The sequence below is a fragment of the Jaculus jaculus genome, chromosome 5 (genome assembly GCF_020740685.1).
Source record: "Jaculus jaculus isolate mJacJac1 chromosome 5, mJacJac1.mat.Y.cur, whole genome shotgun sequence".
Lineage (NCBI taxonomy): Eukaryota > Metazoa > Chordata > Mammalia > Rodentia > Dipodidae > Jaculus > Jaculus jaculus.
The window spans coordinates 20,269,982-20,342,070 of NC_059106.1; the positions used below are offsets into that span (position 1 = coordinate 20,269,982).

General features: G+C 39.7%; 1 protein-coding gene across 1 annotated transcript; it reads left to right on the forward strand.

Moving 5' to 3' along the window:
- Positions 1 to 8,199: 8,199 nt before the first annotated feature.
- On the forward strand, positions 8,200 to 53,365 carry LOC101617317 (E3 ubiquitin-protein ligase RNF19B-like). Its single transcript, XM_045149058.1, has 3 exons — positions 8,200 to 8,417; positions 12,895 to 12,946; positions 52,715 to 53,365. The coding sequence occupies exons 1-3, from the start codon at positions 8,200 to 8,202 to the stop codon at positions 53,363 to 53,365; spliced, it is 921 nt and encodes a 306-aa protein (XP_045004993.1).
- Positions 53,366 to 72,089: the final 18,724 nt, after the last annotated feature.

Sequence of the window (72,089 nt, forward strand, 5' to 3'; positions counted from 1 at the left end):
AGAAAGAGATGAAAGCTGGCGCTCAGCTGCCTTTTTCCCTTTTATGCAGGCCAGTTTCTCAGGCCATAGAATGGTGCATCTACAGTTAGAGTGGGTCTTCTTCCCACTTCTATTAACCTATCCTAGGAATTGAGTCACAGATATGTCCAGAAGTTTGTTTACTTGGTGATTCTAAATCCTATCAAGAGGATGATCAATATTAACCACCCATGGTACATAGGTGAGAGTGTTTAGTGTGATGCTAAACAGCTCCTTCCTCTAATCATTCCTGTGGTTTTTCTGGGCTATATTAACATATTTTCACATGTTTTCTTACTGTTTGTGAACTTTGGGTAGACAATGAGTTTGATTATCCTAAGTTCTTAGAATTCTTCTTTAGAATTCCTTCTATGTTGTCTAGCTTTCTCTTAGGATAAAAAGCTATAACTATAGATCAATTCTCTACCTAAAATAGATTAATTTAAATGATTGTCATATATGACCTGAGAAGCTTCACTCTCCTGTTCAAAGTGTCTCTCCTGGGCTGGAGATATGGCTTCGTGGAATAAGGTGCTTGATATCAAAGCCATAGGACCCAGGCTCGATTCCCCAGGATCCACGTAAGCCAGATACACAAAGTGAAACATGTGAATAGAGTTTGTATGCAGTGGCTGGAAGCCCTGGCATGTCATTCTTATGTCCTCACATCCTCTCTTTTTGCAAATAAATGAATAAAACTATTTTTAAAAAGATAGTATCTCTTCTTCTCTGGAAGACCAGATGAAGGCTGAGAGATGGCTTAGTGGGTAAAGAAATTGATGCACAAGGTGATGGCCTGAACTCAGATCCACTCAAAGAATTCACATAAAGTTGGGTAAATTAGCACATGTCAGTAATCCCAGGATACCTACAATGAGATGGAAAGCAGAGATAGGAGAATTCCCTGAAGCTTGCAGGCCTGCTAGACTGGCATCATGCAAGCATAAGACTGTTGTAAACAAGGTGAACAGGGAGAACTGACATTTGAGGTTGTCTTCTGACCTCTACATATGTACCATGACAGACATGCACCCACACTCACACACACACATACGTTTTTATAGAGTCTGAGGAAATGCATACTCTGCTTACAATTTCTGAAAACATAGGCACAAATAAATCTTGACTAAGAAACATCCTTGGATGCTTAGATGGCTGCATTCTCAGATGACATCACATATCAGCAAGCATCAGAAACATTAAGGAGTCAATGGCCTCTTCTGGTGAGATTCCAGAAACCAATTAGACCATAATAACATAAGAGAATGCAGACAACTTAAAGCGGCTATTTTATGAAAACCTAGTGGGGTTTGAAAAGAAAGGAAATGTTTTATTACTCTACTGGAAACATAATGAAGTAATGGAAGCATTTTTTTTTTTTTTTTTAGAAAATCAAGCAGAAATTCTTGAGCTGAAAATGATACTCATAAAAATAATGCAATAGAAGGTATCAATAGCATTATAGATCACACAAAAGAAAGAAGATGCATTAAATAATGAATAGTTTATGAAATTTTTGGATTTGTGCAACAATACTAAAAAATTCAGACATTAAGATGTTAGAGGTTAGGAAGGACATGAGATATTGCTAAAGACTCCACATACTTTGGCTGCAAGGTCACTGAGACTTCAAGCTGGAGCTGCGCTGAAAACCTCCCTATAGATCAGCTGATAGAAATCTGGAAAAAGCTACACTGCATGCAGCCCTGTAGGAGAGAGAGAAATCATCAGTGGAGATAAACAACAATGGACACTTAAAGCCTTAAGTTTGGCCAGGTATGCTAAATGACCTAATGTGTGCAACAGTGGCATGTCCATTATGGTGTAAACCAGCCACTCTCTAATTGGAATGGAGGCCTGCTCCATGGGAGGGAATACAAACCTGGTACTGAAAACCTAATCAAATGTCTATGGTGGGGTAGGTGATGAGCCCTAGGAGGGCAACACCTGCTCTTGTCTGGCTAAATGCATATATTATGCTCATTGAACTGCCTTGTAAGTGCTGTTCTTACCATTCATATCTATATGTTAATGTCACTCTCACTTTTGGTTAGAGAAGCTTTTCTTTTCAGATGATGGTGACTATTGACTGAGATGACTCATAAGTCACCATGGTGCTGAGAAGAGAGAGAAGTGCTCAACAATAAAACATTTCCATCACACCATCCAAGGCTTGAACTTTTTGTTTCATTTTAACACCTTGTTCTCCTTCAAAAGTAAGAAAGGTTACTTGCCTTTTTTGTTTTCTTTGTACTCCCCTTGTTTATCATAGAAAACAAGCATTCTTTGTCAGGAGCTTACTTTTTGATGATATTTATTTATTTATGTGTGTGTTTGTGTGTGTGTGTGCACATGTGTGTACGTGTGTATGCACGCTCATATGGGTGTTGGCCCACATTGTCTACACGTATGTATGGAGGCCAGAGGTCAATGCCAGGATGTCAGAAGTCTTCCTCAGTCATTCTCTACCTTGTTCTGTGAGACATGTCTGGTTGAACATAGAGCTCGCCAGTTTTGCTACATTAGCTAGTCAATGAGCCTTAGGACTTGGCTGTTGCTGCCTGCTTCCCCAGAACTGGGAATATAGGCATTTGCACCATACTACCATTGTACTTGAGTGCAGAGGATCTGAGCTCAAGCCCTCACATTTGGGTGCCAAGTACTGTACCCACTGAATCATCTCCCTAGCCACCTCATGGCTTTTTAATTAATGTATATTTGATGTATAAAAGAATGAGTTTAATTTTGGAGTATATATATATATATACATATATATATATATGTGTGTGTGTGTGTGTGTGTGTGTGTGTGTGTGTGTGTGTGTATTCATATTTCTCCTCACCATCAGCATTTTCTTTCCTCTCCCAGCTCATTTTCAATTCTGGTTTCTAAGCTATTCCAGAGCCATATGACCAGCCGCCTACAGGAAAATGATTTGGGTGAGCATTTTTGGGAATTCCCAACTCATCCTTCTTTTTATTGTTGTCACTGCTGTTGTTTTTCCAGATATGGATACTGTAGCTGTTTTTACCATATTCTTTCAGGAGAAATAAAGAGCTAACTTCAGTGGCAGAAGGAATAATAAAAACTGTTGGTGTCTCATGTCTAATAATTTATTTTATTCAGATCCTTGGGATTCAGCTTTAATTCTGAAACTCTTCTTATTTGTTATCAAGTGAAAACATACTTCATGGGCTCAGGAGATTGCTCAATGTGTAGATTGCTTGACACACACACCAGTGAGAGGACCTGAATTGATATGCAAAAGCTGGGTCTGATGGTACATCACTGATTTCAGTGCTGGTGAGCTGGCCATAGCAGGATCCCTGAGGTTTGTTGGCTGGCTAATTTAGCCAAATTATTGATGTCATGACCAACAATAAACCCTATCTCAAAAAATTATATGTAAGAAATTTGTTAAGGACACCTAACATCATCAACTGGTCTCTACATACACACATATGCCCATGCACACTCATACAAATACATAGAAGCATATACTAGCTAACCCAGCATGCACACAACAGATAGAACATACTTTATACTCTCTGTCCATATAACTTGACATCTACTCAGTTTGTAATTCTTTGAAATCTTGTTTCCATTTTACCATTTTACTAGAGCTGAAGTCTAAAAATTTAGTGTTCCTCATATTTCCCATACTGGCACAAATCCAACAGTTTTGCAGCTTCCAGTACATATAATGATTCCAACTTCTTGGTGAATTTTGCTCCTATCATGAAACCACCATTTTTTTAAAATTTTTCATCAGAAATCCTGGTTAAGTAGAATGCATGATTCATGAATACATCTCTTCAGTTCAGTAGGCCTAGATGGATGAAAGATATACTTTAAAAAATGTATTTATTTAAGAGAAAGAGTGAGTATGGGCATATTATAGCCTCCTGCCATTGCAAACAAACTCAAGGCACATGTGCCACTTTGTACATCTGGCTTTATGTGAGTACTGGGGTATTGAACCCTGAGCCATCAACTTTTCAAGCAAGTGTCTTTAATTGCTAACCCATATCTCCAGCCCCCGGAAGGAATGTATCATAAAGAGACTCTTCTGTCCTTCTGTTTGACTATCAGGCCACTGAAATAATAAATTTTGAGAATGGAATTTGCCCCAGGAATCTCACACTTTAAGAAAAAAAAAAAAAAAGGACAATGCCTGACTCTAATAAGAGAACTTGTCTTCATAGAGTGAAATTTTACCTATTTCTGGCAAACTTTCAGAACACTTTATAAAAGAGAATGGTACCCAGAGAATGATAGGTAGATCCATACCTTGACCAAGACGTACCTGTCCAAAGTTCTGGCCCTTTTATTAAAACTTAGACCTCTCTAAATAAATGAGTGAATGAATACATACATACACACATGGGCTGGAGAGATGATTTAGCACTTAAGGCACTTGCTTGCAAATCCTGAGAGGACTCAAGTTTGATTCCTCAGAACCCATGTTAGCCAGATGTACATAGTAGCACATGTGTCTGGAGTTTGTTTGCTATGGTTAGAGGCCTTGGCACATCCATCCATTTTGTCCATCCCTATCTCATAAATAAATAAATAACTTAAACCTTTTGTCAGGACCTTGAGAAGATGGACTTGGGCAGGGAGTCATTAGATCTCTTGTCTATTCCCTATGTGGCCACAGTGAATCTCAACCCCCCTTACACACACACACACACACACACACACACACACACACACACACACACTTGTCCTGAGTAGTTAGGTTTTTATGATTGGTTTATTGAGGACAAGGATCTAAGACTGATATGTTGGGTCTTCCAGAGCACAGGCTCTGACTCCAATGGGCTTGTTAGAGCTCAGGAACTGGCCCTGAGAAATCAGCAACAACCAAAGGTGCTTCCTCCATTAACATGTGTCAGCAATAAGGCTGTCTTCCTGTGACATAGGTCAATATTCTGGCTAAGATCAGGAACGCTTTTTCTCTGAACTTTGATCTATCTTCAAAAGGATTCAAGACCTGAAGCAATATAAGCTTCAAGTTAAATTGAAGATTTCCTTCATAATGCAGCATTAGCTAACAGCCTGAAGAGTTCAAATTTGTCAATGAAAATCTTTAAAATATTTATTTCTAGAACTTTGTATCTTATTCTATGTTATTTCAAAAGTCTTACTTTGTCTTTTAGACACTTGATCATGTACCTATTTCCTTTAGTGGTTGAGAAATTATGTGAAGCAAATTTGGTATGTTACCTAAAGCTTGGTGTGCATTTTCCATTATTTATGATCACTATGCACTGTTCGCATTGTTCACTGGATTAAGTTGCTTCTACTTAGCACATTTCATATTATTAGTAATTGTTTTACAGTATGGTGAGATAGCTCAGTGTTTAAAGGTGATTGTTTGCAAAGCCTACCTGCCAGGGTTCAATTCTCCAGCCATTCACTTAAAGCCAGACAGACAGCTATTCAATTATAGTGGTAAGAAACCCTGGCACACCCATACACACCCTGGCATGTCCAAATAAACATTTTTTAGTTAAAATAAGAATTGTTTTAAAAAGAATATGTTCTTACTTTCCTTTCTCACTCATCTTTTCTCTTGTAAAATGACTTTATAGAAGGAAAGCAATAATGTTACTATATTATTTTGAAAAGTAAAGGAGAATGAACCCCTCTTCGTTAAAAGCCTAATAGAAACATTAACAAGAATATAAATTATACTATGCATGCTTACCTGTCATGGCATAAGCAAAACATTCTCATCACCATACCTGCAAATCAAAGTATAAAAAAATAATGAACAGTTAGTGTATTTGTCAATACAAGATTGACAACTATTTAAAATCATTCAAAATAAATCAAAGTAACATCACTAGAAAAAGAAACAAGGAGAAAAGAAGTGTTATCATTTTGCACCTTTGATCCTTTGCTGAAGCCCTGGTGGAGAGAGATTATAGAAACACACTTCTGCCCACTCAGACTCAGATGTCATTATGAAACACAGCCCTCACTTCAAAGGTTATAAATTATAATTCTCAACTAATTATGATTGACCAAGGCTCAGGAACACAGATGTCATGTTCCATCTTGAACATGGAAGTAATTACATGAACTTTCTGTAGACATGAAAGAAGAGCAAGTCATAAATCAAGGCATTTGTCAAATAAATTGAGGAAACTTCAGGGAGGTGGTTTACAATAATGGAGATGTGCACTTCAGGTTTTTGTATTTTTAGTGCTATAGCATTCTTAACTTTTGGGCTAGTGTAAATAAAGGAATAAGTGTTATTAGAATTAGAAAGACAAATAAATTTACTTATCATGGCACAGAACATAAATATTCTAGAAGTCTAGATAAATACTAAACCTATTCTTTGAATTAAGCAAGATCCCAAAATTGAAGCTGATATGGGAAACTAATATGGGAAAATCAATTATTTTTATATACTGACAATAAAAAATTCAAAAATAATATTTAATTATTTTCTTTATATTAGAGTCTGAAAATATTTTAGTAATAAATGCAACAAAGTAATAATCTATCTTAAACACTAAATCTTTCAAAAAATTATAAATACCCCAAGAATGGAAGAATGTAAAGATATTGGAAGATGCAATACGGCTAAAATGTCAATTCTTCAACAGTCAATGTATAAACTAAATGCAATCCACAAAAATATTTTAATGTAAATGACAAAATCTTGCATTTTGATAAAATATAAATGATTGAATATCAAAATTGGGTTTGAAAAAAAATAGCAACATTGGAAAAGTATACTCCCTCATTTCAAGAATCAGAGGGCTTAGATATGGACACCTTTTTATAGAGTCATTTGATTTTTTTGTTTTGTTTTGTTTTTTGTTTTTTCAAGGTAGGGTTCCACTCTAGCCCAAGCTGGCCTGGAATTCACTACGGAGTCTCAGGGTGGTCTCGAACTCACTGCAATCTTCCTACCTCTACCTCCCAAGTGCTGGGATTAAAGGCATGCACCACCACGCCTGGCTGAGTCGTTTGATTTTTGAAAATGTTTCAAATAATCCAACAAGGAAAGAGATGTCAACAAATGGTGCAAAGAAAACTATCCACTCATATATAGAATATGAACCTAAAGTGATAAACCTATAACTTACATCATACATACTCTTAATTCAAATTTTACAGTAATTATTAACCTGATTTCTTTCTTTCCTGGAAAGGTACACTCTCCAGGAATGATTTTCAGAGTATTAGGCATATACTTTTCCTAGACAACTAAGATTTCTGAGAGTATTGCCCTTTTTCTACCTAAAAACCTGCTAAAACTGGTCGGTCTCTCCTAAAAAAAAGTCCCCTTTCCTGCACCCCACCCTCTCAAAAAAAATGTCCAACCAGAGTCACTTGATAAGAATTCTCATCCCTGGAGATTCTCTCCTTTACCACAGGAGCCCTTACTTCTAGCAAGGTCTAATAAACTATTTCCAAATTCTGTACTTCACCCTCTTGTTGTCTGTGAAATACATTCATCATATTACTAAGACAAGAACCTGGCAAGGCCATTGACTCGAATGATGCCCTTTGAGATCCTCTTAAGCGTGTGGGACTTCAATTCCTTCCTGAATTCCTGTCCACTGAAGAGCTGAGATAAGAACACCCCGATATTCACATACCAATCCGGGCTGCTATACAATGACCAAAATTCCTGAGAAAAGCAACTGAAGATGTTCATTTTGCTTGACAGATTCTGCGATTTCAGCCTAGCGTGCTTTTCTCCACTAGTTCTGGGCCGGTGGTGAGGCAGAAGAGCTCGGCAGCAGACATGTATGGGAGATGTGCTCATCACATGGGAGACGGGAGAGAAGAGAAAGAGGACAGGATGGGGGGGGGGGGGGGGCGGGAGTTACATTAAAAAGCAGTTTCCAGTGACTTGCTTCTCCAGATAAGTCCCACCTCCTTACTTGCAGATGCTTTCGAATTAGTGCCACCAACTGGGTACCAAAGAATCCAACACATGAGCCCTTCCTGTCAAAACTGTAACAATCGAGGCAAATGTTAACACCAAAGAATAATGCGAAATGAATAATAGGACTCAAGGGTTCTTTTCAAAGAGGAGCATAATACAGAGTATTAGGCTTCCAGGAAGAACTGTCTCATTGAAGGAGAACAATCCAGGGACAAGGCTCAAGGGGAACACCAGAACACTTGCCTGATCCCTTCTCTCCCATGATGGCTGCAGGCAACACTCCCAGCAGTGATTCCGGCCTTCAGTCCACTGGGTGGTCTGTTCCCCACGCAGAAAGCCCCTTGGGTCTCCGTTATACACCTGAGACTCGTGGCAAGGTTCATCCCAATTGGATGTCTGACCCTATAAATTGGTTTGCCAGGTGTTTGATCCCTCTCTTGCTATATTCTCCTGGCACGGGGCTGTCCCGATGCCAGCTTTGGTAAGCGCTTTCCCTTTCCCAGGCTCGTTGGAAAAGGGGAAGGAGATTTCTTCTTACTTAGGCACTTTCCTGCCTTGGTTTGGGGTTATTTCTCATTCTCACTTGCTTACATGTGTGATGGTTCTTTAAGCCCCAAGTTCTTAAAATGGTTTCGTTTTTATTTATTTATTTGAGAGTGACAGAGAGAGAGAGAATGGGAGCGCCAGGGCCTCCAGCCACTGCAACTGAACTCCAGAGGCCTGCGCCCCCTTGTGCATCTGGCTAACTTGGGTCCTGGGGAACCGAGCCTAGAACCGGGGTCCTCAGACTTCACAGGCAAGCGCTTAACCGCTAAGCCGTCTCTCCAGCTCCAAGCCCCGAGTTCTTAAGCGGCCTGTTTCTTAGTCTTTCCTGAGCCCTACGTGAATGTAAAGGGAAAGGTCTTGGGCACCCACGCTCCACTTTTCACGCGGTGTAGGAGTTACTCCTGAAGTTTCTCGCTTGAGCTTTTATGGCTTGCCTCCCGTGTGCGTGTGTGTGTGTGTGGGGGGGGGGGGGTGAGCATCTGAGGTTTTTCTAGGGAGATTTGTCTGACAAGGAGATCTTTTCTATCTCCCCTCCCTCTTTCCAGACTGAAAAGGAACTCCTCTGGCCTGAGTCTTTCAACTTCACAATTAATAATTAACCTTTGTTTTCTCAATTCTTTCATACAATAGATTAAAAAAAAAAGTAAAAGTTGGTGTTCATGAGTTGGGGACCCTCAAGTTCTCAAATACTGCATAACCATGAAAACTGTCCAGCCTAGTAATTGATATACTCAAACTTATTCTGCGACCACATTCTAATGAAGAAGGTCTGGAGCTACCTAACGTGACATGGGGCCTTGCGCCCTGTATTTTACACCTCCTTAGAATTACATTATTCCCTTTGTTCCAAAGTTTCTGTCCTGCACTTGTTAGGACACATTGCCTGTCCTTTCCCTTTGTCTTGGGTGTACCCTGCGCATAACGTGTGCTGTTCCTTATTTAGGAAAACATCTTCTATTGGCTTATTCTCAATATTCTTAATTCACTTTGGAATCACATGCATAAAGGAAAAAAAAATAGAAAACTATTTTGTTGGAGTAAAATACTCTCATTTCAGAAATATTGCAATTGCCTTTCATTCTAAACTTACCTCCATTTAGAGCTTATTTACTTTTAAAAAAAAGTGTCATTTATTGTAATTTTCTTAAGATATTTCTTTTACCATGGCTCAAAATTCATGCTGTAAGTACTGAAAATTATATAGATTCCCATATAGAAACTCCAGTCAATTTTAAAATGGCCTGCCATTTTTTATCCTAGGGTGTTTCTTTTACTCTATTCTTTGCTGTCTTAACTCCTCATACAGGTAGCATTTTTGTGTTCCATCATTCATAGTCCTGTGGCTCAGGTCCAAAACTTATTTACATTAACTCTCCTGTCTATTTTATATGCCACAAAATTCATTCTCCCAAAGAATGTAGTCTATAAGGTAAGAAAAAATATAACAAGACAACGGAGAACCCTGGTAAATGCTACTTCAACCAGATGTTCCAAGTAAATAAATGCTTCTAGTCACAACCATGTTGATAGTATGTACCCTTGGTGAGATATTGTATAAATTCTGCATTATCCCTGAAGGCTTCTTCTCAAAGCACTTCTCCCAGGTGTAATCAGAAGTAAGCAAACAATTTTTAAGGGAGGGGCATTCTGAAATGCACCTCTTCAGTACTGCCATAATCTTCAAAACAAACAAAAACAAAACATGAGGAGCTCTCCCATCCAAAAGGAGCCAAAGGGAATGTGATAATGCAATATGATATTCTGGATACCATGTTAGAACAGAAAAATGAGCATTATGCAAAACTATGAAAACTTAGGAAATCTATGTGCTTTAATTATTATATATCATTATTTACTTCATGAATTTTAACAGATATTGAAATATATGATTTTAATAATAGAATAAGTTATTAGTAAGGTAAACACCAAAATTTTCTCACTACCTACTCAATTTCTCTGTGAATATAACACAGTAAATAATACAATCTGTTAATAACAGAGACAGAGATTCACACTCGCATGTGCAGAGAACAAGGTATACATTTGTCGTCCATGGAAAAGAGGATGCTAAATTTTTAGTTTGCTCTTCCCAAATGACTTAAAAATATACTCTAAGGGCAGATGTGATATTAAACAATAACCAAAATAAAAATATAAGATCAAATATCAAAGCCTGTTCTTTTTCACCTTTCCTTCATCATCCAGACCCCATCTCTTCATTCACTATCATTTCATATTCTGTCACTATATCATCACTGTCCAGTGTGTGAAATTCCTATTGTCATTAATCCCATACCCCACAGAGGATATTCTGAATATGTGAGGGTGTCATCTACAACTGGGACAGACAAAGAACTGTTAAATATTATATTAACCTAAATAACACGTTCTGGGCTTAGTTGTGTTTTGGATTTCCTCTGTTATTCCCTGAAGACTTTCTACTTCTCTGAACATTTGACACTGTTATATTAATGTATGACTAGAAATAAACCAACATTGTTGACACTGAGAGTGTTTAAAAATATCTTTTCACCTGTATGTGTATGATGTGTGTGTGTTTATGTATGTAAGTGCAGGCATGCATGTGAAGGTCAGAATTCATGAGTGGATGCTGGTCTTTGCCTCCCACCTTGTTTGAGGTGGGGAGGTCTCTTATTGCTGCTGTGCAGTTAAACCAAACTGACCCACAGGCTTTTTGGGATTCTCCTCGCTCCACTTCCTATCTGTACATATACTGGGACAGCAGACACTCACACGAGTACTGTTCCGGGCTTTATGTGGGATTAGGATATCTGAAATCAGGTTGCCAAATCTATATGGCAAGGACTGTCCATTAATCTATCTGACCAAGCCCTTGATAACTTTATTTATTTATTTACTTGAATGGAGAAAAAGAGATTGTGTGCGTAAGGGTGTGCCAGGAATGCTTGTCAGTGCAAATGAACTCCGGACTCATGAGCCACTTTGTGCATCTGGTTTTATGTGAGTACTAGGGTATCAAGCCAAGGCCAAACTGAGACCAGAAGGCTTTGCAAGCAAGCACATTTAACCACTAACCCACCTCCTCAGCCTACCTTATTTTTTAATAAATAATATCATTGCATTTTCTTTCTTTTATATGTTATTTAGGATGAATATTTTTCTATTCACAACTCAAGATCATATAAGTTGGAGACTCTAAAGGTAACTCTTAGGACCCATTCTTGAATTTATCTATGAGTCTTAATTTGATAAGGTGTTTCCTGAGATTCCTTCTCAACTTACTTGCCCTTAATTTGACTTATAGCTGTTACTTTTTCTCCCTTAGTAATTCAATTAACCAGCTTTATTGAGCAACATTCTTTGTACCAGTCAGTACTTTTTGAATTGGTAGATCAGGGGAGGGATAAAAATTTCCTATCTAAAAGGGGTACTCTACATTATAAAGAAGATCTCAACATGGAAGCAGACCTAATATGAACCCAACATGGCTCAGGGAAACTTGTGGAAGAGGGGGCAGAAAGAATGTCAGAGCCACACATTGGGTCATGACATACAGAGACATTTGCTTCTACCCAAAACTAAAGACTAACCCCACAATACACGTCCCATATACCCCAACAAGGAGGGTCCCTGTGGAGGGGGAGGAAAGGGAGGAGGCTAACAATGGTGCCAACTTGACTGTATTCACTGGCTACAAAAAAATAAAAAATAAAAAAGAATTAGAAGTAAAATAGCTTATGAACACCGTGTTTTTCAGATAACAGAATCGAGAACTGAGAACTGAAATCTAAACCGTCCTGATTCATGTTAACTCTCCAGGAAGCCATTGGCCCATGACCAACTCTTTGTTTAACTTGTCAGCCTATCAGAGAGCCACAAAACACTCAAAGTAACCACTCCAGTGGGCCCAGGGTGGATACCTAATCTGTACCCTGAAAACTATCAAAAGTATCGTCAGCCTATCAGAAGCCCTCATATGCAGTCAAAGTAATGAGTCCAACCCACACTGACACACCTGATTTACATCCACAAGGATATAACTCCCATTCTGTCTAAGTCACAATGGCTACCTGCACTCAGCAACCCTCCCAGCTTGAGAGCTTTTTGGCTTTGCTTTTGCTTTCTTTTCTAATAAACCCTCCTTTAATTTTGCCTTCTACAGTGTCTCCACCAGTCATTCTTTGAAAAGCCACTCATTTGGGGAATTTAAGCAACTATTGAGTGTCCTAAGCTTAGCTCATACAAGCCTAGACAAGCTGCAGCACTCTCAAAACGTACACCCCCCATCCTTCCCTTCCTCCAGTAATATCCATCCATTTGTTACATCTGATATTTTCTTGCATTACGCCTTTCAATTTTTTTTTGTAAATTTTTGTTGTTCATTTAAGTGTCTCTTGGTGTTATCTGTTACTTTTTCTTTTTCTTTTCAGTACCAAAACAAACATCATTACTATAATAAGACCAAAATGTTGTTATGCAAAGGTAAGTGCAGACTGTTAGTGGCCTGCAGGAAACCACCTTCTCTCCGAGCCTTTTCTTTATTGTGAACTTCCCCACCTTAGAAATCAGTGGACTCAGAGTACTGGCTTTCCCGCTAGGGGCTGTGACCTTTACAGCAATCAGTTTTGGTCTAGGTTTTCCATAGGGGCTATGAGTTCCCATCTAAGGAATGGGTCACCCATCCACTCAGAGAGCAAGCACTTGGTTACCCCCATTACAGTCATGCCCATCTTGTGCTTTTGGATACTTCTAGCCTGGCTGGTCACTTGCGAAGCACATAGGGTAGATCCATATTTGGGTATGCCTTTCCATGACTTTTTTCCGTCCCCAAAAGCTGCTTAGTCCTTTCTAGCATTACCAGAGCTAGCCAGGAGGAAAGAAGATTCCGTATTCATTCAAGCTTGATTTCTAGAGTATTCTCCAACTGCTGCTTTGGAGTCTTCAACAATAGGGTCTCATCATGCAGTTCTGGTGGGTAACCAAGACCCATGACAACGGCCTAAATTGTTTTGAAGGCCTTCAGGGCCTCTGTGGCCAAAAGCAGAAGCCAAAGCATTGGAAGGCATTTCGTTCCCAGCGCGGGGGCTTCCTGTAACAGCTTATGGCTTCTGTGAGCAGCATTATCCACCTCTCTAAGAAGCTTTTGGCTGTTCTTAATTATATATATTTAATTAATGAATTTATTTACTTGAGAGCGACAGAGAAAAAGAGGGGGAGAGAGAGAGAGAGAGAAAGAGAGAGAGAGAGAAAGCACGCCAGGGCCTCCAGCCACTGCACACAAACTCCAGATGCATGCGCCCCCTTGTGCATCTGGGTAATGTGGGTCCTGGGGAATTGAGCCTCGAACTGGGGTCCTTAGGCTTCACAAGCAAGCACTTAACTGTTAAGCCATCTCTCCAGCCATTAGTTGTATATTTTAAGTAGTTAACAATCAAGTTTGTTTCCCTATGGCTTTTCAATCACATCCTTAGTTTTAGTTAACCGTCCACCAATTCTCCTTCTCCTCCATCCCCCTACCATGATCACACTTTAGCCTTTCCAGTCCAAATATTCATTCCCTCTGTTTGTATATATATTGTGCCCTCTTCTTCTTTTTTTTTTTGGTTTTGTTTTGTTTTTGATTTTGAGGTAGGGTTTCACTCCTGTAGTCCAGGCTGACCTGGAATTCACTATGTAGTCTCAGGGTAGCGTCAAACTCACAGTGATCCTGCTACGTTTGCCTCCTCAGCGCTGGGATTAAAGGCATAAACCACCATGCTCAGCAATTGTGCACTCTTTTTAAGCCCCTATACAGCCCATAGCTCCTTTCTAGCCTTTTGGCTTCTGCTAACTCTTACTCTACCTTACATGTAAATCTAAATATTTGAATCTAGGACCTGCATGTGGGAAGAGCAAATAGCATTTGTCTTTCTGATTCTGAGGTACCTCACTTAATATAAAATTTTCAGGATCCGTCCTTTTTCCTTAAAAAAAAAAATGTTATGATTTCAATTTGTGAATATGTGCCACATTTTTGTTATCCATTCTTCAGTTGATGGGCTTCTGGTCTGGTTCCATTTCCTAGCTTTTGTGCAAAGGGCAGTAGTTAGCATGAAGATCTCTACAGCAAGGTGAAGAGTCATAGGGCATATGCCCAAGAGTTGTATTTATGTTCTTCTTCTGCTACTTTCACCTTTATAGACAACAAAGACTGCCAGGCATCTCAAAATAATGCTAAGCATAAGTGGTGATTGAATGCTAAATGAGACATCTTCATCCCACCCTTCAATGGCTCATGAACTATTTCAAAAAAGGGGAGAAAAAGAATGTAAGAGCTTTATCATGGATGAAGTAGTTTGGAACACTCTCTACTGCCTTGGTGTCCATTACGTCATGACCTCATGGTCACTGTCATGATCCCCACAATATTGAGCTCATCAACATCACAACATGGAGGATGGAAGTATACAAAAAAAAAAAAAAAAAAAGCCATCAAGTAGAAAAGAGATTATTGGAAAATAGTTAAGTGGAAGAGAAGAGGGGAGGGGATATAATTAAATTGCATTGTATACAAGTATTAAAATTGTCAATTAAAACAAAATTAGATAAACATGGAAAGGTGTCAGTCTTTCCTTGGAAATTTACCTTCTTAGATTTTTGGGGGCAGAGGGGGTGTCAAGATAGGGTCTACTGTATCCCAGGCCAGCATCGAACTCACAGCAAACATTCTACCTCTTCCTCAATAGTGCTGGGATTAGAGGCATGTACCAAGATGCCCAACATCTTTAGCTTATTTACTTAAGATCCTAATCTCAATTTATTAGCAGGAAGAATCACATATTACTTTCTGTTAAGTTGACCCATGTCACACTTGTCCGTGTGACACTTTTCAATATTATGGGAAACTAATAAACCTCAGTGTGATTGCAAAATAGGAGAATACTTCACCTGCCTGTCAGAGGGGAATTTTACAATTTGCAGGAGACAGTGCAGGTCAGCAGGAGCCCAAGTGAAAGGCACATAACAGGGCAGGGTGAAGAAATACCTCCTGAGCTGTTCCTTCCCATCTGCTTCAGTCCTGGCATATGCTGAAGCTAAGTCCTTTATTCACTAGTCCCAGACCAGGAGTTTTCATCTTCCCATGAAAACATGCCAATGTCCACAGGCTTATGAGATATGTCCACATGAAAATCTGTGGTTTCCCTGTGTTTCTCAAAGAGCTGCACATTTGTGTTTTCCTCTTCATTTTGTTACTGATGTTTGTGTAAGAATTTTAAAAAGACTATAATCATCAGGACTGGAGAGATGGTTTATTGGTTAAGGCACTTGCATGCAAAGCCTAAGGACCCAAGTTCATTTCCCCAGTCCCCACATAAACCAGATGCACATGGTGGGACATGAATCTGGAGTTTGTTAGCAGTGGCTAGAAACCTGGATGTGCCCAATCTCTCCCCCTCCCTCTCTCTCAAATAAATAAATAAAAATAAAAATATTATTAAAAAGTAGAATCATCAGCACAAGGGCCAAATAAATATTTTATTAAAATTCCACATGTGCTATTTACACACTGAGTATGTTCATAACTAATAAAGAAAAAAACTGATATAAAAAATTCCTGATAACTCGGGGAAGGGAGGGTATTACCATGGGATTTTTTTTATAATCATGGAAGATGTTAATAAAAATTGATAAAAAAAATCCCAATAACTCATAAGTCTTACATCTAATCCAACCAACAGCCTTCGATGGATAAATTTTGTTTTATCTCAGGGTGCCCTTCACAGGAAATTTTTACCTGATCCTGGGTATATAGGCTATACAATAGTATTTAAATCAAATATTTACTGATAATAAATCATGAAGAACTATATTTCAAAACTATTTGTCACACAAATTATTTCTCCATTTGTACAAGACCAAATAGTCTTACATTAATGAGATAGATATGCCCATTTGTTTTGACATGAAAAATTAAATATTGGCTGAATATTAAATTCTGCAGGACATAGATATTTTCAATGTTCTTCAAAGTTGATAAATATTCTTAGCTTACATTCAAGGCTAAGGATACTATTTTGCATAAAACATAATATAAAGTGGGAGAAATATGTTTAGGTCTAGTTTAGAAGTTGTTGGAAATTCTGACCTAATACAAAGCAAAAGTTCATAGAATGATTTTTTAATAAAAGTTAAATAAAACCTAAAATAGCAATTTAAAAAAGTTAAACATTCTAACACAATCCAATCCAGTGATATATTTGCTTGTACTTGTTAAGGAAAATATCAAGGCATTGTTTTCTGCTATTTAATAATGGTGATTGTTTAAAAATGGACAACTTTGCATAGCAAATATATGCAATAGTTTAAATCTGAGCCATGTTTCAGGCAGCATTCATTTCCCTTCTATTGTGGGATGGCATATACCATGCAAAATGTCCATGCTGCACATTCAGGACCAAGGCTGCAACTCAGATAAGCACGAGAAGAAGCATCTTTGATTTGTTTCCATATTTGATAATGAATTAACTTCCATTTGTTGCGTGTTTCAAAGCCCATTGACTGTTGCCAAATCTTATAACACCCATTCAACCCACCCACATAACAACTTCATATAGGATCTCAATCCAAATTTTAAGAAGATAGGCCCTTGGTCATAATCTAAAAGTTTGGCATGAGTTCTATTGCATTTATACGGTCTTTGCATCCTTAATGGTTGATTTGGGCAGGAGCTTCAGGAGAATCTCAGTCAGGAGTCTCAGATAATGAATTATATAAGAAACCCAACAGTTACAAATATTCAGGGTTTGTTTATGTTTTGAACCCCAGTCATTTCTTTACCATACTAGACACCTAGTTCATAAATGTATTCTTCACAACTTAGAGATTCTACATATACTTCATATACTTTAAAACATAGCATATTTATATCAGAAATACATCCAAATTACACTGGATACTTTGAAATTTTTCAACTGATATAAAAATACTCATCTTAGAAATAACAAGGAAAAGCATTGTTATTATTCACTGTATGACTTTTAAAAGTAGTAAGTGGAGTCTAAAGTTAAGTATGGTGGTTCATGTATGAATTTGTTCAACGAAAACTCCAAAACTCACGCCATTATTCATTACATTATAAGTATTTAGGTAAAGTAACTAAATTACAAAATAAAACAAAATTTGAATTATGAAAGTTAAGCAAACTTGCAGAAAAAAATGTAAGCTATTCTAGCATAAGTTTATGTCTTTCAATTTGATGCATTTATATCGGATTTTTTTCAATTCTTTGATTTTCAACTCTGCTTAGCAACACTCACCATGTGAATAGGAGCATCACTCAGTCCTACACACTGTCATCTTGTAGGCATGATCAAATCCTACATTATGTTGCAATACCCTCCGCTGTGTCATCTAGTATAAGCCTTATGCCCTAAGCATTTTCCAATCTAAATGTAATATCTAAAAGCTAGAGGTGATTTCTTACAAACACTATCATAGAAACACATTCTCTAATCACTGATACAAAGGGCTTTACAGCATACTTTTAAAGATCGACAGAACAGTAAAACACTTAAGAACTGATCCTCAGACTCAAGTCTCCCAATTAAAAAGACACAAATCTTGTCCCGGTACACATTGACAAAAAGCTGACAGCTTCACCAAAGATCTTCGAAAGAAAAACAAACCATTACATGCTTAGCACCACAAATTAATATTCCCTCCATATCCTAAGCTGTTATTTGTTTTGTTTTAGATTGGATGTTTATGTTATTCCATTTCTTTACCCATGTGTTTGTCTGATAGCATAACACCTTAGTGTTAACACATTTGAAAACTTAAGTGTATCCTCTATTACTAACAAACTATTATATGTCATTACCCAACTTTAGTTTTAGAATGATATGCTGTATCTTCAATAGTCTTTTTTAAAGATGCCAACTTTTTAACCCAAAGCAATCTATCTCAAAATTTAGCTTGATGGTTACCCAATTCTCCAATGTAAACCCCAAAGGAGTCAAAGGTAGTTCTTCATTGCCTGGGTTTAATAAGTCAAACAAGAGCATTAAATAGCTCTGGAATATCCACAAATTATTTTGATTTTGGATCTATGTGAAAGTGCCCATGCATGTGTTTGCAACAATCTTCCTGCTAGTCTTTAGCTGAGCTCTTGTCACATATCACTCAACAAAAAAGTGAGCTTGTCACTTAACAGAAGGAAGAGATGGTGATGCTACTTTCAGGTCACAAGCCTGGAGGTTATATGAGTATGCTACTTTTGTATAACTGAATAACTCTTGTTGTATGTGTGTATGGTGTGTATATGCGTGTACATATGCAAGGGTACATGTGTGTGGAGACCAGTGGTTGGCATCAGTTATGTTCCTTATTCCTTGCCTTACAATGTATTTCTTGAGTCAGGGTCTCTCACTCAAACTAGCTTGTTTGCTCTGGCGACTCCTTGTCTCCATCTCTCGTGCACTGGGATTTCAAACAGCAAACATGTTTTCTTGGCATCTCAGTGCATACCAGCGATCTGAGCTCCAGTCATCATTTTTGTGTAGCAAACTCTTTATCTGCCAAGCCATCTTCTCACACATGTTCTGTGTAATTCTTCTTGCTAGTTATAGATTGACAGCAGAAATTATAACCCTGGGATCATGGAAACACAGAAGCAGCATGTGATTCCTTTTCTTCACATGAGACGTCTTTCTTTCAGCGATTCATCAATAAGTCAAGGAAGCCAGAGTCATGTCCAGTTATGCAGACCTGTTCTAAGCATTGCTAAGTCCAAACCATCAGCAGAAAGCAATCAAACAAAAACATGCTTATTTTCCTCTCAAGATAATTGTGTCATATTTATCTATGGAGTGTTGCCTATTGCTACATTAGTTAGCATAACTCAGTTTGATGACATCTTGCTTTCAAAATTGAAATGGGAAATTACTAATTTCAAACAAATAGTATTTTTTTTTCAAATTTAAGCCCATTTTATACATTATTAGTTTATTATACTTTCTTTAGGTATTGCATTAACATTTTCAAGTGTTTTAATTTGATTCTTTGTGCATTCATTATTTGTGTTCAGTTACTTGATTTGTATTGTTTCTATTTAAAAAATTTTTGATAGGTGTAACAGCATAATAGGCTACTTTATAAATGTTTGAAAGGCTCCAAAATATATTATGTTAGGATGGAGAGATGACTCTGTGGTTAAGGCCCTTGACTGCAATGTCTGAAGACCCAGATTCAGTTCTCCAGTACTCATGTAAATTCAGATACACAAAGTGGCACATGCATTTGTTTTAGTTCGTTTTCAGCAGCTAGAAGCCCTGAAATGCCCATTCTCCCTCTCTCTCTCTCCCTCTCTCTCTCTCTCTCTCTCTCTCCCCTCTCTCCCTCCCATCCTCTCTCTTTATAAACAAGCCAATTAAAAATTTAAAAATAGGGCTGGAGAGATGGCTTAGTGGTTAAGTACTTACCTGTGAACCCTAAGGACCCAGGTTCAAGGCTTGTTTCCCCAGGACCCATGTTAGCCACAGGCACAAGGGGACACACGCGTCTGGAGTTTATTTGCAGTGGCTGGAGGCCACTGGCATGCCCATTCTCTCTCTCTGCCTCTTTCTCTCTCTGTCGCTCTCAAATAAATAAATAAAAATAAACAAAAAATTTTAAAAAATAAATTATTTTGCGAAGACCCTTATATATTTACCCATTATCCATTCACATGTTTTCTACATGATTTATATTTAAAGGCATGAGAAAGCTGTACTGATAATGTCTCTTAGTCTTCGCTTTTATAAGTTTTCCATCTATTTCATAAAAATTTAATGGTATGAATATTAGAAGAATTCCTTGTGGCTGACTAATTTTTTATTGATTTTTGAATTTACTATAGTCATTCATGCTTGAACTATATTATAAATAATGGCTTTTATTAGATCCAAATTTCACCAATTTCAATGACAACTTAATCTCATTGTTATCCTTATTTAATTTCTCCTAAGTATATTTGTGCATGATAAGTGTGGCAGATGTGTTGAATGCCAAATTTACAGATGTTTCTTCCTTGATAAAATAGCCTAGATATCAAATCAGAAAATATTCCTTGGGGATATATTGTAATTGATACAGATATGTTATGTTAATACAATTTTCTGTTGCCAGTGAGCTTCGGAGACTCTTATCCAATTCTCCAAATAATGTGAAAGAGGGAATTGTTGCAGTCAGGTTCACACTGCTGGTAGAAATTATTCAATAAAGAACAGCTGGGGGGGGGTATTTTGGCTTACAGGATAGAGGGTGAAGCTCCATGATGACAGGGAAAATGATGGCATGATCAGTTATTGGACATTACCCCTGGCCAATATCAGGTGGAGAACAGGAACAGGAGAGTGTGCCAAACACTGGCATGGGGAAACTGGCTTTAAGACCCATAAGCCCGTCCCCAACAATACACCACTTCCAGGAGGCATTAATTCCCAAATCCCCATCAGATGCGAACCTAGCATTTAGAACACCTAAGTTTTGGAGGACACCTGAATCAAACCACCACAGGAATGCTTACCACTTGCTATAGTCTTTCTACTCATGTTAGTACAACCAGACTGTTTCATGGCCTTTGTAATGACAATGATAACCTAATTCCAAGAGCTTTATTGACACAATTGTTACCATAAGAAGAAATTCAGGAATTGCAGAGAAACTAAGCAGTTGTCTTCAAATCATTTAATCACTGAATCAAATCTCTTTTGTTGTTATTTCTCTCTTACTGGATCTATGGAAGACGCAGCTTCTTCCACCACTGATGGAGTTTTCCCAAGATTTGTGAGCCTGAAATAAACCTCTTCCTCCCATAATCTGTGTCCTGTCAGATGTTTGTCCCTGGATTGAGGAACTGACTGTAACATATGAGTATATTTTCACACATCATACAGTTGAAATGTCAGGTGAACTTTAAGGGTGCATTCCTTTCTTTACTCATTGCTGGGACCAAATTCCTGACAACTAGGATCTGAAGGAAAGAAGGCTTTGTTTCATACAGTTCCTGTGTATATTGTCCACCATGGTGAGAAAAGTATAGCAGCAGAAGCAGGAAGTTAGACAGTTACTGGTCCATCCATAGTCAAGAAGAGAGAGAAGGATGTGAAGAAAGTTATAAAATCACAAAGCCCACTACCAGTGACCAAGTTCCTCCAGGAAGACTCCTCTTCATGAAAGGTTGCACAACCTTTGTAAATAGTTCAACCAGCTAGAGACCAAATGTTCAAACATATGAACCAGGGACTATATATAATCTCATTCATTCATGTAAACTATTTTTCTACACAGTTCTACTCACTCAAAATGATTAAGACATAAAAGAGTGTCCTCCCACTCCCTCAAAAAGTGAAGCCAACTATATCCAATGAGAAATGACCCTCTTTCCAATACTGTACTGAAATCATTAAGCATATTGCTAAGTTTTAATTCCCATTAAAAACTATATGGTCTTCTGATTTTTTTCACACTTAGCTTGTTTTCCTACTGTGTGTGTGTGTGTGTGTGTGTGTGTGTGTGTGTGTGTGTGTGTGTGTGTATACACTTATTTATCTATTGCAGACATACATAGTATGGATACATCATGTGTTGGTACCATCTTTTCCCTTGGTCATGCTCCCATCCTGCTAAGGGCACTCCTCAGTGAGGGTTCTGGTATTCACCATGGGGCTCTTGGTTGCACATTGTGGGAGCAGCAGTGAGATACTGGTGAGGGAGGGCAATGTGCCAACCTGTGGCTATTACTATCTTCTGCACCCCCCCAAAAAAAATTCCCTGAGCTGTGGTGGGTGAGTTTTGAGTATACTTCAGTGGTGAGCTCTTAGGAGTCTTTGGATTATTGTTTTGGTATGTGTTGAGTATCCTCACCATCTGTCTCCTTCCCCTGGCACTGATTGTTAGACTCACCATGGAAGCAACATTCATTTTCATCTCCCCAGTTCCTCTGTGGTTTCACCTGGGCCTTGACTGAAGTGTGAGGGATGGTTTATCTCCCTAAGTCTCGCTACCTTCTGAGAAAGAAAAACAGATTCTCCGAAGTCAGAAATGTTTGCTGCCTACAGTGAGCTGCTGATTGTGGAGACCTACAAGTCCCTAAAACAAGACAGACTTATTTGAAAACATTTGATTCCCTGTTTGAAGTAAAAGGTAAGGCCCTATTGTTGAAGACACCATGAGCTGCTGACACAGGATACCAAGAGACCTGAGTAGAATCTGGAAGAGAGCCAGTCTACAGACAGCACATCTAGTGATGGAAAATGTTACATGAGCTACTGGGGGAAGTGATCAGTAATGGTGTGAGCAAACAGAGGTTCAAGCTACTCAGAAGCAAGCAGCCTGACAAGATGTACACACCTGTGTAATGATAGCACACAGGTTTGTTGAATAATCAATAGCATTCTGGTTGGATAAGAGATTAACTAAGTGGAATGGAACCCATATCTGGAACTAGGGACCAGCTCAGAATCATAGGATTTCTTTATTAAAAAAAAATGTTTTTATTTATTATTTGAGAGAGAGACAGAAGAGACAGACAATATGCACTTGTCAAACTCACTCCAGAGACATGCACCAGAAATATTCTATTCTGTACTATTTACGTTTGTTTGTGTATTGAGTATATGGGCTTTGGGATATGATGTGTGGTGTGTTTTGTGTGGTGCATGTGCATGTGTGCATATCAGCACACTACGTGCTTGTATGCAAAGGCCAGAATAGAATTTCAGTGGATGCCCTTCTCTCCTGCTCATCCACACAGAGTTTCTTCCTCAAGCTAGAGCTGCCATTTTTTTAAAATATGTTTTGTTCATTTTTATTTATTTATTTGAGAAAGACACAGAGAGAGGCAGACAGACAGACAGAGATAGAGTCAGAGAGAGAAAGAGAGAGAGAAAGAAACAGAGAGACAGAGAGAGAGAGAGAGAGAGAGAGAGAGAGAGAGAGAGTGCACCAGGGCCTCCAGCCACTGCAAACGAAGTTCAGATGCAAGCACCCCTTGTGCATCTGGCTAACGTGGGTCCTGGGGAATCGAGCCTCGAACCGGAGTCCTTAGACTTCACAGGCAAGTGCTTAACCACTAAGCCATCTCTCCAGCCCTAGAGCTGCCATTTTTGATCAAGTCCCAACATTCTCCAGCCTCCATCCCCTGTGGACTAGAGATGTAGATGTGTGCAGCTGTGCCCAGCCACTGACATGAGCTCTGGGAATTGAACTAGAGGATTACAGGTTCCACTCAGGGCCTCATGGTTAAGTGACAAGTGTTCTTAATAGCCTGAGCCATTTACCCAGAACTATCATTTTAATTTTGATAAAAATTTATTAGTTATGCTTATTTATACCTCCAATTTTATATTCTTTATGCAACTGGATTGTAATAATTCAGTAATATAAATATCTAATGCTGTTTTAATTGATTAAATGTGGAAAATATCATCTTTTAGTAAAGAAATTGTATAAGGTTCTTTGCAACTGTTCTGATGGTAGAAATATGCAAAAAAGCTTGATCAGTGGAAACCCCCAAGATGAGATAAGGAAAGAATGAGGAAGGATAAACAGGGAGTGTTCCCTCACTTATTTTTTTTTACTTCTAATTACCTCATATACCCTATTGTAATCTTTGTTTGCCACTGTTACCTTTTTGTAATCTTTTGTAACCTGCTTGCTTAACTAACACTTACATGCTTTTGTATATGTTCCCTTACAAACATAAGCTCAGGGCTGGTGCCTTTATAAAATGATCCTGGCATCAGCCTGTGTAGCAGGCAGCTTCAGATTCGTTGAAATGAACTTCCAGACCAGACACAGTTATGGAGGAAGGGATATTAATCCAAGCCTACAGCTCCAGGGGAAGTACCATAATGGCAGAGGAAGCACGCCTGCCTTCACAGGACCAAGCAGAGAGAGAAGTACAAGCCACAAGCCAAAAGCCACACTACACAGTCTAAGAATTCCAGCTAGGCACACTTTGCATATCTTTACATTGGAATCTTAAAACCACCACCACACCTTAAGATCTGCTCAGTGACACCACCTCCAGCCAGATGGCTGCTTATGCAAACTACAAGCTAAAGAAAATACAGAATATTTTGGTGGTCTTCTATTCAAACTACCACAGCCTGCTAGTGAAGTACCAAGACCCCCAGATGAATTTGGGGTCCTCGGGAGTCACCCAGTAAACCGAGAAAGCCGAGTCAATGCAATGACAGCGGGATTCTTTATTGTCAAGCCCAAGCAGGGACTCAATCCACACAGGCCGACACGGCGGGAGTGGGAGAGAGCCCCTTTCTTTTGGGGGAATGGGTTCATATAGGAATTTGAACAAAGAAGTGGGGGATAGATACATGATAGATTGATTTAAACAGTTCTGATTGGTTTGGTTTTTGGTGGGCAAAGTTGGGGGCAGGAACACTCCAGGCAGATGAGGTGATCTCCATTGTAATGGGCTAAGCAAACAGTGGTACTTTACAACTTTTGAATTGACAGTTTTATCTAAGCAGGTGGGAGGCCAGAGGCCCTCTGCAGTGGAGTGTTCCTGGAATGCCCTTGAAATGGAGATTTCTCAGAAATTTTAGGGGGGAAGGCAGCAATTAAGCAAGAAAAGTTTACAGAAGCAAAAGTTCAGCATATTAGCTGGCTAGTTCTCTATCTAAATCAGGCCTGGGCCTTTCTACTTATAGTAGTTATATTTGGCCTTTCACTAGCATGAGTAAATCTTCCTTTCTCTTCTGGAAGGGCCCCGAGTCTCAGTCTTTCCAGGAATTTCCACATTGCTCCTGAAGGCCCGGATGAGAAGGGACCATCAGGCCCCTTGTTGGGCTGAAGGGGCTGCTGGTCTCAGGTTCTGCAGCCTATTGCGGCCCCTGGCACCCAGAAGAGCACACCTCTGACGTGGTTTCCAGGTGGATCCTTCCAGGCGGCCAAATGGAGGACTGTGGAGTCCTGGACCAGAGAACCTGAGTGGCAGAGTGAAACAAGAATTGCAGTGACCAGCCAGACCAGGTAGGACGGCCCCCAAGGGGGGTAGTCTGTATGAGCCTGGTGGACTGACCCGCCCAGGAGGAGTTCTGAACCTTGACATGATGCCAAGGTGATGACTCTCCTTCCGTGAAGACCAGCTTGTTCTGGCCTCAGTGAACTAGCTCTGTCAGGATTATTTCTGGAACTAAATAGGGAAATTGTTTAAACTCTGAGTAATTGAGCGTAAATATGAGAAAGAAAACGACAATTCCACAGCCATGTGGCCTCAGAATCCGAAAGGGCCCCCACCTGCAGTTTGGCTAAGGTCATTTCAGCTAACAGGGCCGTCACCTCTCATAATAGGAAGTGACTGAGCACCAGATTTATACGCATGGCCCTAAAGTAAGCCCTCTGAAGCCACTGTGAGTTGGCTGGCCTGGTGGGCAACTGAGTGAGGGAGAAACTTTCACTCTACACACTCATTCCTGTGCACACACCACATACCACACCTTAGGCACATACAAAACTCTATGCTGTGTGGTACAGAAACACAGAAAAGCTGTAACCTGTGCTAGATGGCAAACAGCAGCTGGGTAATGGCAGAGAGACCCCCTGCCACAGCCAGACACGTGCTGTGACCCTGCAGCCATGACTTACTGGACAGATCTAAACTAGAGAATACAGCAGAGACAAGACATTAGAAATCTGAGGCAAAGAATCAAGAAAGACTCTAAGAAAATCTCTTAAGAATCAACCTCTGAGAATGCTAAGACTCTTCCTGCTCATTTGGAGAAAACCCAAACATATGTAAGGAAGGAAATATAGATTCAGCTCTTCTAGCTGCCCCCACATCAGGGCAAGGGACTCCAAGCCTCTTACAAGTACAGTCACCTCTAGAACAGAAAGAGACATCTATGCCCTCTTGTCCTCCTTATCCCAGGACCCAAAGCCTGCTAAGGGCCCCAGCACTCCTCAACCGTGTATCCTTCTCTCCTACCATTACCATTACTACCATTGAAACAAGGTCCTAGTTGGGCAGTAAACTTGAAACAGAGGCTCACCAAGAACAAGTTGAGTCCTAAAGTCTGCCAGATAAAGGCTGAAAGCCAGTCACCTAGGGACTGGTAGGTTTGATAAGTGGTTAGAGATACTTGCTAAGGATTGCCTCTACCTCACTGTAATGTACATTATGTTGACTGTGACATGCTGCTTAAATTCATGGTAAACTGGATTCTGAGAAATGGGTTGCCCTCTGCCTCAACTCAGACTGCAAGCATGTTTAAAACCACGTGTCATCCACACTTTGTCCTACAGCATGTTTGCCAATTGTCCCTGGACAGGAAAAGAGAAGATGACAAGAAGCTTATAGTTTTTTTTTTCTCTCCCTCAATTTCTTTCTTGTATAAGATCATTAAAGCCTTGTTAGACTACAATTCTTAGACTTTTATGAGACAGAAAATGAACATAACAAACTCAAGCAGCAACCAGATCTAACTAGGGTTTACAGCAAGCTAAAATTCTATGATTTAACATGTGATCAGGTAATGTTTATTAGAAGATAAATGTAATTCAAATCTGCCATTACTAATGAAACTATTTCTAGTTCTGTTTTATTATCTCCAGGACAGTTATCAAGTTTTATCTGCATTTACAAATGCATGGTTTTAAAATGTGTTTCATAGGAAAGAAAAGTCTCAAATCAACAGGATACAAAGTCTAAAATTCAATTCACAGATATTGTTCTGCTCACTTCCCCCCTGCCCCCCCCACACACACCAATATCTTTATCTGGGAATGATAAGTTTCTTCCTGCAGTATAGACCACCAGTAAACTTTTGGGGTCCTGTAGAATAGACCCACTGGAGGGGTATCCCAGCTGCCACATCCAGAGGCACCTTTCAGTATGAAGAAGTCAGAGCAACCCAACATGGCAGTTAGGGCTAACTCTTCAGAAGGGGGAAAATGATAGGAGACAGAAATTGACTAGGCAGTCAGGGTGACAGAACCCCAAAAGTGTTTTTTTTTTTTAATTCCTTCACTAAAAGCAGGAAATGTCACTGAGCTTGCATAAACTTAGATGTTGCACCCTCCAGGAAAGATCTCCACATTAAGCTTGCATGCTTCCAAGAGGACAGGCACTTGATCCTTACCAAAGATTACTGGCATAGCTGGAAAATCTGGTCTTTGTCCATCGTAACTGGACTTCCTCATGTAGCCACTCTCTATTAAACAAAGAAAATATCCCAGATCTGAATCTTGAGCTGGGCTTCTCAAACCTGCTCTTGTCTCTCTGGGTGAGAGCACTGCCCTCTCCCCTGATGAGCCTGCTATGTTCTAGGCTTAAGTCGCCCTTCTCCTTGTCTTCCTAAAGCTTTGGTCTAGCTCCCCATTCTCCTAGGAGTACCCTTAGCTGATGCTGTGTCCACCAGGGCAATGGCAACTGTGCTCCATTAGGTCCAGCATATCCAGTTGTCTAAACAGGTCAAAGATCTTAGTGTAGTCCAACAGAGCATTGTAACTCTATAGAACCAGACAGATTCCCTAACAGCAGTGGTTTAGCAAAATGGCAGAGACGTGAACTTGATTTACAGCACGCGCGCACACACACACACACACACACATATGTATGTGTGTGTGTATATATATATATATATATATATATATATACATATATATGTGTATATACATATATACATACATACATACATACATACATACATACATACATATATATATGTATACATATGTATGTATGTATGTATGTATGTATATAAATCTACGGGGCTGAAGAGATGGCTTAGTGGTTGAGGCACTTGCCTATAAAGCTTATGGACCCAGGTTTGATTTCCCAGTATCTACATAAGCCAAAAGCACAAGATGGCAATGCAGCTGGAGTTTGTTTGCAATGGCTCATGGCCTTGACACTCCATTCTCTCTTTCTCTTAATCTGCCTCTTTCTAATTTTCTGTGTTAAATAAATAAAGTACATTTTAAACAAATTAAAAAGAATCTAAATTACCAAGATACATTTTCTGAAGTAAAAGCAAAATAATATAGTATCTGGACTTCCAAATATGTAGGTAAGCTACAGTAATTAATGTAAAATAGAATTATAAAAGGGTACAAATAGAAAAATGCAACCAAAAGGAACTTTGAACATGGTAGACATAAGTATGTCTGTTTTGTAAGTCTTTCACGGTATATTTTCTGATTACCAAATATTTGACATACTACCCTCCACTGGCAATACATATTCACCTCAAATGTTCTATCTTGTCATTCCTCCAAGCTCAGGTACTATTCTGTCTACATTAGGTTAAAGTGTGGTAAGCTATGCATCATTTGTGGTATAGATTCTGTAGAGCTAAAAGCACAGATTATCTGCTTTCCACAGAATCAAGTGCAGTTGTTGTTAGAAAAATTACAACCGAAATCAGAATAGAGAAAAATAGGGAACACAAAACAATCACTAGTCTATAAGAGTTCCCATACTGTGTTGAGCTGTCATTTTAAAGTGCCCCCCACCCAAACCAAAATTAATAGTTAAAGAATCATTTTAGGACTGAATTGGGTTGCATCACAAAACCCCCAGTTTAGTGTACAGGTGTGAGAATGCTACTGTGGGTGGATTCAGACTGTATTATTTTTGCAAAGTACTAAGGTAACCTGCCAAAGTTTCATGATGCTAAAGGAAAATCCAAAGCTCCAGAGATAGGGATAAAGAAATGAATAACTCATAGCAATAGCTAGAGTAGTTTTTTTTTTTTTCCCACTAATTCTGAAATCCCACATAATGATACAAAGAGTACCAGTGATCCCTGTACTGACAGTGAGTTCATGACAAAAGAACCATGAACCTTGGGAACTCCAGTCTTTTATGATGAATACTGCAGATGTCCAATCATCTTTAATTGTACTGGACAGTAAATGTTCCTGAATATTACTGGAAATATTTTTATTTTAATCTTCTAAAGCTTTCACTCTACAGACGTTTTTGTTAACATAGTCCAAAACCAAGCTGGTGAGTTACTCTGCTAATGAGGTAGCTAGAGACAGATGGAGTCCGTGGAGAACTATTCACTGCCATTTCTAGGCGCTGGAGACTATGTCCTTAAAGAAAAAGACAGAAAGTGAAAACATTTCTTATTCTTCTTGTTGGGAACAAACTCTGTTCCTAACCATCTTATCAGGCAAAAAATATCTTCTGTTCAGGTCTGCTATGTTTTTGACAGAGAGACTCTTCAAATGTTGGTTTGGGGTCTGGGGAGATGGCTTAGTCAGTAAAGAATTTGCACAAATCATGAATACCTAAATTCAGATCTCTAGCACCTATGTGGTGGAGGTGGGGGTCGTATGTGTGTAATCCCAGCATTGAAGAGAACAAAACATAAAGATCACTATGACTCAATGACTAGCTAGTGTAGTGTAATCAGTGAGCCCCTGGTCTAGTGCAAGACCCCGACTGAAGGAATAAAAGTGGACAGAGATTGAGAACTTTGACCTCTACTCTCCACATGTGTGACCTATGGCCTTCACATATGTATGAACATGCATATGAATATGCATGCACACATGTAGAAAACACACCCAAACACCAAAACAAAAACACAAACAGAAAAATTATCTTGTATTGTCTAATGTGTTATTATTTTTGTGCATAGAACTTTCTGGACATATGTGATTCCCTAGATTGATGGCAGATACTTTAAATTCATTAGCTGGGTATGAGAGCTGTATCTTTAACCCCCCCCCAAAAAAAATATATGTTTGTTCACTTACAATTTTATTCAGAGATTATGACCATGGAATTCTGGATTACCATATAATTTATGTTTTCCATTAAGGAGAACTGTGACTGGACATTGTTTCTCAGAACATGTCACAAATTTATCTTCTACTATTTAGGATTGAAAAGCTTCTACCCCTAACCAGATAAGAGCTCCAAAATTCCTGAACCCTCTCTATTGTCTGCAAAGGATGGATGTTTTTAAGCATAACCATTTCAAATGCAGTCATAGAGAAAGCACACACAGAAATACACACACAGCACATGCACACATGCACATTCCAGTATCATTCTGTTTGCCAACCTATATGCCTCAAATCATAAGAATGTATCATAAAGAGGCTTTCTATGATTTAAACCATCCCAACACAATATTAGCAAATACTTTTTTCCCTCCATCACATAGATTTTATGCTTTGAATTCTCATTGACAGTTTTTCTGCTTGCACACAGCCACCTCTTTTAAAATTTTACTTTTATGGCTTTTACAACAGTCCCATGATTTTAGGTGCCAGTTTCATAACAGCTTCTATAACAGTTTCTATGGTGAACCATTCTAAATATCTGAGTTGCTTAAAGGAAAGATATCTTTCTTACACACCTTATATGACAACTGAACATATGCAGAGAAGTTATGCTTACTGTAGTCTGTTAGCAACTTGAGCAGAATAATCATGGGCCACTTTGGGTATCTGTACACTCTAAGCTCTGGAGGAAAAACACCAGCACAGGGAGGCAAGCTGCTTCATCAGTGAAATGCTCTACCCAAAGGGTGGTGTGGCAGACAGCTTCAGGTTCACTGAGATGACCTTCCAGACCAGGCATAGTTATTGAGGAAGGGATTTCTTGAAGCTTACAGATCCAGGGTAAGTTCCATAATGGCAGAAGAAGCTGGACTGCTCTTATGGAACCAGGCAGAGAGAGAGAAGTCCAAAGCCATACCATATAGCACACTTCAGGAACACCAGGTGGAACTAGGCGCTTTGCATATCTCTATTTCAAACACACCACCAGATCCACCCAGTGACACCTCCTCCAGCCAGGGAGCTGCAGATGCAAATTACTAACTAATAAAGCACTGAATATACTGGGGCTATTCAAACTACTACTTTCTATTCAAACTACTACTTTCTATTCAAACTACTACTTTCCACCCTTGGCCACCAATATATTCATAACCATCACACATTGTAAATTGTATTCAGTCCAGTTTCAAAGATCCCCACAGTCTTGACCAGCTTAACAGAGTTCCAAAGTCCAGTCTCCTCAGAGATTTAACATTTTCTCTTAGATGTGAATCCTGTAAAATCAAACAAATTGCATACTTTCAACATATAAAGTCACGGAGTAAATATTTTCAACTGGTATAAGGCATAGTAAGGAGAGACTAGAACAATGCAAACTCAACTACCACCAAACAAAACATCAAATTTTTGCAGTTCAAGTTCAATATAACCAGAGACTGACAGTTTCCAGATATTTCAATTATGACCCTCTAGCTGGACAGAGTAGCCAGGGAACACTTCCTTCCCAGGCCAACAGTGCACTCCATTGTAGTTCTTACACGGTCCTCATATATCCCATCTTTGGGTCTCCATACAAACCACAGTCCATCTTCCAAAGGCTCTTCCAGTCTATTCATGAGGGTCATCATGCCCTGCCTATATACCACATCTCAACAGTGGCTCCTGGAACCTTGTACATTTCATGAAGATTCCACACATTTTTTCATACTTCTGAAATCAACACTAGGTGTGCAGGAAACAGCTATATTCTTAATTCAGGGACAAAATATACCATGACCTTGAAAAGGAGGTTCCTTCTCCAGTCAACTCTTTCTGATGGTGGCATGTGTTAACCATGTCCATAACTTCCATATACCTCATTCAGCCACATGGAAACAGCCAGGATCTTTGGCCCACCTCTCTAAATAATAAATATAATAAACGTTTGGTCAGAAAAATTAATAACAAAAGTTTACCAGCATCCTGTCTTTTGTTCATAGCCTATATTATTTTTCAGTGTCCATGTCAGAACTGGCCAAGTATGAGGATGAAAACAAAAGGATTAGGCACAATTCTTCACTGATTTCCATGCTTCTGCAACAATGGGTCCTGCTTGGGGAATGACAGTGACCTTCAAGGGATATGTAGTGACATGTGAAGATGTTTGTGATTGTCACAAATTGGAGAGGTCTATTTTATTTGCACATTGATAGAAAACCAACTGAGCCCTTGAGAGTCACATGTTGGGAAATGCTGTCTAACTGGGTCATACACCTGGTTATTTTTCACCCCATTACCCTGACATCCCTCCACCTATTCTTACTAAATCTATTATTCCCAAATTCCCCTCCTGCTTTCATGACTTTTGGGGGACACTGAGTTAAATCAGGGTTGCTTGCATCAGCATGAGGGTAAGGGCATTGGGCTATTTACTTGAACATGGGTAACTTGGCAATGCCTATATCACTGAAGAACAAGATCCCCCCTTCCCCAGCAACCACTAACTGCCAATAGTTTATTCATTCACTCTGCACACTCCCCAGCTCAAAGAATGGGAATATGTGACTCCTGAGTTGACTACTTTTATGCATCCTCTAGTTTCCTTATAACTTGCAATCATCCAGTCAGCTTTTCTGCATGTAAGATCTCCTTTCATTTTGCCCCATTGTGGTTTATATCTTCTAAATGGACTTTCAAATGAATGAATACAAATCAAGTGCCTTGCAAGAGTAAATTCTTGGAAATGGCTCAGTTGGTAAAGGGCATGCAAAGCAAGCATGAGTACCTCATGCATGGATCCCCAGAACCCGTGTGAAAGCCAGATACATCAGTGAGTGTCTGTAGTCCCAGCCTCCTATGGTCAGCTTCGTGGTGGAGACAGGAGAATCTCAGAAGCTTGTGCACTACCAACCTGGCATCCACAGTGGCAACCATCAGGAACCCTACTTCAAGCAAGGTATATGGCAAGGACTGACACTTGACATTGCCTTTGATCTTTACATATGAGCCATGTACCCACAATGACACACAGATGCACACACATCTTACTTACATGCACAAAGAAATAAAAATGAGGGCTGGAGACATGGCTTGGCAGTTAAAGCACTGGCAAAGCCAAAGCCAAAGCCAAAGGACCCAGGTTTGATTCCCCAGTCCAGATGCACAAGGTGGCACATGTTTCTGGAGTTTGTTTGCAGTGACTAAGGGACCTGGTACACCCATTCTCTCTCTCTCTCTCTCTCCTCTCTCTCTCTCTCTCTCTCTTTCTCTCCCTCTCTTTCAAATAAATAAATAAAATATTTTTAAACTGAAAATAAAAATGAAAGTATATCAATAATTATTATAATTCAACAAAACTTACTGATGAAGACTAGGAACAAAATCGTCTCCTTCCATATTATTACTTGGTAATTGTTAGAGTTTTACTTTTAAACATTTTATTTTTAATTTTTTTTTTTAATGAGAGAGAGAGAATTGGAAAGGCAGCACCTCCAGCTACTACAATCAAACTTCAGACGTGTGCACCACCTTGTGTTCATGTGTCCCCTTGTACATCTGGCTTATGTGGGTTCTAGAGTTGAACTTGGGTCCTTAGGCTTTGCATGCAAGAGCATTAGCTGCTAAGCCATCTCTCTAGCCCAGTAGTTACCTTTTTATTGTTGGGGTAAATAACCTACCAAAAATATCTGATGTAAGGAAATATTTTTTTAATTTATTTTTTAATTTAGCATACAGTCTCAGGGGAAAACTTAATGATGGCAAGGGAAAGCATGGCAGGTCAGAGGCTGCACATCCCCTCTGCCACAGCTGGCTGAAAACAGTAGCAGGAGACTGGAAGCGGGGAGCTTGCTCTAAACCCTAATCCCATCCCTAGCAACACACTTCTTCCAGCAAAGTTCTGCCTCTCAGATTTCCATCAGCTGGGGGCCAAGCATTCAGAATACATGAATTTGTAGGGGACATCTGATTCAAACAACCACAGTAACAGCACAAGTATTGAAAACTTAAATTTAATGCTTTTGAAGAAGCTATCAGAAATTCAGAATGTCAAGGATGTGTGTGCTTATGCATTTATAATGTAAGATTTCTGAAGACAGGCCCACTAGCCCTTTAATTTATCAAAGTTTTCATATCCTCTGCTATGCTTAAGAAAGTCTGCTTCCTTTACCACCAACATGTGGAAAAGGGGATTGTGTGAAATTGTTCCAGCTGCAATTACACACATATAATATTGCAATTACCTATTTGATTATCTTGTTTTTTTGTTTTTTTTTTTTCCAACCAGGATGAGACTTGTACTGTATTACACATATGAAAAACAAGCAATATTTGAAACAAGTATTTGAAAATAATTACATGTCTGGGGGATAGGATAGATTAGGGAATTTTCAGTACTTGTTACAGCTGCCTTTTCTAAGTATATGTTACCCAAGGGGACAACCACTGAATTCCTGTTAGAAGGATTGTAGTGTATAGGTGCAAACTGATTTAAGGAAAAAATATTTCATCACCACTTCTGTTCCATTGATCACAATATAAAGCACTCTTGTACTTCTTGTTAAGTGATTCATCCCCCTAATCCAGTTAGAGGAGCATGTCAGAAACACTGTATTTAACTGTCCTGCCTTTGTCCCTACTTCCTAATGCATACTATCCCATACTTTTGAACTTCTTTAATTCTAAGCACTGTTCTTTTTTTTTTTCTTTTTTCTTTTTTTTTTTTTTTTTTTAAACAACAGCTGAAGTCATTCATCATGTCCTGGATTAATGTCCTTTCTTTTTTTTAACTTTTTATTATTCATTAATTTTTTTATTAGTTTTCTATTCTGCAAGTACAGGCAGTTTGGTACCATTATTAGGCTTATCCATGACCTACCCCCTCCCCATTGGCCTCTCCTTGTTTAGGTATATGGGTCATGTGGAGTTAGCCCACAGTTATGGGTAAGATAAATGTCTCTGCATATCATGACCCAACATGTGGCTCTGACATTCTTTCCACCCTCTCTTCTGCCCCCTCTTCCGCAAAATTTCCCTGAGCCATGTTGGGTTCATTTTTGGTCTGCTTCAGTGATGAGGTGTTGGGGGCCTCTGGGGCTCTGGCTCTCTGATTTGGTAGGCGTTGATTATTTTCCTCACCCCATTGTGTTCTATGACTGAAAGTTTTAGGACAATAATGCACAATTGAAAAGGTACTTTCCTACTTTTGTGTTCTTATATGGGTTTCTTTCCTGGCCACTTCATTTTGAATACAGCAACTTAGTCTGGTCTAATAAAAGCTCTGAGCCCATTTCTATTGATAATAATATTATGGTCCCCTTGCAATTTAAATATATATTAAATATATCTTGGCTGGATGATGTTACACCCTTTCTAGAGAATGAATATTCCTGGAAAGATTGTTTTTTCCTGGAAAAAAACATGGCCTTAGACACTTGTCCCTCAGGACTGAACTGGTCCAACCCTCAACCAATGGACTTGCTTAGTGACCTCAGCATGGTTCCCTAAGAGGGCTTCCCAACTCCTGGAACCTGTTCCTATCTCCTCTTTAGGAGGAGCCCTGTACTCTTTCCTGCTTTTTTTCACCTAAACTCTACAAGTCCTACATTCTATAATAAAATCCTTTCTAAACTTCATTCTATGGTCTGTGAATGTCACTCATCAAAATTCAAAGACAAGATCCAGAGGCTCCTAACTCAGTGTAAGCTGTATGTTTATATGAATGTCTAGCAAGTACCCTAGCTTCTGAGTTATTACCCAACCAAGATCATAGAAAGGCTCCATCACTCTGAAAGACACCCCAAATTCTTATGCCATATCAACATGGCTTTTATTTTCTTTCTGTATTTTTATTTCCTCATCAGTAAAATGTGGCTGATGATATTAATATCTACATCAAGGATGTGTGAGAATTACATGAATCACTGTGCAAAAATATTTGTGAATTTATTGAAAGAGTAGTTCATCGTAAGTAAATGCTAAGGATTATTATCATTAACAAAATTGAAAGACTCACCAACTATAGTAAAAGTAGATTGCCTTATTTTTTCCTTTTGGTTTTTGGAGGTTGGGTCTCACTCTAGCTCAGGCTGACTAGAAATTTACTATGTAGTCTCATGGTGGCCTTGAACTCATGGTGATCCTCTTATCTCTGCCTCCCAAGTGCTGAGATTAAAGTTGTTCACCAACACACCCAGCTAACATTTTTGATAAAGAAATATAGTAGCAGCCAAGCATGTTGGCATGCAACTTTAATCCCAGCACTGCAGAAGCAGAGGTAGGAAGATTTTCATGAGCTCAAGACCACCCTGAGACTACATAATGAATTCCAGGTCAGCCTGAGCTTGAGTGAGACCCTACATCAAAAAACAAAACAAAAAGAAAAATAGAAAAGAAAAGAAATATAGTAGTTTCTAGCCAAAATTATAGATTCAACTATTTCTCCTTGCAGTTTATGAGAGATAAAGATAAAAATGCACATTACATAATGTAGAAGGTTTAATTTTATAAAAGGAGATGGGCCAGGTGTAATGGTTTATGTCTTTAATCCCCATATATGGGAGACAGATGTAGGAGGATCACTGTGAGTTCAAGGGTTGGGATTAGCCTGGTACTACCAAGTGAGTTCCAGGTCAGCGTGGGCTACAGTGAGACCCTACATTGCAGTCAGCCCCACATGCTTGGATGAACACCCAGCCAGACACAGATTATAAGTGTTTGGAAATTATTTCAGCTTTCCACAATCCCAGGGAATACCACCAAATGGTCGACTATGCTGGCTCCCTTTCATAGATCCCAGCAGAGAGATACTAGTGACACCCAGCACCACAAGAACAGCACAAGCTGCCCTGACTCAAACTGCTCTTTCAACACCTGTGGGCTGGATTCAGATCCAACTCCAGCGTAATCAACCCTCTATCAGGAATCTGTGTCCTAAGGCCTCAAGCAGGAAGTTTAATCAAAAAAGACTGAATCCATAGGCCAAACATCCAAAATATCACATTTAAATTACTACAATCTACCTCAAAAAGAAAAAAAGAAGAAAGAGATGGTAATTTAATATTGTAACATTAAAACCCTAATATTTATATGACAAATATTATAAAATTGCTAGCTCAGGGGGCTTTCTGAAACTTGCACAGTACTGGATGAATCATGGACCAACCAGTGACTTTACATTCATTCAAGATGACTAGTCATGGACGCTGGATGAGTGGACAGCCGCATTTGATAAAAATTCAGTTCCCTCTGAGACTGTGGATTGTTTTTGGCCCAGGAAATTCTTTTCTCCCAGAGAAGTCTGCTTTTTCTTTTCTCTTACTCTGAAATAAATTTTATTCTTTTAAACATTCTCCAGCCTTTTAATTCTTCAATAAGCAGAGAGAATGCACCTAGTACCCTTGGATAATATGGATATCATTGTAGCGAACATTCTCCATTTCCCTCTGAAGTTCCCATTTTGTGTTTACTACACGTTTTGTAGTTGCTCTAGTCTTGAACATTCTAATTTTTTTTTTCTTGTCCCTTTGCTTTTCTATGTTAGTGGTCAGCACTGATGTCTTCAAGCTCAGAGGTTCTTTTCTAAGCTGTGTTCATTCTGCTAATAAGTAGACCACCTTCTGCTAGTGATCTGTAACTTTCATTTTGACACTCAGAATTTCTGTCTTCCTTCTTAGATTTCCACTCAGTTCTTTAATACTCTGATTCAGTAGATCCTTTATCACATTAATCATAGTTGATTTAAATCATTTTCTGTTCATTGTGACAAGGCTGTCATCTGGTTCTGACATATATTCTCTCTCCCTTTTTTTCTATCCTTGATTTTTTTGAAAGTTTTTTTTTTTTTTTTCCTTAATAGCTGGATATGCTGCATTTTATAAAGGGTGTGTGTGTGTGTGTGTCTGTGTGTGTGTGGGTCTGTGCCGTAATTAGGGTTTAGTACTGTTGTAGTGAAAAGGGAATCACTTAGCTATCCTATAATTAGGTCTCTATCCTTTACTAAACTGATGTCGCTGTACTGCTAATAGTTCCAAGTGTTTCTCATTGTTGCTTTTCCTACTGGAGGTTGGGACCTAGTAGATGTTAGCTTTCCTGGTTCACAATGGAAGACTAAGATGGGTAATATTTTGTACCTAAAACTTCATTGTAACAGGGGAAAGGGATAATGGGAGAAAGAGTAAATGGGGTACATGCACCAGAAAGAAAGAAAAGAGTGATAAAAAGGGGGAGTGTACATGCACCTGAAGCAAGAGATCCATAAAGAGAGACTGAAGGGCAGTGAGAAGGTTTTATGGGAGGGGAGAAACTGCCCTGTGAGAGAGTGGCTTTGGGTGGTGTGCTGATATCGGAGCTGGGGAAGAGAGCCTTCCATACTCTTGGTCTAGAAGTAGTTGAAATCAGTGCCCCACGGCTAGTATAGCCAAGTGGTGGCAGAGAGGGGGGAATGAGTAGAGAGATCTGGGAACCTAATAGTGGAGAATTGAAAAACCAGAAAATGTTTTCTTTTATATTTACTTATACTTGCATCTTAAAAGACTGAAATGTTTCACTGTGAGATTTTTGTTGTCTCTTGAAAAAGAGATAAAGAGATATCTAAATATTTAGGAGGAACACTGGGGGACATTGTTATTGATGAGACATTTATGGATGTTTAGAAGGTATCATTCATCCAACGAACTTTGTCACGTGTGTGTGTGTGTGTGTGTGTGTGTGTGTGTTTTGAGAATGTCACTCTTCCCATACTACTAGGATTGATTACTGTCTTTTGTTAAATGGGTCCTAGCATAAGGCATTTTTCTCCTTGTAGCTCTTAGAGCCTAGGAGTCAGAAATTTAAACTTTTTAATCTTTTATTTGTTTTTAAGAGAGAAAAAGTGGGAGAGAGAGGGAGGGAGAATGGGTACTATAGGGCCTCCAGCTGCTGCAAACAAATTCCAGTCACATGCATCACTTTGTGCTGGCTTATGTGGGTCCTGGAGAATTGAACTTGGATCCTTTAGCTTTGCAGGCAAGTGTCTTAACTGCTAAGCCACCTCTCCAGCCTTTAACTGTTAATATCAGTTATTGACATGCCACAACCTTACAGGTATTCAGGGAGCTGTGCTTGAAATAGATACAACAGATACTCTCCTTTAGGATCTAGCAAGAGCTAAAAAGAAATGCAGAACAGTTATTTTTTTTAAAATATATATATATATATATATATATATATATATATATATATATATATATATATATTTTATTTGAGAGAGAATGAGGGTGAAAAAGAGAGAGAGAGTGCGAGAGCACAATCTAGGGCCTCCAACCACTGCAAAGGAACTCCAGATGCATGCCCTTGTGCATTTGGCTTATGTGGGTCTTGGATAATCGAACTGGGATCCTGTGGCTTTGCAGGCAAATGCCTTAACCACTAAGCCATCTCTCCAGCCCAGAACAGTCATATACACAGGACTATTCCTTATCATTCTCATTGATTCCCTTCAATTTATCCCCAATGCCCAGGTGATTCAGCGGAAGAGGTCCAAAAAAAAAATAGCAAAAAAAAGTGTTGAAAACATTGAGATTGGCTTTTTTTTTAATTTTTTTTTGTTCATTTTTTATTTTTATTTATTTATTTATTTGAGAGCGACAGACATAGAGAGAAAGACAGATAGAGGGAGAGAGAGAGAATGGGTGCGCCAGGGCTTCCAGCCACTGCAAACGAACTCCAGACGCATGCGCCCCCTTGTGCATCTGGCTAACGTGGGACCTGGGGAACCGAGCCTCAAACCGGGGTCCTTAGGCTTCACAGGCAAGCGCTTAACCGCTAAGCCATCTCTCCAGCCCGAGATTGACTTGTTTATGTGGACTACTCTTTACCCACCTAAATGTGAAATAAATTACATCATGGCTTTTCACTCATTGCTTTCCCACTTCTTAATCTATATGAAAGTATTATACACATATCATCTCATTTCAATCTTAACACAGTATGAGGCTTCCAGAATTGGGGCATAAATCATTTTGGAAAAAAATAAGGAAACCAAAAGAGAAATGATTTTTATAAAGGAAGAAGCATTCTAATTTAATTTTCAAATAAACTTACTTGAGAAGTACGTGATGTAAAATATGTGCCATGAAATAGCAAGTGACAAGCCAAAAGTCCTGTGGAAGCCAACATGAGAATATGAGGTCAAAAATGTGGATTTCACAAGTTCTGAACAAAAAAAAAAATCAAAAACAAAACCACGCCTTACCATGAAAGCAATAGAATCTGAAAAATGCTATAGAACCACTCTGTGCTCAGGGATATTACATCATCAGTTGAACTGCTGAGTTCTACCATGTGTCTTTTGGAACACAGAAATGTATACAGAAGAAATTACTGTAGCACTATATGGAAAACACCTGGGTAATGCTAAGTTCAGAAATTAGAAGACAGATTTCTTGGGCCAGAAGCAAGGGGTTGGAAGGATTCAGAGTGAGAGAGAGCAGAGGGCTCTGAAAACACCTAGCACAAAGAAAACAGTTGTAAGTATTTGAGGAGAGGTAGGAAAGGGAAGGTCTTACAGTGAGTGGTGTGAGGCGTCTGGTTCACTCTGGGGGAAGTTTCTCTGGCAGCATATCGTCCCAATCCTTGGAAGCTGGGCTTTTATCTATTTTGCGTCTGTGGGTTTGGGAAAGCTTGAAGTTTGTTTCTCTCCTTGCTCCAGGAAGGGTAAAGAATTATCATAATAGATGTTGATTCTAATATTCCAGATATAGTCTGAGATTACTTATAGGGAGGGATAAAAAAGAAAAACAAACACCTCTGAAACCTCAATTATTATAATAGGAGATACATTTCTCTTCCTACAGCCAAGTTAGAGTAGGTTAGGGAAGAGGGTGGTTGAAGGAAGAGAATTCTGTAATCTTTACCTGAACAATGGTGCATCATGGCTTGCAGATAACGTGCTACTTTTTTTTTTTTTTTTTTTTTTTTTTTTTTTTTTTTTTTTTTTTTTTTTTTTTTACAGTTAAACTCCACAACATAGAGAATTGTATAAGGAAGGAATTTATATGTAAAGTGGGCCATCAGGGTCAAAATAATCTTTAGGATGAGATCAAGAAAGGCTGAAAATATTTCACAGACATAGGTGAAGAAGAGACACCTGATAAAATTTTACTGATTAAAGTTTAAAATCTGATATTTAAAAGAAACCAAATGCTAATTTAATTATATGTGGGAAAACTAAGTTTTGTTGCCCAGTGTAATTTTAAAAAGGAACATGGCCTGGAGAAATGGCTTAACAGTTAAGGTGTTTGCCTGAAAAGTCAATAGACCCAGGTTTGATTCCACAGGACCCTTGTAAGCCAAAGCTGGTACAAGCATCTGGAGTTTGTTTGTAGCAGCTGGAGGCCCTGGCATGCCCATTGTCTCTCTCTCTCTCTCTCACTCTTTTCTCTCCCTTTCAAATAAAAATAAGGAAAGAACACAGCTAGAGAGATGGCTTAGCGATTAAGGTGCTTGCCTGTGAAGCCTAAGAAGCAGAGTTTGATTTCCCCAGAACCCATGTAAAGCCAGCTGCACAAGGTGACTCAGGAGTCTGGAGTTCATTTGCAGTGGCTAGAGACCATGGTGTGCCCATTCTCTCTTTTTCTCTCTGCCTCTTTCTCACATTTTCTCTTTCTCAAATAAGTAAATAAATAAATTATACATATATATATATATATATACATATATATATATGAATAAAGAGGGCTGTGGTGATGGCTCAGTGGTTTTAAGCACTTTGTTTGCAAAGTCTGCTCACCAGGGTTTAATTCCCCAGTACCTACATAAAGCTGAATACATTATGTGACTCATGCATTAGGAGTTCATTTGCAGCAGCAAGAAGTCCTGGTGTATGAATCCTCTCTCATATAAATTCATAAAAGTATATTTTTTAAAAGGAACAAGGAAATTAAAGCTATGTTTCCTAACTAGACAAAATAGCAAAATGTAAAAGAAGTGGGGCTATAGACAACTCTGTCACAAGTTGCTCAGTGAATTTATCTTTGCAATATCCACAGCCTAATGTATTCTTTCCCCTACAGAGGGCTTTTTTGCCTGAAAGATTCCGTCTAAGAACTGAATCACAAAACTCACACAGTTCAGCTCATAGGTGCTCTGCTCATATACCTTGTCTTTATAACTTCAATGCAAGCCCACTTAACTTCCAGAAACTGCCAGAAATGGTATTTTCTTTGCCTGAGGTCTTTCTCACTAATGAAAAAAAAAAAAAAAAATTCAAGCACCTGAGTGTAGGGCCATGTGATGTGTGTTACAGGATCGGGATGAGATGAGAGCAGTGCTTAACCAATACAAGGAGCTGATCAAACGATACAGCAACCTCCTGGGCCCTTGAGTGGGGTCACTTGATAGCAGGAGCTTCAGTCTAGCTTTGAGGCGTTCCCCAAGAAGATAAATCTCCACTCACCCTCAGTGGTAGGTCACTCTGTCATCTCATTCTACGTTCCTTACTAAGTAACTTGTTCACTTTTTAAACAAATTATTTGCAAGAGAACTTTGTTTCTGAAAATATAACAGCCCAAACTAATATGAAAATTAAGTAATTTTGTCTATAATACAATGTGTGTGTGTGTGTGTGTGTGTGTGTGCATGCATGCACATGTGTGCCCATGTATGCATTGCACCTATGTGCGTTCATGTTCCTGTATGAGGGTACCTATGTGATGGAAGGTGCATGTGGAGGCTAGAGGACAACCTTGAGAGCCATTTTCAGGTACTTCCCACCTGCTTTATTATTATTATCATTTTAAATTTTGTTCATTTCCATTTATTTATTTGAGAGTTACACAGAGAACGATTTGAAAGAGGCAGGTCGAGAGAGAGAGAGAGAATGGGCGCGCCAGGGCTTCCAGCCACTGCAAACGAACTCCAGATGCATGTGCCCTCTTGTGCATCTGGCTAACGTGGGTCCTGGGGTCTCAAGCCTTGAACCGGCGTCCTCAGGCTTCATAGGCAACCGCTTCACTGCTAAGCCATCTCTCCAGCCCTTTATTATTATTGTTGTTGTTTTGTTCTTGTTATGAGACAAGGCGCCATTGGCCTGGAACTAGCCCAGTAGGCTAGACTGGCTGGCCAGTGAGCCCCGGGGATTGATCTGTCTCTGCCCCCCAATGATAAAAGTGTAAGTGCACTATTTTTGTTTCCTTATTTGTGTTTGTTTGATACCTGGTCTCACTCTGTAACCCAGAGTAGACTGGCAACCTCTATATAGTTTAGTCAGGCCTTGAATTTGTAGTGCTGAGATTACTGTACACCACTACAAGGAGCTTCTTACATAATTTATGTCTGAGCTAAATCTTCTTACTCAATATATAGTTTCCACAGATGACCAGCCTGGCAATCGATATTTCTAAAAACACTACTTGTAGAGAAGCAAAGAGAAGGATGTAGGCTGTTCCGGTGGGTATAAGGAAATGAGACTCGTCCATTTTCAAGAAGGAGTCTACTGATCCATTTGAAGGTGGCCTCAAAAGTGGGGATAGAATGATCTGATGTGGACAGGGAAACCTACGGGGATCATAACTGTCAGGTTCAGCAATAGAGGCCTTTCAGATGGGTTTCTTGAGATTGAGGATTTATTTAATACCATGAAGAGTACGGTGTGACTTGGAGCAGAAAGCAAGGGAGTGGAAGGGAACAGAACTCACAGCCAGAGGAAGGGGTCAGGTAGAAGGAGACTGAAAACCTGGGACAGAGGAGAGTAGAGGCAGGGGAAGGCAGCTCAGAAAGGAAGAATAGAAGGGGAAAGGGGAAACTGGTCAGCAGAGGAGAGAGACTGAGAAAAATGGGAATTCATACAACACACAGAGAGAGATTTAGTCAATATAAAAGTATTAAAAAGGGGCTGGAGAGATTGCTTAGTGGTTAAGGAGCTTGCTTGCAAAGCCAAAGAACCCAGGTTTGATTCCCCAGGACCCACATAAGCCAGATGCACAAGGAGGCACATGTGTCTGTAGTTTGTTTCAGTGGCTGGATGCCCTGGCATGCTTTCTCTCTGTCACTCTTGCTCTCCCTGTCTCTCTCTCTTTCCCTCGCAGATAAATAAAAATAAAATTAAAAAATAGTATTAAAATGACTTTTTAAAAAAAAACATTTTTAGTATTAAGATCTTATAATTTGGCGTGTGATTTAAAATTATAGAACATGGGCTAGAGAGGTGGCTTAGTGGTTAAGCGCTTGCCTGTGAAGCCTAAGGACCCCGGTTCAAGGCTCGATTCCCCAGGACCCACGTTAGCCAGATGCACAAGGAGGCACAAGCGTCTGGAGTTTGTTTGCAGTGGCTGGAGGCACTGGCGTGCCCATTCTCTCTCTCTCTCTCTCTCTCTCTCTCTCTCTCTCTCTCTGTCATTCTCAAATAAGTAAATAAAAATGAACAAAAAAAAATTAAATTACAGAGCATGTAAATATAAACAGACACACTTCTAGAGTGACATTAATAGGCACACATGTCTAATGACTACCACTGTTGCCTGGGCCTACACAGTATAGAGATGCACAATTCCAGGGTTACAGTGCTATTCCCCTGGCTATGGAAACAGCTCAGTTAACAAAGTGCTCACCTTAAGAGCATGAGGATCTGATTAGAATCCCTAGAAATCATGCATCAATGCTAGGCATGGTAGCAAGTGACTGAAATCCCAGCATTGGACAGGCAGAGACACATGAATCCCTGGGTTCCCTTGTTAAGTAGTCTAGCCAAATTGGCTAACTTGAAGCCAGTGAGACACCCCCATGCTCAAAAAAAGGGGTGAGCTTCCCAGGAATGAACCCAAGGCTTTCCTCTCACTTCTGCATGCATGCAAACACACATGCAAAAACACCCTTACATAAATTCACACAAACACACTTAAAAACAACAACAACAAAAAAAAAGCTGCTACTGCAAGACCCAGTTAGACATTTAATGCTCAGGTGACATTTTTGGGAACAGGGATTTCTACAGTACTCTGATGAACACTTTCAACAGAGATCCCCTTTCTCCAGAATGAACTGTTTATATCAAATATTAGGTTTTCTGAAGCAGTCAGCTTTGCGTTATTGGTTAAACATCTAATCAGAAGCAGTTCATGAGAGGAAAGAGTTTATTTCATGCTTAAAAATTGGAAGGGAACATCATCAATGGAGCAAGAAGCTAGCTTTTTCTATAGATCCAACAGCCACAAAGTCAGAACTCTAAACTCTGCACACACCTCAGGGCTGGACTCCAACACCTGCCTTCAGTGACATGCCTCCTGCAGCAGGGATCTGCCTGATAGGAGCTCAAGTTGTAAGCTCAATTTTAATAAACCACCTGAGTCTATGGGGCCGTACATACAAATTATCCCATCAAATGGCCACATCTTCCTAGGTGAGAATGTGGACATACGCTTTGTAATCCCAGAACTGAAGGATAGCTTCATACTAATTTGGGCTATACGTAGCAGGATCCTCTTTTAAAAAGCATGACCCTTTAAAAATATTAGGTTTACTCTCAACAGTGGTTATCTTGTAATCATCTGCTAAAAAATAGAGTGACTTTTGTTGGTCCTAAAGCACTCTGTAGGCAAACAATGACAGCAACATAAGAACAATATAACTAAGGATTGCTTATGTTGTACATCCGGACACGGACACTTGTAGAATGGCATGGTAGGTGGCTGGGAAGATGTCTAAGTAGTTAACACTTGTTCTCAAAGCCTGCGAGCCTAGGCTTAATTCCCTAGCTTCCCAAGTAAAGCTTAATAAGCACTTGTTGATGGTGGCAAGAAAACCTGGATTGTGCACACATAAATAAGAACAACATCAGAGCAGGCTCTTTTTGTTTCCCAAAATATTCGGGGAAGGCAACCTCTCTTCTTAAGTTACCTTAGTATTCCCTAGGAAAAAAAAGGATGTAGGGGGGTGGCATTTATTTATTTGAGACACAGTCTTTCTAGGCTGGCTTTGAGCTTACCCTCCCTCTTTACTGTCTGAATGCTGGGATTTCATCTTGCACCATCACACCTGTCCTGGGAGACTCATTTCATAGTATATTTTTTTTTTTTTTTTTTTTTTTTTTTTCCTGAGGTAGGGTTTCACTCTAGATCAGGCTCAGGCTGACCTGGAATTCACTATGTATTCTCAGGGTGGCCTCAAACTCATGGTGATACTCCTACCTCTGCCTCCCAAGTGCTGGGATTAAAGGCATGCGCCACCATGCCTGGCCCTTGGGTTTTTTTTTTCTTTCTTTTTTTTTTTTAGTCACCGCCTGCTTCAATGAATACTGAGGTACCATGGCTGCAATATGGTGGGATAGGTATGTAAGTGTAAGTCCTGGGGCAGGTGTGGTGGTGCATGCCTTTAATCCCAGCATTTGGGAGGCACTGTGAGTTCAAGGCCACCCTTAAACTACATACTGCATTCAAGGTCAGCCTGGCTAGAGTGAGAGCAGAAATAAAAAAGAGGAAAGAAAGAAAGAAAGAAAGAAAGAAAGAAAGAAAGAAAGAAAGAAAGAAAGAAAGAAGAAAGGAAGGAAGGAAGGAAGGAAGGAAGGAAGGAAGGAAGGAAGGAAGGAAGGAAGGAAGGAAGGAAGGAAAGAAAGAAGGAAGAAAGAAAGAAAGGAAGGAAAGAAAATGTCCCGGAAACAGTCCATTCTAACTTAATCCTGTATAGCCATGAAGAATAAACAAAGCATTTGAAATTAGAATATTATTCAGTCTATTGCTTTCAAATGCAAAAGTTAATCCCATGACATCCCAACTCTAGGTCCTTATCAATCCAGAGACTGCCCCTGAGGAATCTGTATATAGAGAGAGATTGGGATTAGTTAATGAGACCAGGGAGATGGCTCAGTGAGTAAAGCGCTTGTTGGCAAACATGAGTTCAAATTCCTAGTACCCATGCAAAAGCCACCCACAGTAACTTGTACCTTTATTTCTGGGTATGCAGATCCAGAAGTATTGGTGGTGCTCTGTGGCTATCTAGTCTATTTGAATGGGTGAGCTCCAAGTGCAGCGAGAGAACCTGTCTCTAAAACTAAGGTGGAATCAAGCTGGAAATGAGCTCACTCTCTGCAGTGACTGTTCTCTGATTAGATTTGAGGCTTGCTCTATGTGAGGGAATTCATGTCTCATGCTCAAAACCTATTCAAAAGCCTATGGCTGGGAAGTCCATATGCCCTATGGGGGAAGATACTTCTGTTTTAGATAAATGGACTTATTGAACCCATCAAATTATACTCTAAATATTAATTTATTTTTATATTTATAAATTACTGCTGCTCTAGCTTTTGGTCCAAGAAGCTTGTTTTTTTTTTTTTTTTTTTTTTTTTTTTTTTTTTTACTACTGGTGTGGTGGCTTGATTCAGGTGCCCTGCTTAAACTTAGGTACTCTGAATGATAGGCCCTCAGCTGATGGCAATTTGTGAATTGAAGCCTCCTAAAGGCAGTGTGTTGTTGGGGGTGGCTTATGAGTGTTATAGTCAGCTTCCTCTTGCCAGTGTTTGGCACCCTCCCATTGCTTCTGTCCACCTAATATTGACCACCTTTTGCTCATGCCATTATTTCTCCCTGCCATCAAGAAGCTTCTCCTTGAGTCTGCAAGCCAAAATAAACCCTTTTTTTTCCCCACAAGCTACTCTTGGTCTTGGCCAGCAATGTGAAACTGACTGCAACAACTGGGGAGACTCAAACCTCATCAAAGTGCTGAGGAGATGTGACTATTGAGGGTTCAACACTAAATGAGTCATGTCTATCATCCCCCACCCCCAAGGCTCAGAGAACAGTATAAGAGCCAAAGAGCGGGACAGTGCTTTGGAACATTGTCTTCCAGACAAAAAGTGGCCGTTGCATTCATGACCTTCTGGTTGCTGCCATTACCTGCACAAGAACTGCATAAGATTGAGTCCATCAACAAAAAGAAATGATATTAAAACAGAATACAAAATAAATGAAAAGAAAAATATGTTCACTGGAAGGAAGTTGGAAGATGGAGGAGGGGTAATGTATGAAAGTAATGGGAGGGGATATGAGTAAAACACATTATGGTTATATATGAAAATTGTCAATAAAAATGTTTAAAAATAAGGTGAAGAGTGATTGAGGACAGACAACATAGGCTTCTGGTTTACACATGCATGCACAGACATGTGTGCAACATACATATGAACACACACACACACACACACACACACACACACATGCACACACACAGTGTAACTACTAGTAGCATCCTTAATGGTTCCACAGTGTGTTGCACCTAAGAATTCAAAGCACGTCTTTGTCATCCCATTATTTTATTTTTATTCTTATTTATTTATTTATTTGGGGGGGGGCAGAGAGAGTGTGTGTAAGAGAGAATGGGCAAGCCAGGGCCTCCAGCCACAGCAAAGGAACTCCAGACGCATGCGCCCCTCGTGCATCTGGCTTACAAGGGTCCTGGGGAATCGAGCCAAGGTCCATTGGCTTTGCAGGTAAGCACCTTAACTAAGACATCTCTCCAGCCCCAATCCCATTATTTTTAAACATTTGTTTTTCTTTTATTATGATGCTGGATCAACCCATGTTCTCATAATTCCTTTGAGTTATTGATTGCTGAGTACTCCCCCACAAAACAAGTAGTTATACAAGTTAATAACCTTCAGCTTGCTTTTCTCTCATTTGTTTCTTTTACCATCTCATTAGCAGAGCCCCAGAAACAGAACATAAGTGGCTAAGAGAACAACATTTTTTTTTTCTCTTCATATACCATCAACAATGCAATGCTGCCTTAAGACGGTAGGTGTTCTTCTCTTTTTATTGAAATAGTGCTTCTCAGCCCTGGTATAACCTTCTTCACATTCCCAGGGGTTTTGTGTAACCAAAAAAACTGTAACAAACTGCAGTATCTAGTCTAAAGCTGTTATTACTACTTTAGATTCAACAGAAGATTTAATTGGGGTCTTCTGTTTGTCAATATTTCCTCAGCTCTGCAGACATTGTAAAAATCAATCAATAAAAACTCAACCACAGAAAACCATTCCATGGTGACAATATTTATTAAAGCATCTCAATTTTTCACAATTTGTGAGCAGTGTTTCAGGATAGATTTGGTTCTATGTCAAAAACCTGGTAAACTTGTAATAACTCATGTAAAGTAAAAATACAGGAATAAAGTATTTCCATGAAAGTTGTAGGATATTAGTAGGTTTTGTTTACAATTGTATCATTCTACATTTAAAATATAGATTCCAGTAAAACTGGGGAGGGGTTAAATCTCAAGGACATGAGATTTTAAAAATATTTTTTGTTTATTTTTATTTATTTATTTGAGAGTGACAGGCATAGAGAGAAAGAGGCAGAGAGAGAGAGAGAGAAAGAGAATGGGTGCTCCTGGGCCTCCAGCCCTGGCAAATGAACTCCAGATGCATGTTGCCCCTTGTGCATCTGGGTAACATAGGTCCTGGGGAATTGTGTCTAAAACCTAGGTCCATAGGCTTCACAGACAGGCCCTTAAGTGCTAAGCCATCTCTCCAGCCATGGACATGAGATTTTAAGAGAATCATTAGAGCAGATTTTGAAAAGTTTCTCAAATTCTAGAATCTTCCCATCCAAATATTTTAGAATGTATGACTCTCCTGAGAGAACTTCAAAATCAGGATTATTGAAATCCTGTCTCATACAAATTGTTACAAACTTAGAACATTACTTAAGAAGGAGAAAAAAAAAGAAAGAAAGGGTAAAAGACATGGCGATCTTTGTAAATGTTATAACATCATTTTCAAGCTGGGAAATTGTATAAATAGCTCTACTGCTGAACTCTTGTTACTAAGAAGAGGAAAGCAACAGGGCAAATATGGAAGCTATAACTCAAGGAACAGCCTCCATCCCAGCACATATGGGGAAATATCTAACAGTGATGAAACAAGGAAATTTACATTTAAATGAGGCTGGAGTCTCAGTGACAGAGCTACTAAAGATTCACATAAAAAAAAAAGAAAATATATTCATTTGAAACTGGTGGGGATAAAAAATAAAATATAAGTGGAAAACCAGAGTACGCCAGCTTGTAATCAACTTGACATACATGCACTATGTTCGTGTGTTCTTTTAGTAAATAGGTGAACCAGTGGTTTATTTTCAGTATGTTCAGTCTGCCAAACTACATTTTTTTCTTAAAAGAATCTCAAGCCACTGAAACATGGTTTTTTTGCTGGGTATTTCATTTACCTCAATTCCTTTGATTTGCAGTGATTACTTCAGGAATATTTTGCAACAAAATTCCCAGTTATCAGCGAAACTTAGTGGCTTATTGCAATCCAGCACTCAGGAGGCTGAGGAAGAATTATCATCAGTTCAAGGCTAGTCTGAGCTACATAGTAACTTCCATGTCATCCTGAATTTCAGAGTAATAAGCTGTGTGTATGTATGTATGTATGTATGTGTATGTGTGTATATATATATCATATGATATATGTATATATATCAGAAAGATTATTCACCCCAACCAATTGGATTTTATCCCAGAGATGCAAGGATGGTTCAACATACGCAAATGAATAAATGTAATACACTATATAAATGGACTGAAGGACAAAAATCACATGATCATCATAGATATAGAAAATACATTTGACTAAATCCAACATCCCTTCATGATAGAAGTCCTACAAAAACTGGGAATAAAAGGGGCATATCTCAATATAATAAAGGCTATTTATAACAAGCCTACAGCCAACATAATGCTAAATACAGAAAACTTGAAATTTTTCCACTAAATTCAGGAACAAGACAAGGGTGCTCACTGTCCCCACTTTTATTTAATATAGTATTAGAAGACTTAATTATAGCAATAAGGCAAGAGACACTCATAAAAGATATACAAATTGGAAAGGAAGAGATCAAATTATCATTATTTTCAGATGATAGGATTCTATACATAAAGGACCCTAAAAAATCTACTAGCAAACTGTTAGAACTGGCAAACACTTTTACCAACATAGCAAGATACAAAATAAACCACAGAAGTCAGTAGCTTTCCTATATACTGACAAGAAACATGCAGAGGATGAAATCAGGGAATCTCTCCTATTAACAATTGCTTCAAAAACTATAAAGTACCTTGGAATAAGCCTAACCAAGGAAGTGAAGGATCTCTATAATGAGAACTTTAAAAACACTACAGAGAGAAATTGTAGAAGACACTAGGAAATGAAAACACATCCCATGCTCTTGGATTGGAAGAATCAATATTATGAAAATGTCAATCTTACCAAAAGCAACCTACACATTTAATGCACTCGCCATTAAAATTCCAATGGCATTCTTCACAGAAATAGAAAAAAGAAAATACTATAATTCATTTGGAAGCATAAGAAACCTCAAATAGCCAAAACAATTTTGAGCAGCAAAAATAAGTCTGGTGGTATCACCATACCTGATTTTAAGCTAGATTACAGAGCCATAGTAACAAAAAAAAAACAAAAAAAAAAAAACATGGTATTGGCACAAAGATAGATATGTGGATCAATGGAACAGAATAGAGGACCCAGATGTTAATCCAGGCGAGGATGCATAAAATGGGGAATGCTTCTGTACTGCTGGTGGGAATGTAATCTGGTATAGCCATTGTGTAAATCAGTGTGGAGATTCCTGAGACAGACAAAACTAGCTTTACCATATGATCCAGCTATAGCACTCCTAGGCGACTGTCCTAATGACTCTTCTTACTACCTTAGAGATATTTGCACAACCATGTTTATTGCTGCTCTGCTCATAATAGCTAGAAAATGGAACCAGTCTAGATGTCCCTCAACAGATGAATGGATAATAAAGATGTGGTACATCTACACAATGGAGTTCTACTCAGTAGAAAAGCAAAATGAAATTATGAAATTTGCAGGGAAATGGATAGATCTGAAAAGGATTATACTAAGGGGGGGTAACCCATGCACAGAAAGCCAAACCTCACATGTTCCCTCTTATATGTGGATTCTAGCTACAAATATTTAGACTTGTGTGTGAGTTGGAACCAAAAAAGCAGGTAGCAGAGGACAACAGTAAGCTGGAAAAAGACTATAAGTGAGGGAAGAGAAGGAAGAACTATGTTTGAAGCAAGAGAAAAAGATGCGAATACTTTAACAGAATAGAGGTACTACTTTTAAAAAATGTGAAATGAACTGTTCAGATGTATAGTTTTTGAATTAGTCAATTACATAATTCAATAATTAGTTATCAAAATATCTACTATGGACATAGCCAGTGAGCTAGTGATTATGATGAGAATGGAGGAGACAAAAATGGCAAAGTTTCTAATTTCAAGGATAGGCTAAGCTACTAATGAAGACAAGCTCTACTTAAATACAGCACAAGGAAGACAATAACAAATATCGTGAGCCTATTTGATATGGTTGGCTATGATGACCATCATCACATGACCTGTGCAGTGGGTGGCTGTGAATTCTTCTGGCTTTGCATGAAAGAAATCTCAGGCTTGCATTGCCTCAGCCACTCTGGCTATACATTGTAGGGCAAGAAGCCATGGAGTCTTAAAAAGAAAATTCTTTGGCAGCTGGGCACCTTGATTGGTGCTCCAGTGGGGATTTCTCTCATTGCTATCACTTCCATCCCTACCATGGCCATTGGCATTCCTGTTTATGTTGGAAGAAAGATTCACAACAAAAATGAGAGAAGGAAATCCTCTAAACACAAGTGGAATTTGGCCATCATAGGAAGAGTGACTTTGTTAATCATTGCATCCCCGGTGATTGCTGCTGTTCACGCTGGTATTGGTGCCCCCATTATGCTGGCCTATGTCTACGGGGTTGTGCTCATTTCTCTCTGTCGTGAAGGTGACTGTGGAGTTAGTACAGCCAATGGAAAGGGAGTCAAAATTGAGTTTGACGAAGATGATGGTCCAATCATAGTGGCAGATGACTGGCGAGCCCTCAAGAATGCCAGCATTGGGGAGAGCAGTATTGAAGGCTTGACTACTAGTGTGTCAAGCACCAGTGAAAACCCTACAGATGGACGCAGTGTTGTGCAAGGCCGTGATAGAGAAACATCCAGGTTTGCAACCCTCTCAGATGACTGGAGAAGGTTTCAGGCAGTGAGTGACAAGTGTCAAAGACACAAGGGATTGGATTGTCATAGTGGGAGCACCACTCTGGGTGACACTTGACAAAGTCCATGTTTCCTATAGGAAAATTACTTACTGTGAGGGGAGGAGAGGTTTCCTGCAAGTAGGTTAGTGAAGACTCAAGGGTTAGTTCTTTATAGAGAAGTGTTTGCCCAAGAAAATCACATTGAAAATTACTGTACTTAGAAGGGACAGTATTCTTGTTTCTTTGTAGCTCCACCCCTGTGGGCTTCTTGTCTCTGGATGGGCCTCTCTTTTGAGAAATTCAGAAAATTTTCTTCTATAACTTTGTTGAATATGGCCTCTATGCCTCTGGATTTCCTCCCCTTCTCGTGTACCCATGATCCAAATGTTTGGTTATTTTAGGGTGTCCCATAGTTCCCTTATATTCTATTCACTTGATTTTTTTGAACTTAGCCAAGTGTTTGACCTCCCAGTCACTCTCTGCTGTCTTTTCTTCCAGTTCAGAGGCTGAGTCTCCCACATGAGTAACTTTGGTAGTGAGAGTTTCTGGAGAAGGTTTTATAATTTCTATTTGATTTTTGCTTTCTGTTGCATGATGTCCATCTTTTTTTTTTTTTTTTGAGGTACAATTATAGTTTGCGTTCTGATTTTCTTGATATTTCCTGGAGTTTTATTGTTTTTGATCAAGTCTTCAATTAGCTTAATCAACCGATTATTGAGATCTTCCATTTCTTGTCTCAGCTTCAATTTATTCATATCTCTTTGGAGGGTTCTAATGTTTTCTTCAATCAAGTTAAGGATACTATCAGAAGCTGAACATTCTAGGAGACTATTCTGCTCAATTTCATTGGTATGATTGCTGGTTTGCTTCCAGTTCAGCAATTTTTTGATCAGGGTCTCATTGGTTGTTGTGTTTTCATTTTGGGGAGAATTATTTTTCCATTTTTCTTTTTTTATTAGTTTTCTATTCAGCAAATACAGGCAGTTTGGTATCATTATTAGGCTCATCCGTGACCTACACCCTCCCCATTGGCCCCTCCTTGGTAAGGTATATGGGTCATGCTTTGTGGAGCTAGCCCACAGTTATTGGTATGATAAATGTCTCTGCATATCCTGACCCAACATGTGGGTGACTGGGAATGAATTTTTGCTGATTTTTCTATGATTTCATCAGAGGCTTCCATTGTAGGAGTAGACATCCTTGTTGGAGATTTCTCAGTTTTCTCACTTTCACTGTTTTTCTTTTGGTATTGTTTTCTACACACTTTAGGAAAACTCTATTTTACTGAGGTGGAAGCAAGTTTTGGTCCTTTGGCCCATGCACCCTATGACTCAGGTTGACAGGGATGTTGGTACCCAGTGGCCAGTCAGGATACCTGAGCAAAAGGCCTGATTCCACAGCTTACACAGGGACCAGGCCTCCCCAAGCAAGGCACAATGGGACCTAATAGGACCAGGGGACTGGGATATGGTCTACTTACTGAAGCATACAGACAGGCTCAGGGAACGTGGATCAGGGCATGAAGAGGAGCCCGGAAGGAGGGGTCTGCCCTACTCACTCCCCACCTCTGGCCTTCCTGCTCACTGTTAGAGCAGGGAACCTGACCAGGGAGGTGGGAGGAGCCCGGAAACAGGGGTCTGGCCTAGTCCACAATGCAGCTTGTGCCTGCCCACAGACCAGTGCAGGGAACCTAGACTAGGGAGGTGGGAAGAGCCTGCAACCAGGGACTGGGTACTCACTCCACAAGGCAGTGCCTCTGCTCCCTGTTTGCAGGGAACCCAGCTCTTCTAAATTTTTGTCATGGGCGTTTTGTCCTTGTTTTCCATGTGCGTGGATAACTGCTCCAGGCTGTTCCTAGATACTAATTTCTCACAAATAATCTTCACTAATCATAATTTGTTCCTACAAAAACTCATTAATTCATAATTTATACTTTTTGGGTTCATTTTTATCAAAATCTTTGGTAGAATAAGACAAGGACCTAAAACCTGAGATTCAGAAATCTGGGGGCCCTGTCACCTGCCCATTCCATTTTCTGGACCTTGGCTCAAGGTTGGGGTTCATATAGAGGGCTATCTGTGTGTATCATAAAGCAGTCCTGGTCAAGATGAGGTCCTGTCTGTCATTGTGGAAGCTCTGGCCTGTCCTTTCAGGTGTCTGATGCATTACCAGCAACATGTGAAATACCATTCTGGGAGACACCTTTGGCCAGCACCAGGTTTCAACCTTTACTTTCACACAACATCAGAGGGAAATTTACAATTTCTTGGGCTTCTTTATTTTTATTAATAAGCTGATATCCAAGAGAAATGACATATATTTCATTTTAGAACATTACCTTTTTCCTGCCAAGCCAGTTCTAACCCTTTCAGATGTAAAAGGACAAAAAGATAAGAACTATTTTTGAGAAAAATCAATGATAGCCAGTGGCCCAGGTAGTGACAACATGAAGCTATGGCTTTACTAATGTTTGATGGGTTTTCATTACTACAAGGAGTATAAATTTCATAGTTTGTTTAAACAACTTGGTTCTCTGGTGTTTTATTATTTTTATTTTGGCCATGGTGTATCAGTTACTTGTAGGAAAATAAAATTTCAAATGAATATTCTATTCCACAAGGTAATTCTACTTTTCTGTAACACAAAGCTGAAAACTCTGCCATATATGAGGAAATTATGGTTGATGACAGCAAGAAAATTTATTGATGTAGGACTTTGTATGCTGCGTCAAATTGCATGCCAAAGAACTCTTGAAAAACAATCAGAATGACCTGAAAGGATGTCATGTCACAGAGTCCTTAAAATCTGACTTAATTACCTAATAAAGAGAAACTTTACATTTTTTTGCATGTGGGTAGTATTTGTAGTGTGGTATGTGTGGCAAATTCGTATGTATGAGTTGATGTGGCACTTTGTTCCTTCTGACCCCAGGTGAAATATGTATCTGATCCTACCCATTGCCCATAAGCACTTTTCCTTCCTTCTTTCTCTTTCATTTATTCTCTCTCTCTCTCTCTTCCTCTCTCCCTCATACTCTCTCACTACCCCTTGTGTGTGCCCACAGCCCTGGGCACCCTGCTACTCCCTCTCAGCCTGGCAGATTCTTTTTCTAGCCATGCTGAGGGTTCCTGAGTTAATTTCTCAGAAGGAACTCTGCCATTGGCATCTCTGAGCTCCATTTGTGGACTCCTCAGTGCATACACACTAGCTCCCTCTCAGTGAACTTCTTGCTACCCCACTCTTAAAGCTGTAGTGCATTCCCAATTTGGGACAGATTAATAAAATACTTTGATCTGATTTATAATTCTCGTGTTTTTCTCAGACACTCCTTCTCAGATTCCCACCAAACCTCCAACAAAAAAAAGAGAGAGAGAAAGAAAGAAAGAAAGAAAGAAATAAAGAAGGAAGGAAGGAAGGAAAGAAGGAAGGAAGGAAGGAAGAAAGGAAGGAAGAAAAGAAAGATAAAAAGATAAGAAAAGACATGACCTAATAAGGTTGGTTATGAAGAGGTAAGCTCTCTTGGTCTCAGGCCTCCTCAGGTCCTCAGGTCCTCAGGTCTGAGCAGGAAGTGCACATAACTGTTGAGCCACTTCTCCAACCAAGAAACTTTTCATTCTTAAGGAACAACAAAAGGCAACTTTGCACTTCCTTGTAAATGAACTCCTGAGGCGGTTTTGGTGAAAACATTTTCAAGATGTACCAAATTGTTAGATGAGCAATTTGCAGCAGACTTCCATGAGAAGGGTCCTGGAGAGCATGGGTCAGTTTCTTAAAGGGGAGTGACTATTCGATAATGCTGGAGTATGGCTCAATCACTGCAACACTGCTGTGATATTTCACTTTATGCTTTAAACACAAAAGCCTCCCTAATGAAGAAAAGTGACAATAATCTCAGTTGGTTTTTAAATATAATTCATTTATTTCTTTATTTGAGATGGAGGAAGTGAAAAATAGAGAGAGCGAGAGAAAGAGAGAGAGATTGAGAGAGATTGAATGGGCACACCAGTGCCTCCAGTCACTGCAAATGAACTCCAGGTGCATGTGCCACCTTGTGGATCTGGCTTATGTGGGATTTGGACAGTTGATCAAGGGTCCCTTGGCTTTGCCAGGCAAGTGCCTTAACTGCTAAGCCATCTCTCTAGCCCTCGATGGGTTTTTTAATTAACTGCAGTGAGGAAGTTAGACAGGCATTAGTAGGCTTGAAGGCCATTGAGGATGGACCCGTGCCTCATTATTAATTTTAGATCCCACCTGCCCTTTCCCTGGCAAAGAAAGAGGGTGAACTGATCAAAGCTTTGTTGAGTGGAAGCTACTTTCTCCTAGTTAAATGATTAGAGTTTTACCTCTGGCCCTTGCTGGAGAAATGAAGAGGTAATTCACTTGAGTTTGTTAATCACACAACCAAGTGACCACCCTTCACCTATAGACATGCTAAGGAGATGAGAGGAATAGTTATCCTCTTAATAAGATAGTGTACTCAAGGGCTGGAGAAATGGCCCAGGGGTTAAAGGCACTTACTTACAAAGTTTCAAGTCCCCAGATTGATTTCCCAGTACCCACTTTAAATCCGGATGTATGTGTGTGTGTTGCAGGGGGAAGGAATCTCCACTGTAGGCAATTAGTTTAACTAGGAAGGACCAGGGATAGAGGGACCTTCGAATGTCAGACCCTCACCATGCCTATCCAGCTAGGGTTGCCTTTCTTAGCTTGCCCCTGCTTAAGTCATGGGATTTAGCGTCTACATCTTTGGATCCTGTACTCTACCCAGGTGTAGGTGGATTTCTCTTCTAAGCACAGGCTGGTTGGCCCGGATACCTGGAGTGGGAGTGTCCAGGTGGGCTGGCATGAATTCTAAAGTATACCTTACCTGACCCACAGAGAAATAGGCTTTCATCCATTTTCTCTCTGTCTACAAATGTAGCAGCAACGTTTTTCATCCCTACGCTGGGGAAATCTTTCTCTCCCATCTCCACACGTATTTTACTTTTTTTTTTTAATTTTTCTCTTGAGGCAGGCTGGCCTAGACCTCAGGCAGTTTGCCTTCTCTTTATTTATTGATGTGTTGTTTATTGACTACTTCCATGATTGTAAACAATTTCCCATGGTAATTTCCACCCTCTCCGCACTTTCCCTTTTGAATTCATTAGCTCATTTGGCCTGGCTGGCCAAATATAAGACTTGCAGTGTCCATTGTTGAGTCTCTTTGCTGGTGACCTCTCTCTCCCATTGAAATGCATGTAGAATGGCTTTTTCCAGCTTTCCATCAGCTGGTCTACCTGGAAGAGGTTTTCAGATCAGCTCCAGCAGGATTTCTCAGTGACCTTGCAGCCCAAGTATGTGGAGTCTTCAGCAATAGGGTCTTACCATTTATTCCTGGTGGGAAATCAAGGGCCTCAGCACTGGCCTATAATGTTTCAGGGGCATCAGGGACCTCCCTGGCCAACAATTCACTGGAAGGTATGCCATCCTGGCACTGAAAATTTTCTAGTAACAATCTATGGATCCTGAGTATTCCACTGTAAAAAAAAAATAGGTTTCCATATGACTTATTTATATCCTCTTAGATTTTGATTAGCCTCCACTTCTCCTTTACTCAATCTCTTCCCCTGACCTCAGTTAGGCCTTTTCACCATCGCTCAGCCTCACCTAGAATTCACTATGTAGTCTCAGGGTGGCCTCAAACTCTTAGTGATCCTCCTAGCTCATCCTCCCAAGTGCTGGAATTAAAGGCATGCACCATCACACCCAGCACATTTTACTTTTTATTCCTGTCTTCACTTCTAATCTTTTTGGATCCATGTCTGCACATGGGCCCCTGGGCTCCACACCCTTCCTTGTTCCCACCTTCCTTCTCCCCACCTTCTCTTCCCATCTTCAGCCCTTTTCCCTGTGATGTCTGAATAAAATGTGATATTTTAAAAATCATGGTTTTGTGTCTTGTCACGCCCGCCTCACCAGCAAGGAGGACGCCACAATCAGGATTCTTCTGAACACACTTTATTGGGGACTGCCAAACTGCTAGATGCGAAGACGCGAAGACCCAGAACCACGAAAGGCAACTGTTTATATAGGGTTTAGGCTGCTTACCCACAAATGATTGGTCAACTGTGGATATGTGGCCACCAGTGATTGGTTACTTTCTGGATGCCTCATTAGCATCAGCCCGCAACGGGTTGGAGCATGCGCACTGTGCTAAATTTACACCAGCTGTGACCAATAAGAGGCCAGAAACCGGCGCCAGCTTGTAATAGCGTCTGCGCGGCTCCTAACATCTCCCCCTTTTTTTTATTATTTAGACACCAAGGGACCAAATCACCGATCTAGCCTTTCCCACTTCTGGCAACAGGCGATCAAGGTTATAAGGCCTTGGAAAACTCACAACTCACCTTATCCTGTGCAATGAGTTATTCCTCAGGGATGTGCAAAGGCTGAGTGTGAAATAAAACTAAAAGTCTTATGCCTAACCTGGTGCAATGAGAACAAGCTTCTCAGGGTGCAAAGGCCACAAGACAGCTTAACTGAAGGGAGAAAACGTCCAGGTTAAGCAATAGCAAAATTATACACAGGCACATCATGCAAATACCAACGAGGCCCAGAGTAAGCACCAATCACTGGTTTCAGCTCCCTATTGTTTCAGAGTTATCAATCAAGCATTAGGTGAATGTCCTATTTCCAGTGCAGCAAATGCTTGCACTAGCATAGCATTGTTTCTGAGTCTTTGATTTCGCATTTTACAGAAACACCAAAAACATCCGATTGCAACAGCAATCAAAAACAGCATTATGGAACCCATTCCAGCCCATTCCTTCAAATAAAAGGTAGCTTTCTATATCCAGTCCAATAATCCCGTAACCAAAAACAAGTCCACTCATGTTGAATTCACATGGGTCAGCAGTCCAGTTAGTAAACAAATAATGTGATAACTGGCGTGACAGATTATACACAATCCATTTTCCATTCACATCCCAATTGTGCCAATTACCATAAAGTATTCTTACACTAAATTAATTCTTTGATTAACAATCATTAACCCTCCTCTTAATTGTGCATTAATAGAAGTTTGAACATCCAAAGTATTAGCTACATTAGCTGATAAATTATTCAAAGTCGCAGCAGTTTGTATAGTAATAGCAGCCACAATGGCTGTAGTAATCCCAAAATTTCTTTTGGTTCTAAACAAAGTCATAGAACTAGGAGAACAGCATATAGTAATAGCAGCCACAATGGCTGTAGTAATCCCAAAATTTCTTTTGGTTCTAAACAAAGTCATAGAACTAGGAGAACAGCATATAGTAATAGCAGCCACAATGGCTGTAGTAATCCCAAAATCTCTTTTTGGTTCTAAACAAAGTCATAGAACTAGGAGAACAGCATATAGTAATAGCAGCCACAATGGCTGTAGTAATCCCAAAATCTCTTTTGGTTCTAAACAAAGTCATAGAACTAGGAGAACAGCATCATGAATTACAGGTAGAGGTTTTGGGAATACTGAGAGTATTCCCCAACGGGGTTCTGTCCATATCCCCAGCAGGTTGAACAGGGATAATATCATCAGCACAGCAATCACGATCTTCATCCTTTTCTGGACTCTCTTTGACCACTCGCGTCAGTCTGGCAGGAACCCAAATGGGATTGTCTTGATCCTGTGGAAAAACACAAACAGCTCCCCTGGATCTTATTAAAACAAGATCCGGGCCCTTCCATTGATTAGATATAACATCTTTCCATTTTATTTTTCTGAAACTGGTGATGGTGGCAGACAATGCCTGTCTGCTGCTGACCTACCCATCACGTCCAAATTTAAAAAATTAAATGTGTCTAGCCTGAGTGGCGCAGGCATCTTGATAGATAGATTTCCAATCAAGATATTGTCCCATTGTTAAGCAGGCTTTCACTGTATTATACCAATCTGCAGGAGTCATTGCATGAGCAGTGAGCCTCTCTACCTGAGCCTGAGTAAAGGAGGCATTAGTCCCATACGTCCTAACTGACTCTGCAAGATCTTTTAACTGTTTATGTCCTATGGGCTCATGATATCGGCCCTGAGCTGGATCGTCAAACACTGGAAATATTTGTTGAATTTTTCTTATTTCTTTTGGCTTGCAGAAAGAAGTTCCCTCCATGTATCTCAGTACTTCCCTATTTGTTAAAGGTGGGGCAGAAGGCACAACAGGTGGGTCAGGGCGATATCTCTCAGCCTGATACCTGTCAGCTTCCTCCTCTAACAGAGCCTCATCATACAAGTCCAACTCCCCTTCGCTATCTGAAGATTCAAAAGATCTTACAGAAGCAGTCTCAGAACTTGATGAGCTTGCCACATGTAAATGTTTGAATTCACTTAATAAAGGATACAAATCATTACCTTCCAAATCTTTAACCTTAGTTTCCTTTTTATCATTACCCTTCATTACATTTTGTTCCTTCCTTTTATTACCTTCTAAATCTTTAACCTTAGTTTCCTTTTTATCATTACCCTTCATTACATTTTGTTCCTTCCTTTTATTACCTTCTAAATCTTTAACCTTAGTTTTCTTTTTACCATTAACCTTAGTTTTCTTTTTACCATTAACCTTCATTACATTTTGTTCCTTCCTTTTATTCTGTTTTCCTTTTTGTTCCCTTTTTTCTGTTTCTGACATACTGTCCTGATGTTCCGCTAAAGTCCTCTGGCCCTCTTTCACTTTAATGAGCACACAGGGCAAGAAGAAAATCATAACAATAGCATCAACCTCCCGGGGCAGCATACCTCTCAGAAAAAAGTCCGGATCCGTCCGTCCCGTGTGTCAGTTCTGAATCCTCCTTAAAACAGGGGTCTTCGCTGGTGCAAGATGTTCTTCAATTCCCGGGTTTCGGCACCACTTGTCACGCCCGCCTCACCAGCAAGGAGGACGCCACAATCAGGATTCTTCTGAACACACTTTATTGGGGACTGCCAAACTGCTAGATGCGAAGACGCGAAGACCCAGAACCACGAAAGGCAACTGTTTATATAGGGTTTAGGCTGCTTACCCACAAATGATTGGTCAACTGTGGATATGTGGCCACCAGTGATTGGTTACTTTCTGGATGCCTCATTAGCATCAGCCCGCAACGGGTTGGAGCATGCGCACTGTGCTAAATTTACACCAGCTGTGACCAATAAGAGGCCAGAAACCGGCGCCAGCTTGTAATAGCGTCTGCGCGGCTCCTAACAGTGTCTGGAATTGCCAATTGTTTGGTTAGCTTGCAGATATGAACTCAGAGCTTAAGAGTTCCAGGAAGCACCCCAGAACCCCAAATTCCTCCCTTACAGATACACAAAATGGAGCATGCTTTTGGCATTTGTTTGCAGTGGCAGGAGGCGTGTGTGTGCCTCATACTCACTCTCTGTCTCTTCTGCCTCTCTCTCTCCCTCCGCCCCCTCTCTCTCTCCTATGAATAAAATGTTTAAAATAATTACTGAAACCTGCAGAAGCCTCTCCTTGAGGCAATTGCTTATAGACCCTCACTGCAGAGTCTGCCAATCCAGAAAGCATAATTCCCCCTTTTTATTTCTCTTCTTTGGATGCTGGCCAAAATCCTAAATAACTTTTGCCTTTATGCTCTGGGTTTTCTCACTGTTTCTCTGAAGACAGCCCCCACTCCATGAAGCTGCTTGCTGACTTCCATTACTGAAGCTGCCTGCTTTCTGACTTTTAACTCAGAAAAGCATGGGTTTCTCTTCTCCTTTTATGTACCTCATTGCTTCCAGCAATGTTAAGATTTACAGCTTGTCTGCTTTTTGGTTTATCTTTCAAATGCTAATAAAATGTCATAAAGCTTTTCTCTGAGTCCATTCTAAGTTTTTTTTTTTTTTTTTTTTAATTATTGAGTCTAGGAACCCACAAAAGGGAACCCTAGTTTTACAATAACAGCAAGGAAAACTTACAGTTGTGTGTGTCACCTTTTATCTTACTGTACTTAGAGAAGGGAGGCAGAGACAGGAGCCTAGAAGCTCGTGGGCCAGCTAGCCTGGCAAACAGCAGTGAAGCAGGGGAAACCCTGCTTCAAACAAAGTGGGAGATGAGGATCTATGCAAAGCTGCCCTTCTTCTGTGTGCCAAATGTATGCAGTAGCATGTGTGCCATGGTCCAGGCTCACATATGTGAACACGCATATGTACATGATCTCACTATCGCACCAAGATCAACCAAATATTATCCATTAGCCTGCCTTACTTAAGTGCTCGTATATACTAGAGAGATGGTATTTAAGAAAGTCGAATCCACTAACAAAATAGGCCAAAAGTGCTCATTTGCTCTTCAGAATGATTGCTCATAGCAGGTGACTATTGCATTCATGATTTTCCCCCATGTAAACAACTATTCTCAACAGTGTCACCTTAATAAACCCGAAGATCCCCCACGACCTCTCATTCTGCTTGGCTACCTCCATCTGTCTACAACTCTGGCAGTAGATGAGCTTGTATTAAGTGGAGACCAACTCACTCTGTACTCTACCTATGAAAATCAGAATGTCTCCATTTTATGAACTTAGACTGGCATTTTATAATTGTAAATCTCTATTTCCCATAAGTAACCTAGACCACCTACCTCAATTACAAATGAATTATCATTTCCCTGAAATGGCTCAAATCACCTGTCTATCATTTCCATGCAGTGGTCCAAGCCCTGAGGCAAGGTGGAATGCCCTGTAACTAAAGGATTCCAGCGACCCCCGTTGGTCCCTAAGAACCCATAAGGGAAGTTGCTCCTGACCAGAACAACTGCCTGGTCAGAACCTTTCTCGGATTTTCCCAAAAAAGTCTGTCTCAGCTGTTAAGCAGAGTCCTCTCATTTCATTTTCTGCTTCCTTCCTAACACTGCCCTTCTAGAATGTACTCTGGTCTGTTTCCTGACAAAGCAATGAAAATGTGGGGCTGGAAACACAAGCCAAGTGGTTCAGTATTATCATAGCCCCTAATATCCAATTCATTTGTATATGGCACCCCTGCATTAGAGCAAATTGCTAAAAATGCCATAAAAAGTTATAAGGTTATTGAGGTTCTGATAAGTGATTGATGTCTTAATTAGGCCTGTTAATAGTCTTCTAGCGGTGGTTGTAATAACTGAACAGTCAGGTTGGGATTTAGGGTCACTATATTAGTTTGTTGAGTGCCACTAAATGAGCTTTCCTCTTCAGAACCAAATTATAATTTTATAGCTTGCTCGTAAAGTTAACTCAAATACTATTTAAAAGGCTTAGAGAGATGCATGTTTACCAAGTGTTGGGCCCACAGAGCTCCTAGCTATAAAACTTGAACTCCAACTATTAGAATTTCTAGTCTGGACAATAACCCCCTTTAAATATAGCTCTTATTTCATATAAAGAAACATAGATAAAAAAATATACTACACTATAAAGAACTTTGTGAGTATTCACATACTAGTTAAAATTCACAGCCATTTCTATCCATTAAAAGAAAAATTGATGTTTTTACATCTCAATGTTTCTCCCAGGTCAAGCAAGTCCAATCAGTAGTGAGGGATTCAAGAACTATATTTAGATTTCTGGCCTCTGTTCCTGCTTTCCCAGACACCTGTTCCTACACCCAAGAAATTGTGTTCAGAACCTCTGTTCAAAACCCTAAATATATTTATTTATAGGATTTTGGGTTGACAATTCTTGTCACTCAGTACTTGGAAAAATACCAGGCTATTTCATTCAGGTTCTTGGGGTCTAAGAGAACACTACAATCATTTAAATATGTTTTCCTGTACATAAAATGTGTTGTGTGTTTTAGTAATTACAACTAATTATGGTGTATTAGTAATGATTCTATTTATTTTGACTGCTTGCCCAGTACTTTATTCATCTTAATACTTCATTGGTCTCAGTACTTTGTCTCAGTACTTCATTCATTCAGGAGTTTTTCATTCATCTCAGCATATTCATCAGTTGTCTTTTATTCTTAGTTGTGATGTTCTTAGTTCTTGTTAGAAAAATGATTTAATTTTTTCCTGGAATTCTGCTAGTTGTTTTAGGAGACTTATATCTATATTATGTGAGTTTTTCATGCTGACAGGGATACACTTATTCTTTGGTTTCATATGTGTACATTCCATACTTTGATGGGTTTTGATGTGAGGGGCCGTTAAATTTTAAATCGCTGTGCTGTTATTTTGGCCTCCTTGGAAAATCCCTTTCCACTGGAGCCCTCTTTCATCCCTGCTGATGCTACATGAAGAGACAGAGGGTTTTCCCTGGTCTTTAACAAGGCTCTTCTCAATGAAAGAGCAGGTGTGGAATTCTCCCAAACATTCCCTGGCCCTTGCTACTCTGGCATCTCTGGGAAGCAAAGAGCATTTGACTCATGGGGACAGAGAAGGTTCTGGCCAAGTGAGCTGCTTTTGTGTTTCCTCTCCTGCTGGCTGGGACCTTGATCCCACATCTCTTATAGGACTGAAATTGCCACACTCAGCATGTGGGGAAAGGGTACCTGCTAGATTCTGATTTCTGTTGCAGCTCTCAAATGACTCTACTTGTCAGTACTGTTTATAACACATCTGCTATTGGCAGAAGGACTCCTTTAGATCTGGGGGAATGATGTTCTGTTACGTTGGATGTTTGGGATCTCAGGGCTTGCTAGGCATTGGTGGACATTCATTACTGGGTGTGAAATAGTTAGGAAGCCTGGTACTATGATGCCACTTCAATCGGAGGATCAGGCACCAGGTCACACTCTTAGAAGTTTTCTGAGGTCTCTGGTTTTCGCTTGGGCCATTCCTAGCTTGTATAGGTGGGTTTAAAAGAAAAAGGTCATGTCCTTCCTACCTTAATGCTATCTGAAGCTACAAGTTAATATTTTAATAAAATAAAGAGTATAAATGACACATTCAATCTGAGAAACTAAATTCCAGTGTCAATGGTGAAGGGACAGAGCACTGTTTCCTGAAGAATTTTCCCTAGGCTTTTCATGGACTCAAACATACTCAGGACTTATGGCTTTAATGTGGAAAATAATTTCAGGACTACCCAGTATGAAGAAGAGTTAAAGTTTTCTTATAATATTTATTTTAAGCATAAGGGATAAGAGAAAGAGAGGCACTCAGAAGGAAAGCAAGGCTAATCTTTTGCCATTTGGATATGACATGCTCTCCATGGGTTCATGTGTTCAAACACTTATTCCCTGTCTGGTGGAGCAGCTTGGGAAAGCTGTGGAAACTTTAGGTGATGGAGCCACTCAGAAAGAGAGGTATTAGTGGGGGTAGACCTGGAGGTTTTATAGCCTATCCCACTTCTTGTTCATCCTCTGCTTCCTGTCCACCAGTGTGATGAAACAGCTCCTCGTCCCTGCCATGATGCTTTCCCCATCATATTGGAAGGTATGCTCCTGGGGTTGTAAGCCAAATTAAACTCATTCCTTCCTCACGCTGCTTCTAGTTGGGTATCATTTGCATAGTAAAAATGGCCAGTGCAACACCCCAGAGCATGGATATGTGCTTCTTTACAAGGAGAGCTACATCCACCCCAAATTATGTACATACATACATATAAATGCATATGTACATGACTGTGATGGTCCTTATGTTACATCTCAAAAGTGTGCTTAAAAGACTTTTTTTAGTTCCTTCTTTCTCTGCTTTTCACTATGGTGGATTTGGAAGCACCTTGGATGGTGTTTCAATTTGATAAAGCAAAACCGAGAACACTAGGGTGCTAGACAAGGGATTTAGTGTATGTCTTCTTCCTTGTAAATTGCATTTCTGGTGATATTACTAGAAATGTGCAGGTTTATAGCCAACAAGGAATGAAATGCACTGAGCAATTGTTAAGTGTGCTGGAATTCTTGCTTTGCTCTTTGGGAGAGGCTACCACCAGACTTTGGCTTCTACTTTCTCATTTTCCCTTTTGGTTTGCATCCTGCCTCATTTTTATCTTGTTTCATAAAGAAGCCTGGCCATTATGATCTCCTATGAGAGGGAGCTATGCTTCACCTGTGATAGTATATTCTTACTTCCCTTTGTCCCTTTCAGAAAGTTTTCTGTGCTTTGGAAGCAGCTTTGTTGCTCACACCCAGCTGTGAGGATGGCGATGTGGGCACAGGTGCTCGGATCTCCTGCCTATGCTTTGTGTGACTCTGTATAACAAGTTTGCGACCCCAGGCCAGACTTCAAATGTGTTAGTGGCAGAGAATGAAAACTAAATTGGAATAGATGAATGATGGGTGATTTCGACCAAGAATCTCAAATTTGTTACTATAATGCAGAAAAATAACAAAAGTGTACCAACTCATAACTCTCTTACCTTAGAAGGTGACATATAGCCAAAGGGCCAGTGGACAGAATAGAGATGTGATAAGGCAAGATGAAGTACAGAGCCCATGGAGGCATCAAGCCCCAGTCCTTTCATGTAACCACTTTACCAGAAAAAGTAGTGGAAAGCATTTCCATACAAGTTAAGAAAGTAGACCTCTCCCAACCCTGACGGAGGCCGCAGTAAACAAACCTGAAGGAGCTAAAAGGAACAAAGCCTCCTTGGAAGCACAGGTGCTGAAGCTAAGTGACAGTCTGTCCTGAAAGCTCAGCCAGTTCCTTCATCTGAAACTTTCTCTGTAAGAATCTAGCAAGCATTTAGCCTACTTCAGATTTGCATACCCATACATGCAGTCCAACAAAAAACCTGATTATATAGTCATGAAGAAGCAATATTCTGAGATTTAAAATGTAATGATGGTTATAGATATGTGTGTGGAATAAAATTCAGTCCTCATGAAAATTAACAGCAGCATAAGCATGGAAGAAAATTAAATAATGATGACACAGTTTGGATTCTGAAGGTTTTAGGTGCATGTGCCGCTCCAGTGTGCAGAGTGACATGGCCAGAAGACAAGCAGATGAAGAGAACACGAGGAGAGGAGGGAAAAGAGAATTGTGGTGCATACTTTACAATTTTGAGAGTTCTGTTTTGTTAGAATATTTATTCTACTCCTTCTTTTATTAAATAGGATAATACTATGCATTGATTACCATTCTTCTTGCTGGGACTACATCCCTAACCAAAACAACTTAGGGGAAGAAAGATTTATTTTGCCTCACAGTTCAAGATTATGTCAATCGTGATAAGGAAGGCGTGGTAGCTGGAGTGTAAAGCAGCTGGTTACACTGCATCTGTAGTTTGGAAAAAGAGAGAGGGAGGGAGGGAGGGGACACACTGATGCTCAGCTCACTTCCTTCTTGATATTCAGTCTAGCATCTCAGCTCATAGGATGGTGCCACTCATCTTTAGGCTGATCTTCCCGCCTCTGTTAACCTCTGTTAAATTCCCTCAGTTTGGCAATCAGTATTACTGACCTAGGGCCATACTCCTAATTAAAAATAAAAGAGGGAATGCCTTGCTCATAGAAGGACCAGGATAAAAGTAAATTAAGACATCATCCAAAAAGTTTTTTTTTTTTCCCTTCTCAGCGTTTGTTGTCATTTGTTTTCCCTCTCTCTCTGTCTCTGTCTCTGTCTCTGTCTCTCTCTCTCTCTCTCTCTCTCTCTCTCTCTCTCTCTCTCTCTCTCTCTTGTGGTAGGGTCTTTTTCTAGCCGAGGCTGACCTAGATTCACTATGTAGTCTCAAACCTCTCACTCACAGCAGTTCTCCTTGGCCTCCCAAGTGCTGGGATTAATGGCATGTGCCACCACATCCAGAGAAGGTTGCCTTTCTGAATGGGGTGAAATGGAACCTCAAATATACATATGGGCATACATGCACATATGCCATAAAAACACACACATGCAAAGACAAGAGCTGCTCTGGGCTGAGTAGATGGCTCCATGGCTGAAGGTGTTTGCTTGCAGAGTTTGCTGGCCCAGGTTCAAGTCACTAGTGCTCACATGGGGGACCAGAGGCATGGGGTGGAACATGTATCTTGGTTTGCAGTGGCAGGAAGCCTGGCATGCCAATGTGTTTTCTATTTCTCTCTTAAATAAATTAAAAATAAATAAATAAAAGGAAAGTTGCTCAGACAGAAGTTTTAGATATGAATTCAGAGGGATTTAAAAAGAAAAGGAAGAAACCTGAATAGGATAACAAAGAGAGAGTAGATTCAAAATGAGCAGCAACTGAGTGAAGTGGAGAGTTGGGCTGAGGAAGGTAAGATGGATACCTCATATGCTTTCTTTCATCTAAACCATGTAAATGACAGGATGACAAAGAGATGTATGAGCTTACAGCAGTGAAAGGCAAACGTCCCCAATTTTTGTATCATTGCTTCATCCCACAGTGTGCCAGCACATACGCTGCATGGTATTCAGGCTGGTAAAGGCAGCACAGAGTTACATCGGCTAAGGACTGGGAATGTTCAAAGATGTAATGATGGTGCCTATGAGAAACTTGTTGAAGACTAGAACATGAGGTCATGAGAATGGCCTCAAGCCACTATAATGATTGAACTCCAGAAGCATGCACCACCTTTTGTATCTGACTTTACATAGGTACTGGGGAATTGAACCCAGGTCCTTAGGCTTTATAGGCAAGCACCTGAACCACTGAACCATGTATCCAATCCTTAGGCAGCACATTCTCTGCTTGGATAGCAACCTTCAATTAGATAAAATCTCTATCCATGTTCCATTCTTTTCAGTCAATACCATGTACTTTCATCAATAGATTGTAAGTACAGTGAGCAGGTCCACTGCTCCAGGTTTCTATTATGTGGAAAATACGTAATATATCTTCATCGAGTCAGTAAATAAATCTGAAATCAAATCAGGAATGTTTGGTATACCAATTCTGACTATACACATATGGAGAGATCCTGTGTGGTCTACTTCTTTGCTGCCAATAAGTAAAAGCACCTTAAGCCAAGAGCAAGCTCATGAGTGAGCATGAGAGCTTTCTCCCTCTGGCCCTTCCAGTACAGTCCACAATCACACATATATGCACTGCCTTTCATTGTCAGTGTGATAAATAGCTCATAGAGTACAAATTACTAGCTATTCACATTTTGAATGTGGGAACAATTTCTCAAAATCATGATGGGTTTCAATATAATGAGTATCTCAAGGGGGTGACTCAGTAATCAGTTCCACCTCAGAAAATTCCAAATTGACTATCACCAAATGATTCGAAAATAAACAAAAATATACACTTGTGATAGGTTGCAGAAAGTACAATTTTACGATGGCTTGCTTAACAGTGACTACTGTCTATCCGAAACCTCCCCAGTGGTGTCAGTGGTAGCACGATGCCCTCTCCCCATCCCAGCATTCCCTCCTGGAGTGCAACTGCCCCACAGTGAACACGTGGCTTCATAGCTATCATAACTCTTTAGGAGAAATTATGGTAAGTATTCTTGATTTGAAAAATAGAATGTTTTTATAAATTTACAGCTTCATGTTACTTCTATCATTTCTTGTCAGTCACTTAAAAACATATTTAGTACCCCTGGAACTTCTTACAGGTGAAAATGTCATTAATGACTTCAGAACATGGTTTGAACTACAAAGTAGATTTTCAAATGGCAAGAGCTTAAGAGGTTCTAGTACGTTGTATGAAGAACTCACCACTTTATTGACTTTCATGAGTATCTCCTGGTATGTTCTCCATCCTTCATGTAGAACTTTTACATATGTCAGAGCTACATGAGGGGGTTAGGTCAGAGGAGCTGGGGTCACATTCTAGGGTGAATGAAGGTCACGGTGCTGTGCATTTCCATAGAGCTGAAGACAACTCCCCATATTAAGGTATGTACAACACTGCAGGTACATTCTCACAAAGTTTATGTGCTGTTGTTATCAGTAGTCTTATTCCTTCAAAGAAACATGGTAAATTACATGACCTGCCTCCTTTACATCTCTTCATAAGGAATAAATATTCCATAATTAAACTATTAAACTATTCTCCATGTGTTTTTGCATGTGCTGTAGGCACATGTGTTTGCCCAGTGTACATACATACAGACATCAGAGGAGGATGGCAGGTGTCTATCTCTTGCTCTTCCACATCATTTCCCTGAGCAGAGTCTTACTTAATCTGGAGCTCACCAAGTGTTGACTAGACATTGACTGTTTTCGTGTAGCCTAACAATCCTCCTGTCTCTGCCCCTCTCAGCACTGCACTTACTGGTGTATTTTGCCATCCCTGCTTTTATATAGGGGTGCTATAAATCAGCATCATGTATTCATGTTTATGTGCCAAGTGCTCTTACCCACTGAGCAAGTAAATTATTACTTTTAAAAAATATATTTTTAAATATTTTATTTGAGAGAGAGATAGAGAGAGCATTCTAGAATCTCTAGCCTCTGAAAATGAGCTCCTTTGCATTTGATGTAGATGAGTACAGAGGAATCAAACTCAGGTCATTAGGCTTTGCATAAAAGCTCCTTAACTTCTGAGCCATCTCTTCATCCCCAGTAAATTATTAATTTTTTAATTTTTAAAAAATATTTATTTATTGGAGAGTGACAGAGAGGTGGGGGGGGGGAGAAAAAGAGAGGGAGAATGGGCACACCAGGGCATCCAGCCACAAACAAAGTCCAGACGCATGTGCCCCTTGTGCATCTGGCTAATGTGGGTCCTGGGGAATTGAACCTCAAACCGGGGTCCTTAGGCTTCACAGGCAAGCGCTTAACCACTAAGCCATCTCTCCCGACCCCCAGTAAATTATTTTGAATAAAATAATTTAAAAATAATTTACTAAATTTGACATTATTTGTTTTTCTAAAGAGTAGCATTAATTTTCTCCCTTCTACTTACTACATTATTTGCCTTACTTTTAATTTAAAATTTTTAATTTTCCCAGGGAGTATTTTCTAGGAGTAGGGATCTACTAATGTGTGAAAGCTTATGTAAATG

Bases quoted from the DNA above. Each gene is read 5' to 3' on its own strand.
- LOC101617317 (XM_045149058.1), top strand. From the start codon at position 8,200: ATGGCTGCAGGCAACACTCCCAGCAGTGATTCCGGCCTTCAGTCCACT. The intron at 8,418-12,894 runs GTAAGCGCTTTC...TTTTCTTTTCAG, and splicing joins CTGTCCCGATGCCAGCTTTG to TACCAAAACAAACATCATTA. The intron at 12,947-52,714 runs GTAAGTGCAGAC...TATACATTGTAG, and splicing joins CAAAATGTTGTTATGCAAAG to GGCAAGAAGCCATGGAGTCT.